Source organism: Triticum aestivum, chromosome 7B (assembly GCF_018294505.1).
Source record: "Triticum aestivum cultivar Chinese Spring chromosome 7B, IWGSC CS RefSeq v2.1, whole genome shotgun sequence".
In the NCBI taxonomy this organism is placed as follows: domain Eukaryota; kingdom Viridiplantae; phylum Streptophyta; class Magnoliopsida; order Poales; family Poaceae; genus Triticum; species Triticum aestivum.
Window position 1 is genome coordinate 635,908,901 of NC_057813.1, and position 72,089 is coordinate 635,980,989.

Here is a 72,089-nt window from a genome sequence, read left to right on the forward strand (position 1 = left end):
CATCACCCAGAAAGGCCTCGACGACCTGGACAACGAAGGGCTGATCTCCCATGGGTCAGCAAGGCTTCCGGGGACGGAGTGGCAGCCTCAGCCTCAGGAGGGTGAGTATGTCCTCTTAGCCACCCATGTCGATCGTGGGTTTTCTCTGCCGCCACATCTTTTCTTTCGGGGGTTTCTGAACTTCTTTGGGGCACAGCTCCATCACTTCACACCCAACTCCATTGCCTATCTCGCCGCTTTCGTGTCTTTGTGCGAAAACTTCTTGGGTTGTCGGCCGCACTGGGGCCTTTTCAAACACATATTCACTTGTCGCTCTCAGATGGTGAAAAAGGCTAATCCGAATGACGAGAGAACCCAAGTAATCCAGATGTGTGGGGGTCTTGGGGTCCAGATGAGGAGTAAGAGTGCTGTCGGTGTAAAAACCGGCGGATCTCGGGTAGGGGGTCCCGAACTGTGCGTCTAGGCGGATGGTAACAGGAGACAAGGGACACGATGTTTTACCCAGGTTCGGGCCCTCTTGATGGAGTTAAAACCCTACGTCCTGCTTGATTATATTGATGATGTGGGTATTACAAGAGTAGATCTACCGCGAGATCAAGGAGGCTAAACCCTAGAAGCTAGCCTATGGTATGATTGTTGTTCGTCCTATGGACTAAAACCCTCCAGTTTATATAGACACCGGAGACGGCTAGGGTTACACAGAGTCGGTTACAATGGTAGGAGATCTACATATCCGTATTGCCAAGCTTGCCTTCCACGCCAAGGAAAGTCCCATCCGGACACGGGAGAAGTCTTCAATCTTGTATCTTCATAGTCTTGGAGTCCGACCGATGATGATAGTTCAGCTATCCGGACACCCCCTAATCCAGGACTCCCTCAGTAGCCCCTGAACCAGGCTTCAATGACGACGATTCCGGCGCACATATTGTCTTCGGCATTGCAAGGCGGGTTCCTCCTCCGAATAATTTGTAGAAGATTGTGAACACCAGGATAGTGTCCGGCTCTACAAAATAAATTCCACATTCCACCGTAGAGAGAATAATATTTACATAAGTTCAATCTGCTGACGTATTTCGTGGCGTGACGTCACACCACAACCAAGCCTTTACTTGAATCGTTTTTGTTATACCACCTCAGCGCGTTTAGCGAAGCGGTTTCCTTGGCACGTCTTGTCGAAGCAGAGATCGTGTTCCTCTTATTCCGGGATTCCCATCAATACGGACGTGGGTAACCCAACCGCGCCATTGATTGCGGTGCTTGGGAGAAAAGCGAGTTTTACTAGGCCGGTGGGGACGCATAGTTTCATCCGCCCATATATAAGGGGATAAGGATCCACCTTTTTACCTGCGCCTTCTTCCTCCTTTGCTTATCCATCTCCGCGCACTCGAGCTCCAGCGCCCAAGTCCGCACATCTCACCTCAACCTTCTCCAACTATGTCCGGAGCGGGAGGCAAGTGGATGGCCTCCTCCGTTACGGAGGGGCACATCAAGAAGCTGCTCAGCGCCGGATATCTGTCCAGCGACATCGCGCACTGGCTCCCCGACGAGGGGCAGCTCATCCCCACCCCCGGGCCCCATGAGAGGGTGGTATTCCTTCCCCATTTCCTCCGCGGACTGGGCTTCCCACTCCAGCCCTTTGTCCGGGGGCTCATGTTCTACTACGGCCTGGATTTCCATGATCTGGCCCCGAATTTCATCCTCAACATCTCGGCGTTTATCGTCGTGTGCGAGGCCTTCCTCTGCATCCAGCCCCACTTCGGCTTGTGGCTCAAGACCTTCAATGTCAAGCCGAAGGTTGTGAAGGGCAGCCAAGCGTAGTGCGGAGGCACCATGGTGGGCAAGATGCCCAACGTTACTTGGCTCGAGGGCCCCTTCATGGAAACCATCAAGGGGTGGCAATCGGGGTGGTTCTACATCACCGAGCCGCGTGACCCTGAATGGGCAGCGGCCCCCGAATTCAGATCTGGCATCCCCACACGGCTCACCTCTTGGAAAGAGAGTGGCCTGACCTGGGGAGATTCGGAGGAGCTGATCGGACTCCAAGCCTGCGTCCAAAAGCTAGTGAACAAGAAGCTCAAGCTTGTCAACATAGTCCAGGTCATGCTCATCCGTCGGATTCTCCCGTGCCAACAACGGGCCTTCAAATTGTGGGAGTTTGATCCGGCCCAGCACCGAACCTTGAGAAGGCTCTTCGACACTATGTATGAAGATGCCTGGAAGGTGCTGTTCAAGGGCGCCGAGGCTCCCGCATCCGCTACCGAAGATCACGGATTCAGCTCGCAACGCCAGGCTAGTGAGGTAAGCGATTCTACCCTTTACAGGACACTTGTTTTCCATAGTTTGACTCTATGCGGGATCTAAACTCCCTCTCCTTTGAAAGGACTGGCGGAAGAAGGCCGAGCGGACTAACTATCTTGCCCCTTTGCCAGAAGACCCAGCGGACGCCCGCTTAACGGGGCTGCTGGTTCCGGCACCCCACGTGGTGCTGGAGAAGAAGGCCAAGAAGAAGGCCACAGGCACTCGAAAGAGTTCCCGTCTTCAGGTGTTATCGGACTCATCATCCGATGACTGCGAGGCGGACTCCTCCAACGAGGACGACGAGGAGAAGAAAGAGGCCTCTCCCCCAGCGGGGGGAGGGAAGAAAAGGAAGGCCTCCCCAACGAGGGAGGCCGAAGGGTCCAAGAAGGGAAGGACTCTTCCCCCGGACTGTTCCGCCAACGCCGATGACGACGACGAGGATTGGCCTTCAAGGGCCAAGCCCCTGGCGATATTGTAAGTATCCGGACTCCCGAATAACTTCATGATTTTTCTTTTCGCCACACAGTGTCTTTCTAATGCCGCATACAACCCTGCAGTCCGCCCAAGGACGATCTTCCCGCTTCGTCGAGCGGGTCCTTGGGTACGTTGGATGTGGATAGTACTTCACTTCCAGCCGCCTCCACCCCCCGTGACGCCGACAACGCCGAGGTGGGATCCCAGAGAGGGACCCACCCGGAGGAGGAGGCCCTGGAGGTGCCACAGGGCAACCTCCTAGACTTCGTGCCGGACTCCGCACCGGAACCTGCAGTGGTTTCGGAGTCCGGCAGGTGGCCCCTTCGTAAGAAGGGCAAGACCGTGACGCCAGCGGCCTCCGTCCAACCGGAGGCGCCGGATAACTTGCTGGAGGCGTTCAAGGGCGCTTCCATCGAGGAGGAACACCACACTGTCATGAGTGCGGTGATTCAGAAGGTTCAGCTTGCCAAAAGCAGGCTGACCGAAGCCTGCAGCAGCCTTCTAACAGGCTTTGAGGTAAGAATATTAATATATGTAAAATAGTACCGCATAGACAGTAGCCCCTGATGCTCGGTTCGGTGTTCGGAAATAAAAGCCGGACTGTGGATCTAAAAAGATATACGCAGGAGTCCTAAAAAATATGTCTATATGGGATTGCAGGCTGCGCTGCTGACCTCTGCCGCACTGACTGCGGAGGTCGATGCTTTGAAGCAAAGCCTCGAGCGGTCCGAGAATGAGCTCGACCATGCCAAGAAGCAACTCGAGGACAAGGAAGGTGAGTAACACCTTATTAAAGTTGTACCTTACAGAAAAGGATTTGGTTGCAAGAGAAATGACAAGGATAACGTGGGTACTTCAGGGGCCACGAACAAGGTGGCGACCCTGAAGGAGGCGGTGTCCGCGGCCGAATGTAATGCGGCCGTGGAGCATGCTGGGCAAGAGAAGCAGGAGGCGTGGGTGGCGGAGGTACAGCAAGAGCTCCACGCTCTCCTGGAAAAGCATGAGAGTTTGGAGCGCGACTCGAAGACTCGAGAGTCCGAGCTTGCATCGGCTCTTGAGAGTGCCAAAGCCGCTAAGGCCGAAGCCCACAAGGCCCTTCAGGACATCGAGGCGTTGAAGAAAATAGCGGCGGGTAGGCATTTTTCATGCGAAGCAAGCATGTGAATGTGAATTACCTGTTACTTACCCGAATTCGGAGCTCTCCAGGAGCGTTCGCAGATCTGCCCCGCAGCGTGTCTAATGCTGCCGCTTTCTACAGGGCCGAGGAGGGGAGCACGACGGAGAAGGTCTTCTGGTCTCAGTATGCTGAGGCCGGACATCCGGTGCCCCTTAGCGACCAGCTGAAGCAGCTGGTCGAGCTCCACAAGGTGGCCGAACAGGCCATGAAGGGCCTCATAGTTCGGCTGTGGCCCAAGGAGGCCATGCCTGGGAGCTACTTCGGCCTGGTGCGGCGGCTGGTGGATGCGTGTCCATGGGTTGAGGTCATCAAGCAATCCGCCTGTATTGAAGGTGCCCGTCGGGCCCTTGCCCGTGCTAAGGTGCACTGGGGTAAGATGGATGTTGAGAAGCTTGTGATGTACGTGCCACCGCTGGGCAAGGAGTTCGCACGCCCGAGATGTATTATAAGGGTGTCCTGAAGGGTGCTCGCATTATTGCGGGTGAGTGCTCCCAAAATGTAATATTTGAGTTGACTCGCATTTTGTTATCCTGTGCGCTGAAAACTTTGTTCATATGCGCTAAGCAACGCTTGTTGATTTAAAATATTACCTTCTGTGCGGCTGTTTATCAAATCTGAGAGATGGCAAGTCGTGGGCTTCAGCCCCCATGCCATCAGTGCTGGGGTGTTCGGGATAAATTTGAGCACTCTTGTTCCCATATTTGGGTCCATCTAGGGAGGCGCTCAACACAACGAACGAGGCAACCGGACTTATAATGCTTGAACACTCTCACTTAGCCATAGAATTCTATAATTTTAAATTTCGGCGAAGCCCCTAGTGTTCGGAAGGCCGAATTTGGGGCGCTATCCACACCTAGGCCGGACAAAGCCGGTTCCTCGCTCTAAGCGGCATAAGTCTTTAGGGACTCGAAAAAACCTCTCGAACAGCGACCGGCTCTCGCCTCATCATGATGGTCAGTTTTAGCTTTCTCCACTGAGGCGCTCGCCCAACTCAACTAGGGCGCAATCGCAGTAGTTCTCCCAGTGCTACCTTAGCCGATACAACGGAACGTAAGGTACCAAAACATGGGAGCCGGGCAAACCCAACTATTGACCCAAGACATGATTCAGAGCCGATGCATATAATGCTATAAGTTCGGGGTGCCGCACTTGTGAAAGTGTTCGGACTTATCACACCATAATGTGGGGAACTTAAGCCCCTGGTGTATTTAGCCATACCAAAGTGTACGGATGCGACATGTCATAAATGAACATATGTATAAGAAAGGAATGCAATTATAAGCAAAAAGGTGTTGCATTGTTTATTCAAGAAATACTGCCATGAATGCAGAATGATACAAATAGTGCGGTAAGCAAGGGATGGGACTATTATATATGTCCTCCTCCAGGGGTAGGCTGCGGAATGGTGTATAAAACAGATTTAATGCTCGTAATGGAGACCACCTGGATATTCGTCGTAGCCTTTCTCCTTCCCTGGCTGTTGCATCATGAGTTCGGCCGGTCTACTGCCGGACAGGGCCTCTGGTGAACGGAGTCCTGTGGGTAAGAAAGAAAAAGAAAAAAAAGAATGATACACTTGGGAGCCCCTGGTGTGGTTAAGCCGCACTCTGGGCCTATCGTGTTCGTGCCCCTCCCCCTATGCCCATGGTATCTCCAGAGCGTAATGATGTACGGGAAGGACCAGTCTTGCAATTTTGCGAGGGCTGGGGTTGAGGCCGCATTGCTACGCGTGCTCGGAACGTGCCAGGTGGTCTTGTTGTAGGTTACTCCGGGCGCGTTTAGCCGTGTCCGGTCGCTTAACAGCCGGACTCGAGAATTGCCTTAAGAGGCTGCATTGTACTTCTGCCGCGAGAGCCGCTGTATGTTCCTCCGTTCGGAGGGAGCGTTCAGTGTTTCCGTTGACCGTGATGACTCCTCGAGGGCCTGGCATCTTGATATTGAGGTATGCGTAGTGCGGCACCGCGTTGAACTTTGCAAACGCAGTCCGTCCGAGCAGAGCATGATAGCCGCTGCGGAACGGAACTGTGTCGAAGATTAACTCCTCGCTTCGGAAGTTATCCGGAGATCCGAAGACCACTTCCAGTGTAACTGAGCCTGTACAATTGGCCTCTACACCTGGTATGACGCCTTTGAAGGTCGTCTTTGTGGGTTTAATCCTTGAGGGGTCCATGCCCATCTTGCGCAGTGTGTCCTGATAAAGCAGGTTCAGGCTGCTGCCGCCGTCCATCAGGACTCTGGTGAGGTGAAATCCATCGACGATTGGGTCTAAAACCAATGCGGCGAATCCGCCATGGCGGATGCTGGTGGGGTGGTCCCTTCGATCAAAAGTGATCGGGTAGGAGGACCATGGGTTGAACTTCGGGGCGGTTGGCTCCATCGCGTATACGTCCCTGAGTGCACACTTCCGCTCCCTCTTGGGTATGTGGGTTGCATATATCATGTTCACCGTCCGCACTTGTGGGGGGAAACCCTTCTGTCCTCTATTGTTCGGCGGTCGGGTCTCTTCTTCGTCATCGCTATGCAGCCCCTTGCCATTGTTTTCGGCAATTAGCTTGCCTGCCTGCTTGAATACCCAACAATCCCTGTTGGTGTGGTTGGCTGGCTTTTCGGGGGTGCCGTGTATCTGGCACGAGCGATCGAGTATTCGGTCCAAATTGGACGGACCCGGAGTAGTTCTTTTGAATGGCTTTTTCCACTGACCGGGTTTGGAGCCTCTGAATCCGGCATTGACTGCCGTATCCTCATTATTGTCGCCGTTAATGCGGCATTTGTTCTTGTTGCGATGCGACCTGCCGTTGTGGTCCTTGGTAGCCGGACTGCCAGAATTTTTGCTGAGGTTGTTGGTGCGGGCTAGCCAGCTGTCCTCTCCCGCGCAGAAGCGGGTCATGAGTGATGTGAGGGCTGCCATGGATTTCGGCTTTTCCTGTCCCAGGTGCCGGGCAAGCCACTCATCGCGGATGTCATGTTTGAAGGCCGCGAGGTCCTCCGCATCCGGACAGTCGACGATTTGATTTTTCTTAGTTAAGAACCATGTCCAGAATTGTCTGGCCGATTCGTCTGGCTGCTGAATTATGTGGCTTAGGTCGTTAGCGTCTGGTGGTCGCACATACGTGCCCTGGAAGTTATCAAGGAATGCGGCTTCTAGGTCCTCCCATCACCCAATTGATTCTGCTGGCCAGCTGTTAAGCCAATGCCGAGCTGGTCCTTTAAGCTTGAGTGGGAGGTATTTGATGGCGTGAAGATCGTCACCGTGGGCCATGTGGATATGAAGGAGATAGTCTTCGATCCAAACCGCGGGGTCTGTTGTGCCATCATAGGATTCAATATTCAAGGGTTTAAACCCTTCGGGGATTTGATGATCCATTACTTCCTCTGTGAAGCATAGTGGGTGTGCGGCGCCTCTGTATTGGGCTATATCATGACGGAGCTCAAACGAGCTTTGTCTACTGTGTTCGGCCCGGCCGGACTTGCCGTGTCCGGCGCGACGGTTGTCGTCACGTATCATGGGGCGCCCACGCGATCCGTAGATCGATCTTGATTGTCTTGCCTTATCCTCCAATATATCTCGCAAGTCCGGAGTGTTCCCCTGTGGCTTTATGCTTTTCGAGCGATGCCGGGGTACGGTTCTAGTGGAGGGCCTAGAGGCCTCTCTGTCGCGGCCACGAGGTGGTCGGTCAGTCGTATTGTGCACTGGTGATGCGGGTTTATATGCCTCCTCCTCTAATCGGGGGAGCAACTTGCGTTTGGGGTAGCTTTTGGAGGGGCGTTCGAGCTCATGCTCTTCGGCCGCAAGGACTTCAGTCCATCTGTCGGCTAGCAGATCTTGATCAGCTCTAAGTTGTTGCTGCTTTTTCTTGAGGCTGTTTGCCGTGGCCATAAGCCTGCGTTTAAAACGCTCTTGTTCGACGGGATCCTCAGGCACGACAAATTCATCGTCGTCGAGGCTTGCCTCATCTCCGGAGGGAGGCATGTAATTATCATCCTCTACCTCTTAGTCTGCCGCTCTCACATGAGGGCTGGCTTCTCCGTCCTCCTATGCTGAATCTTGCTGGAGGGGGCTGTCTTCGGCATGTCTAGGGTATTATTATCCCTAGTGCTTGAATCTCCATTCTTGCTGTGGCAGGATTTAGAGCGGCGCCGCTGACGCCGACGCTTGGGCTGTTTCTTGGAGGGGCCTTCCTCCGTTGTTCCCTCGCCATTCCCATCCTTTGGGATATCCACCATGTATATGTCATATGACGAGGTGGCTTTCCAGTGCCCAGTAGGCGCTGGTTCTTGGTCGTCTCCGGCATCGTCGTCCATACCGTCGATGTCTTCGGAGTCTAAGTCTAGCATGTCGGTTAGATCGTCGATAGTGGCTACTAAGTGGGTGGTGGGTGGGCCTTGAATTTCTTCGTCGTTCGCATCCCAACCGTCCTGACCGAAGTCTGGCTAGGGCTCTCCTTATAACGAGAGATACTTTAGCGAACTCAGGATGTCGCCGAAAGGTGAGTGCTGAAAGATGTCCACAACGGTGAACTCCATGATCGGCGCCCAATCGGATTCGATTGGAGGGGGCGTAGGAGGTTCGGAGTCCGGCAAGGAGTCTGGCACCTCGGAGTCACGAGCTTCACAAGGGACAAGGTCAGTATTCGGCTCTATTGCCGTCGAGGTTGCAGCCCCCGAGGCGGTGTCTAACCACCCGTCCTCGATCTGCACAGCCGGCTCCAAATTGAGGGTCGGAGCAGTCTCTTGTGCGGCTTCCAGGGCACTGTCCGGCAGCAGAGCTAAATCATGCCCATCGTGATAGTGCGGCGCGCTCGGCTGTGGCTCGAATCCATCGAAGATCAAGTCTCCGCAGATGTCAGCCGTGAAGTTCAGACTTCCAAATCTGACCTGACGGCCAGGGGCGTAGCTTTCGATCTGCTCCAGATGGCCAAACGAATTGGTCCGCAGTGCAAAGCCGCCGAATACGAAGATCTGTCCGGGGAGAAAAGTCTCACCCTGGACCGGGTCATTGTTGATGATCGAAGGAGCCATCGAGCCGATCGGTGACGACACAGAGGAACTCTCAATGAAAGCACCAATGTCGGTGTCAAAACCGGCGGATCTTGGGTAGGGGGTCCCGAACTGTGCGTCTAGGCAGATGGTAACAGAAGACAAGGGACACGTTGTTTTAACCAGGTTCGGGCCCTCTTGATGGAGGTAAAATCCTACGTCCTGCTTGATTAATATTGATCATGTGGGTATTACAAGAGTAGATCTACCGCGAGATCAAGGAGGCTAAACCCAAGAAGCTAGCCTATGGTATGATTGTTGTTCGTCCTATGGACTAAAACCCTCCGGTTTATATAGACATCGGAGAGGGCTAGGGTTACACAGAGTCGGTTACAATGGTAGGAGATCTACATATCCGTATCGCCAAGCTTGCCTTCCACGCCAAGGAAAGTCCCATCCGGACATGGGACGAAGTCTTCAATCTTGTATCTTCATAGTCTTGGAGTCCGGCCGATGATGATAGTTCGTCTATCCGGACACCCCCTAATCCAGGACTCCCTCAAGTGCCTTTCCAGCTATGACCCTTCCCGAGTCAGTTAGAGGGTGACAGTCGACCTGGTTCTATTGCCAAGACCAGTCGACGCCAGGACAGTCGACTGGGCTCTCTCCCTTCTCCATGAGTCGAGTGAACATGCCGTCTTCTCTGAAAGTGCTTCCGGAGGAGAAGGCTCGGGTTAAAATGTTGATGGAGCGTGTAGTCCAACTTATTCGCGACGGTGTGACTGGCATGGATCTTCTGGAGGTTTTCCTTCGATGGTGCATCCAGCCACTCCAATACCGGGGCCACCCGATGTGGTTGTACTCTGGTACTGAAGACACAACTCGGGTCCACCCAGAGGAGTTTGACGACGCCACACTGGAGAGGTGGATGACTGCCATCACAGGGAACAAAGATAACCCTCATGGGGCCAGGAGGATCCCGCCACTCGACTAGTCTTATGAACTAGACAAGGTATGACCACTTATCTCCGACAGTAATCATGTTTCGTCCATTCTATTTTGCTGCAGATCAGTCAATTGACCTTTGTCTTGTTCCGGAAGCACCAATGTCGGTGTCAAAACCGGCGGATCTCGGGTAGGGGGTCCCGAACTGTGCGTCTAGGCGGATCGTAACAGAAGACAAGGGACACGATGTTTTACCCAGGTTCGGGCCCTCTTGATGGAGGTAAAACCCTACGTCCTGCTTGATTAATATTGATGATGTGGGTATTACAAGAGTAGATCTACCGCGAGATCAAGGAGGCTAAACCCTAGAAGCTAGCCTATGGTATGATTGTTGTTCGTCCTATGGACTAAAACCCTCCGGTTTATATAGACACCGGAGAGGGCTAGGGTTACACAGAGTCGGTTACAATGGTAGGAGATCTACATATCCGTATCGCCAAGCTTGCCTTCCACGCCAAGGAAAGTCCCATCCGGACACGGGACGAAGTCTTCAATCTTGTATCTTCATAGTCTTGGAGTCCGGGCGATGATGATAGTTCGGCTATCCGGACACCCCCTAATCCAGGACTCCCTCAAGTGCCTTTCCAGCTATGACCCTTCCCGAGTCAGTTAGAGGGTGGCAGTCGACCTGGTTCTATTGCCAAGACCAGTCGACGCCAGGGCAGTCGACTGGGCTCCCTCCCTTCTCCATGAGTTGAGTGAACAAGCCGTCTTCTCTGAAAGTGCTTCTGGAGGAGAAGGCTCGGGTTAAAATGTTGATGGAGCATGTAGTCCAACTTATTCGCGACGGTGTGACAGGCATGGATCTTCTGGAGGTTTTCCTTCGACGGCGCATCCAGCCACTCCAATACCGGGGCCACCCGATGTGGTTGTACTCTGGTACTGAAGACACCACTCGGGTCCACCCAGAGGAGTTTGACGACGCCACACTGGAGAAGTGGATGACTGCCATCACAAGGAACAAAGATAACCCTCGTGGGGCCAGGAGGATCCCGCCACTCGACCAGTCTTATGAACCAGACAAGGTATGACCACTTATCTCCGACAGTAATCATGTTTCGTCCATTCTATTTTGCTGCAGATCAGTCGATTGACCTTTGTCTTGTTTGTTGTCTTTCAGGCTACCACTGAGTTGTATTCGATGCCCAACGGGGCGCAAGTACAGACTGAGGAGGAGGAAGGAAGTGGAGTTGAAAGTCAAGAGGAGTGGGAATCGGATGGCGATGAGGGTGACGAATATGCTGGCTCCAAGGAGGAAGAGGAGGAGGAAGTCGCGCCTCCCCATTCTGAAAGAAGATCCAAGCTTGCCCATGACCCTGCAGTCGAGCGCAGCAAGGGGGCCGCGCCTATTGTGCAGTCGGCCAAGCGTCCTCGAACAACCTCTCCGGCGCCGACTGAGAAAGCGCCGAAGCAATCTCGAGTGGCGCCGTCAAAGCCGATGAAGGCCTTGCCGAAGATGAAGATGGTGATTCCCACTATTTCTGTGTAATGATGTAACTTGTTTTCTTGTTTCTCATGGATTTATTCTTGGTCGATTCGTTAGCTGACCGACTGATTTCTAAAACTGCAGTGCTGCTACTTCTAATACCTCGATCAGACCTGAAGATCAAGAAATGGAGGATGATGTCACTTCCAACCCTGGTAAGACCTTTGAAGTTTCGTTTTCAGTCGGTAGGATCTTCATTTTTAACTTTGACTCTTTTCTGCAGCTCCGTCTAATATCATCATTGATCTTCCTCATGATGATGACGAGGAACCACGGAGGCAGAGGATGAATAGGAGAGTGTCTGCTGGCAAGACAGCTCAGGTCGTATCAGCACCTGAGACGTTGGTTGCGGAGGGGGACAACGTCACTCGGCCTACTGTATCCTTTGCGGTGCCGCTGACGAGTGCTCGCCCTTCGTCGTTGAGTGCTGATCAGCCTTCACTTTTCTCTACCCACCACGTCCCAGAAGACCAAGCAAGTGTTGTTAAAGAAGCCATACGCCAGGCGGGGGTCATGATGGAGCAAGTGAAGGCGATCCGAGACACCAGTCAAGCGGCTTATGACGCCAGTTCAGCCCTTCAGAGCAATGTTCAGGTTAGTCGATCGCCGCCTGTTCTGTTAGGATATGATACCTGAAAACTTTTCTTTCTGAAAATCTTAGTATCTGTCGTACACCCAATGGGTGTGTCGATTGAAATTCTAGATTGGTGGGGGCACGCTGAGTGCACCCACTGGGTGTAGTCCCCAAGGCTATGGCGACTGCTGGCAGTTGACCATAGTCTTTATGTCTTGAGCTTTTTCTCATTACTTTCTTTACTCGATCTGGTTGAATGGAATCATAAACCGGTGGGGGCACGCTGAGTGCACCCACTGGGTGTAGTCCCCGAGACTGTGGTCGACTACTGGCAGTCGACTACGGTCTAAAGAACACCTTTTTTGAAACTGTGACTAACTGTTTTTGGTCGACTGATCGACTCTAGCTGATAGAGCTAGTGGGGGCACGCTGAGTGCACACACTGGGTGTAGTCCCCGAGACTACAGTTGAATGTTTAGATTCGGCTGTAGTCTTAGAAGTACTACGATTTTTTTTCTCTTAGTCACTCAGAAGTGACCTATCTTTGACGTCTGTCGATTGGTTCTTCGCAGAAATCTTGCGAGCTTGCAGCTTGTTATACTGAGTTGGAGAACAAGCATATCCAGCTTGAACTTGATCTGAAGCTTGTCCAGGAGAACTTCACGAAGGCGAAGGAGGAGCCAAAAGGTATGTTTGGTGAGAATCTTGACGACTGCCTTTGTTCCTTGTTCACTCTCGAGCTTGATCTCACTGTGATTCTGCAGACAAACTGAGGGATTCTCTGAAGAAGAAGGATCTTGATCTCGCTGAGGCGCAGAAAGAAGCTTCAGAAAAGACCAAACTCACAGAAGAAAAGTTGGCTTCAATCAGCAAACTTGAAGAGGAGAATATCAGTCTGAAAGCTGCTCTCGACACGGCCAACAAGTATGCCAGTCGACTGAAAAATGACAAGTTTGCCTTGAGCGATAAGGCTAGTGAGCTGGCGGGAAAGAAGAACGACTTAGAGATTTATCTGGGGGGGCTCGCCAAGAAGTTGTTCCTCATGCTCGAAGGTAACCCCTTATATCCGACTAGTAAACACCGACTTATTGTAGGAATATTAGCTTATCCTTGGATCGTATCCACAGAATTCTGCCCAAACTTTGAAGAGGAGACTAGTCGAGTGGAGACTGGCTTGGACCCCATCAACTCTCCTGTGAAGGATGAAGCCGCCATGAACATGCTCCGACTCGAGTCTCGCGTTACTGCCGTTGTCGACTATCTTGCAAGGCTGGAGGTTGCGACGTCACGCATCGACACAGCACTCTGGCCAGGAGAAACACTTTAGAATGACCTTGAGTCTCTGATGACTCGTCTGAACGAAGTTCCAAGTCGAGTGCAAGAATGGAAGAAGTCTTCTGCCAGGTGCGGTGCCGACGTTGCTCTATCTTTGGTCCGTGTTCACTGCAAGGATGCGCGAGAGGACAAGTTGGCAGCTCTCAAGGTGGCCAATACCAAGAAGCATGACTTCCGATCTTTCATGGAGACCTTCATTGCTGCTGCCACTCGGATCACAGATGGAATCGACCTGGACGAGTTCGTTGCGCCTTCCAGTCCTCCGCAGGAGGAGTAAAAAACTTTTATGCTTGATGCCTTAAATTTGCCTCGGAATGCCGAGTGGTTTTTGTAACCGATAAACTTTAACAGGCTTGGTGCCTGAGCACTTCTGGATCTATAGGACGCTATCTGAACTTGGGTTTGCCGTTGAATATGTTTGCATTTGCCTTCGAACGATCATTGTCCTTTGCTCGGAATATATATTAGTGTTTGTGATGCTCTTTTGCAGGTAGGGACGAAGCACAAATTGCAATCGACTTGTACCTCGTCATACTTAGGCGAGCACTGGGCTGCAGCTAAGCCTCCGAGTGGGAGTTCTGCTCTCCACTCGGTAGGATTTCCCAAATCTTAGGCGAGCACTAGGCCGCAGCTAGGCCCCCGAGTGGGAGGTCTGCTCTCCACTCGGTATGATTTTCAAAAACTTAGGTGAGCACTAGGCTGCAGCTAAGCCCCTGAGTGGGAGGTCTGCTCTCCACTCGGTAGGATTTTCAAAAACTTAGGCGAGCATTGGGCTGCAGCTAAGCCCCCGAGTGGGAGGTCTGCTCTCCACTCGGTAGGATTTTCAAAAACTTAGGCGAGCACTGGGCTGCAGCTAAGCCCCCGAGTGGGAGGTCTGCTCTCCACTCGGTAGGATTTTCAAAAACTTAGGAGAGCACTGGGCTGCAGCTAAGCCCCCGAGTGGGAGGTCTGCTCCCCACTCAGTAGGATTTTCAAAAACTTAGGTGAGCACTGGGCTGCAGCTAAGCCCCCGAGTGGGAGGTCTGCTCTCCACTCGGTAGGATTTTTGTGGCGTACCTCTGAAGAAGAAGGTAACAGTCGACCTGCACCTCGTCCTCCTTGCGGGTCGCACGTTGTGTTTATGGCGTAGCTTGGAAGGAGAGGGTAGCAGTCGACCTGCACCTCATCCTCCTTGCGGAGCGCATGTTGTATTTGTGGCCTAGCTCGGAAGGAGAGGGTAGCAGTCGACCTACACCTCATCCTCCTTGCGGAGCGCATGTTGTATTTGTACTTAGGCGAGCGCTATGCTGCAGCTAAGCCCCCGAGTGGGAGGCTGGCTCACCACTCGGCAGGATTTTGTTTAAACTTAGGCGAGTACTTGGACTGCAGCTAACCCTCTGAGTGGGAGGCTGGCTCACCACTCGACAAGATTTTGTTGAACTTAGGCGAGTACTTGGACTGCAGCTAAGCCCCGAGTGGGAGGCTGGCTCACCACTCGGTAGGATTTTGTTTAAACTTAGGCGAAACGGATCCGCAGCTAAGCCCCCGAGTGTGAGGCTGGCTCACCACTCGGCAAGGATTTTTTTACAAACTTAGGCGAAACGGATTCGCAGCTAAGCTACCCACTGGAGGGATTTTATGTGAACAAAAGTAACAACAATCACTTGGAAAATTATAACACTATTGTCTTTGAAAAATGAACTATAGAAGTACTTTTATTACATCTCATCCGAGTGCATACTTAAGTATAAAAGGGGCGGAGCAGCTCCGCGCTCCATGCTCGGGGCTCGTCAATCTGGTGCTCGACATTGTAAAGGCGGTATGCTCCATTGTGGAGAACCTTGGTGATGATGAAGGGACCTTCCCAAGTAGGAGCAAGCTTGTGTGGCTTTTGCTGATCCACTCGGAGAACCAAATCTCCCTCCTGGAAAGCTCGACTCCTCACATTTTTGGCATGGAAGCGACGCAAGTCCTGTTGATAAATGGTCGATCGGATCAAGGCCATCTCTCTTTCTTCTTCCAGAAGGTCGACTGCGTCCTACCGGGCTTGCTCTGCTTCAGCTTCGGTGTAGAGTTCGACTCGGGGTGCGTTGTGAAGCAGGTCACTCGGCAAGACTGCTTCAGCTCCATAGACCAAGAAGAACGGAGTTCTCCCAGTCGACCGATTAGGCGTGGTCCTTAATTCCCAAAGTACCGACGGAAGTTTGTTGACCCATTCACCAACCGCATGCTTGAGATCGCGCATCAATAGGGGTTTCAACCCTTTGAGAATTAAGCCATTTGCTCGTTCTTCCTGTCCATTCGACTGGGGGTGAGCGACTGAAGCATAGTCGACTCGTGTACCCTGAGATGTGCAGAAGGCTCTGAATTCCTCAGAATCGAAGTTTGACCCATTGTTTGTGATGATGTTGTGTGGAAATCCATATCTGAATATCAATTCCCTGATGAAGCTGACAACAGTGCCGGCATCAAGATTCTTGATGGGTTTAGCTTCAATCCACTTGGTGAACTTGTCGACTGCTACCAGCACATGGGTGAAGCCGCTTCTGCCTGTTCTCAGTGGTCCAACCATATCCAATCCCCATACAGCGAAAGACCAGACGAGTGGAATGGTCTTCAAGGCTGAGGCGGGCTTATGTGACATATTGGAGTAAAATTGACATCCTTCACACTTGTCGACTATCTCCTTTGCCATTTCATTTGCCCTTGGCCAGTAAAATCCCGCTCGCTATGCTTTAGCCACAATGGTCCGAGAGGACGCATGATGGCCACAGGTCCCTGAGTGGATATCGTCAAGGATTATTCGACCTTCTTCTGGTGTTATACACTTCTGTCCAACTCCAGTCGCGCTTTCTCTGTACAACTGCCCCTTTATCACGGTAAAGGCCTTAGATTGGCGGACGATCTGTCGAGCCTCTTCTTCATCTTCTAGGAGCTCTTTCCTCAAGATATACGCGATGTACGGCACTGTCTAGTCGGGAGTGATGACCAATGCTTCCATGATCAGATCGACCACCGCCGGAACTTCTACTTCAGTCGGATTTGTGACACTTTTTGGCTGTGGAGCTTCTTCGGTAAAAGGATCTTCCTGAACTGATGGAGTATGGATATATTCCAGGAACATATCACTGGCAATGGCTTCTCTCTTGGAACCTATCTTTGCCAAATCATTAGCCGCTTGATCTTCAGTCGGGGTATATGATGGAGCTCTAGTCCTTCGAATTTCTTTTCAAGCTTTCTCACTGCATTGCAGTATCCAGTCATGGCTGGGCTTCTAACGTCCCACTCCTTCATCACCTGATTGACCACCAAATCCGAGTCGCCATAAACCATAAGGCGACGGACGCCGAGTGAAATGGCCATGCGTAACCCATACAAAAGCGCCTCGTATTCTGCTTCATTGTTGGAGGAATCAAAGTGAATCTGGAGCACATATCTGAGCTTATCTCCTCGGGGGGAAACCAATACTACCCCAGCACCGGAACCATTTAACATCTTAGAACCGTCAAAGAACATGGTCCAATGCTCCGAGTGAACTTGAGTCGGCTGCTGTTGTTCAATCCACTCGGCGATGAAACTTGCTACTGCTTGGGACTTAATGGCTTTCTTTGCCTCAAACTTGATATCAAGGGGAAGAAGTTCAATCGCCCATTTTGCCACTCGACCAGTTGCATCTCTGTTCAGCAGAATCTCTAACAGTGGGGCGTCGCTGACGACTGTAATGGAATGATCAGAGAAATAATGAGCAACTTTCTTCATGGTCATGTAAATCCCATACACAAGCTTCTGATAATGAGGGTATCTTTGCTTCGACGGGGTCAATATTTCGGAAATATAATATACTGGGCGTTGAACTTTGAAGGCTTTCCCTTCTTCTTCCCGCTCGACCATAAGTACTGTACTGACGACTTGTCCTGTGGCTGCAATGTAGAGCAACAAAAGCTCTTTGCTGATTGGAGCAGCAAGCAGTGGCTGGGTGGAGAGCAGAGCTTTTAGCTCGGCAAACGCTGCATCAGCTTCTGGTGTCCACTCGAACTTGTCTGACTTCTTCATCAGTCGGTAAAGAGGCAATGCCTTTTCACCGAGGCGAGAGATGAATCGACTTAATGCGGCCAAGCATCCAGTAAGCTTCTGGACATCGTGCACACGCACAGGGCGTTTCATTCGGAGTATAGTGCCAACTTTTTCTGGGTTAGCGTCGATTCCTCGTTCGGAAATGAGAAAACCGAGTAACTTTCCACCAGGAACTTCGAATGTGCATTTTGATGGATTGAGCTTGATATCATATCTCCTGAGATTGGCAAATGTTTCAGCGAGGTCAGTCAACAGGTCGGAACCCTTCTGTGACTTGACCACAATATCATCCATGTACGCTTCCACATTCCGACTGATTTGAGTGAGTAAACACTTCTGAATCATCCTCATGAACGTGGCTCCGGCATTCTTGAGGCCGAACGGCATGGTGACATAGCATAAGCACCCGAATGGAGTGATGAAAGCTGTTTTGATCTCATCGGGTCCGTACAGACGGATCTGATGGTACCCGGAATAGGCGTCTAAAAAAGATCATCTCTCACACCCCACAGTCGAGTCGACAATTTGGTCGATGCGAGGGAGAGGAAAATGATCTTTCGGGCAGGCCCGATTGATAGGTTTGAAATCAATGCACATGCAAAATGACTTGTCCTTCTTGGGGACCATGACAACATTGGCGAGCCACTCGGAGTGGTAAATCTCTCGGATGAACTCTGCTGCTAAGAGCCGAGCTACCTCCTCGCCAATGGCTTTTCTCTTCTGGATGGCAGATCATTGGAGATGTTCCTTGACAGGTTTCACCTTTGAGTCGACTCGTAGGCGATGCTCAGCCAGCCCCCTGGGAACACCCGACATGTCAGCAGGCTTCCATGCGAAGATATCCCAGTTCTCACAGAGGTACTGGATGAGCGCTTCTTCCTATTTGGAGTCGAGTGTTGTTGAGATATGAGTCGGAGCAGCATTGGGGTCGGTCGGGTGGATGTGAATCGGCTTTGTCTCACCAGATGACTGAAACGCTGATTCGGTAGCAGGCTTCTTGGCTCGCAACAAATCACTCAGATCTACGGTTTTCTGGTATTCCTGTAGCTCTACCACTGCCATCTGAGCATCGGCGATCTTTGAGCCCTTCTCAAAACAGTCTTCTACCTTTTTCCGATTGCCAGTGATGGTGGTCACCCCTTTGGGACCAGGCATCTTCAATTTGAGGTACACGTAACATGGTCGAACCATGAATCGTGCATAAGCTGGCCTGCCTAAAATGGCGTGATAAGCACTCTGGAAATCCACAACTTCAAATGTTAACTTTTCTTTGCGGAAATGCTTTGAATCGCCGAAAACCACATCAAGAGCAATTTGGCCGAGTGATTCAGCCTTTTTCCCAGGAATGACTCCATGGAAACTCATGTTGCTGGAACTGAGTCTGGACATCGGAATGCCCATTCCCTTTAGCGTCTCTGCATACAATATATTCAATCCACTACCACCATCCATCAGAAACTTAGTCAGTCGAGTGCCTTCGATGACTGGGTCGACCACCAAAGCTTGCCTCCCAGGGGTGGCTATGTGTGTCGGGTGATCAGACTGGTCGAAGGTAATGGCGGTCTGAGACCATTTCAGATAGCTGGGTGTCGCTGGGGCAACCATATTCACCTCACGGTTGATAACTTTCAGTTGACTTTTGCTCTCCACATCAGCAAAAATCATCAGGGTGGAATTGACATGGGGGTAACCTTCATCACTGTCATCTTTGTCCTCAGCCTTGTCCGACTCATTTTCCTTATCCTTGGGCTGTTTTCCTTGAAACTGTTGGATTAAGAGCCAGCACTGGCGAGTGGTATGTTTCGGGTAAATGAAATTACCCTCTTTGTCTTTCTTCGTATGGATGTGGCATGACAAATCCATCACGTCGTTTCCTTCCTTGTCCTTCACCTTCTTGGGGTTCCAAGATCCTTTGGGCTTCCCTTTGAACTTGCCCTGAGTCACGGCCAGGGCTTCTCCAGGAGCAGCGGGCTCGGCTTTCCGCTTCTGCTTCCGGCTGGAGTTTCCTTTTTCCGACTGACTAGGCTTGTACTTGCCACTCCGGAGTCGATCCTCTTCTTCACCATTGGCGTATTTGGTGGCAATCTCCATCATTCGACTCAGGGTCATGTCTCCGGTTCGACCAAACTTCAAACTCAACTCTTTGTTCTTAACGCCTTCCTTGAAGGCACATACTGCTTGGTGATCAGATACATTCTCCACTGTATGATGCAACGTGATCCACCTCTGGATGTAATCTCTCAAGGTCTCATTCGACTTTTGCACGCATACTTGCAGCTCGGTCAAACCTGCTGGTCGCTTGCAAGTTCCTTCAAATGTCCTGACAAACACTTGGGCAAGATCCTCCCAAGTGTAAATGCTGCTAGGTGCCAATTGATTCAGCCAGGCTCTGGCCGAGCCCTCCAGCATAAGCGGTAGGTGTTTCATGGCCACTTCATCATTGCCACCGCCAATCTGAACAGCCACTCGGTAGTCCTCAAGACAAGTATCGGGCTTGGACTCACCAGTGAACTTACTCACCCAGTCGCCAACCTGCAGTTGGGAGGGATCGCTGCGGTTCTGATGGCTCTGCTAAAACACTCTGGTCCTGAAACATGAACCCTGCTGCTGGTGGGCGCATCTTTGTCATGGCCTTCTCGGTGAGCTCTGTTCCGGTCGACCAGACCTTGCACGATAATGGATCTCGCATCAAAGCCTGGTTCTCTGGGGTCGACCGGAGCTCTTCGCCCAACACTGTGCTGGCGTCTGTCATCTTGTTGACGAGGGGCGTAAGACCCACCCCTTGGGGGAGGAGTGGGCACTCGACGCCGATCATCGCGATCGAATTGGTCATTGTATTGATCACGTCGACCCCCACGTCCCTCACGCCGCGGAGGCGATCTTGGGCTATGAGCCGACTGAACTGTATTCGCAGCGACGGATCGACTGTGAATCCTATTGCGTGACTGTGATACAGCTGAATTCTGATCTCCTGCTGCCCGGAGCAAATCTCTGATTTGCATCAAGCCTCTGCCAGCCTCTGACTGAGAGGGCTGAATTGACTCTGCTATACGGGCTGCAGCTGCTAGATTCTGAATTGGAGTTCGGTATACCTGAGTCGGCGGCGGAAAGAGTTGACATCGGCTGGAGTCTGGTACTCGTTGCCGCGCACGCTCGTCGAGTGCTCACTGGAGGTTCTCCAGTCGAGTGCACTCAGCCAAGTTGGCCAAACGCGCATCTTCCAAGGCACAAGCCTCGGGGGTTTCTCCGACGATGGGAGTATGCAAAGCATCCATATTTCGGCGGCGAAGTTCTTCTCTTTGCAGAGAAGTGAGTGGCTCAGGTTGATACTCCTCGTGGACCTGAGCTGGGTCGCCTCCGCCGTCTGCTCCGTCGGTGCGAGGGAAGCCGGGAGGACTACGAGGCCCATTGACCATCAAGACCTCCGCCGCTGGATCACTGATGTCGCATTCGGATGCAGTCTCTACGGAGCCAGTCGACAGATCGAACAGGCCATAGAGAGATTCGTCGGGCTCGATCGTCGTGACTTGGGTGGTGGCCGATTGGCGAGCCACTGCGTGTCTCACCCACCGCTGAAGCCTCGACCGACCAGAGCGCTTGCACTGGCGGGAGACAGGGAGAGAGGATGACACAGGAGTCGACCGATACGGAGCCGGCGGTTGCTGCAGCAGGACACCGCGGACACACGCGCAAAAGTGCGTTACCCAGCGGATGGAAGCGCGTCGATGTCGAGTGGAGCCTCCTGGAGCCAAGCGGAGTCGTCGGCGATGAACGTGAGCGCGCCGAGACGGATCTCGCGGCCCTCGACCAGAACTCCGCCAGAAACCATGATGAAGGCGATCGGAACAATTGCAACTTCTCCAACAAGTCGCTAAGACACCTGCCCCACGGTGGGCGCCAACTGTCGTGGTTCTAAACCTGACAATAGAATAGGGGGTAGGTATGGAGAGGCAAGATCCTAGCTATGGAGTAGTTGTATACGCAAGAGATTTACGAGTTCAGGCCCTTCTCGGAGGAAGTAACAGCCTTACGTCTTGGAGCCCGGAGGCGGTCGACTGGATTATATGCGTATGAGTTACAGGGGTGCGAACCCTTCTGCCAGTGGAGGGGGGTGGCTTATATAGAGGATGCCAAGACCCCAGCCAGCCCACGTAACGGAGGGTTTAAAGCACATTAAGGCCTGGCGTTACTGGTAACGCCTTACATAAAGTGTCATCATGACCATAAAGACTACTTAATTACAGACCGTTTATAGTGGCTCTTGTACTCCTGGTGGTCGAGTGAGTCTTCATGGTCGAGTGTCTTCAAGTCCGTCGAGTGGAATCCCTCTAGGTCGACTGGAAGACGGTTTCTTCTAAAGATGTCCTTGGGGAGGGTACCTTGGACAGGTCCATGACCCTACCCTAGGTACATGACTTCATCAGTTCGTACCGCCAAGTCATGAGTAAAGTCCGAGAAAAACCTTGAACTCGTACATCCCGGCAAAATCAGACCCTCGCCTTCTAATCCCTGAAATCAGCACTCTATACTTATGAATCCCGGCCAATCCTGACCTTCTCCGAGTCCAGACTAGTTTGGTGCACTAGAAACACACAATCCTCACCGGGATCATCCTCTACTCTCACTGAATAGGTGGACCTACATGTCATATCCATCTTCTATCTCAATTTCTTTCTCTCCTCTCTCTAAAATCTACATCTGCTGCACGCACACAATGAAACGACACGGCAGCTCGATGATGCTGGTGCCGAGTGCAGCTCCGTGACCGGTTATGCCCTAGGAAGCATCTTTACCTCGCTGATTGGGTGCATGACTCATGAGAGCTTGGCTGAGCACAGCTTCATGGAGAGGAACTGAGGAAGACGGAAACAATGGCGTTGGTGCTTGATCGAGCGAGTGGCCTGTGTTGGATGGAGCGCGAGACCCACTTGGACATCACCGTCCCGAGCGTATGTGCCAATATTAAATACACGCGTCACGCTGACGAAGGTTGCCGGTGGCTACTGGCTAGCTAGGCAGTGCCATGTGCAAAGCAAGCTAGCCTCAAGGATCCATCAGGTAATTTCTCTACACTTGCGTGCGTCTTCAAGATCGACCAATCGATCAAGCGTGATTCAGTTCAGTACTTAGCCCTTGGGGCAGGCCACGACAAAGCCTACCAAGTTGAGCGCGGGGCCGGCGGCTTGAGCGCACCGCAGAGCCAATGCGGCGATGTACGCGGCGGCAACCAGCTTGGGCGTCCAATGCTTTCCCCGCTCTCGGAACTCTGACCGTCGTGTATGCAGACGCACATGGGAGGATTTTTCGTCGAAAAGGACCAGCCGACGAACACAATTGACAAAAAAGACCATCTACAGATTAATTTGACAAAAAAGACCACCCACGTTGTGGCGGCGGGTGCGCCAGCCGACGCGTGGCACCTGCCGCCACACCAGCAGGCGGCAGCACCTGCCGCCACAGTGGTAGGTGGCAGCCAGCCAATAACAGCCAGCGCCGTGTCAGAACGGAACAATGGGAAGTAGGGGGGCCCTGCCGCCTTAGGGCGTGGCGGCAGGCCTGCATGGCCGCTGCTGGTACTGCGTCGCGCGACCCACACGTACAGCTTGCTTGTAGTACTACTACGTAGGTACGTGCACAAAGGACACTGAGCTCGTTTGTCACGACGGGAAGCAAAGCATATTTGTATACGCAGTGAGGAGCACATGTACGTACTTGTTGTGTGATGTGGTCTGCAGTGCAGTTTCTCTTGTTGCATTTCTGGCTAGCCCATGCCTAGCCGTACAAAGTTTGGCTAGTGATGGATGCATGCATCATTCGCAGCACTAGCAGCGGCCATGCAGGCCTGCCGCCTTGCCTTAAGGCGGCAGGGCCCACCTGCGTCCCACCGTTCCGTTCTGACGCGGTGCTGGCTGTTATCGGCTGGCTGCCGCCTGCCACTGTGGCGGCATGGGCTGCCGCCTGCCAGCGTGGCGGCAGGTGCCACGCGTCGGCTGGCGCGCCCGCCGCCACAGCGTGGGTGGTCTTTTTTGTCAAATTCATCTGCATGTGATTTTTTTTGTCAATTGCGTTCGCAAGCCGGTCCTTTTCGACAAAAAATCCAATTCTGGCTGGATATCTCGCGTCCTTTTCTTTTTATCTCAGACTTTTCAACAACGAGGGAGAGAGAATGACAGGGAGGAAGAGGGGAGGGGAGGGATGAATATGACATGCGGGCCCGTATTGTCAGTGAGAATAGCAGGTGAATCTTGTTGGGATTGTCTTTTTCCCAGTGTGCCAAACAGGCAGAAGGTCGATTTTGACCGGGATCAATAAGTACATGATACCGATTTAAGGGATTAGAAGATAAGGGCCCAATTTCGACGGGGCGTACGAGTTTAAGGTTTTTTTCTTATACTTTACTCCCCAGTCACCCACCCACGCACTCCACAAGGACACGAGGTACACACATGCCTTCACAACTTGCTTTCTTTTTCTCAGTACATACACAACGGCATGACGAATCTTAAAGGTTAACTAAGAGCAAGTTCCCCGCTTCTGCAGCTGTGGTGGATGCATAGGACATGGTCATCGCAATTGTAGCTGCCCGCAGACCTTCAAAAAAATGAGATTTTCCGTGGGGATGTGCACTTTTCTCTCAAAAAGAGCAATCTTAGAGCATCTACATCCGGGCGTCTCAAACCTGCCTCATACATTTGTGCGGTCCGTGTCGGGATTACGATCCTGACAATGAGTACTAAGGATACAAATAACGGGCAGAATCTAGCTACGACACATGTGTAACACTTGTGTTTAACGAGTTCAGGCCCCTCTCGGCGGAGGTAACAACCCTACGTCTCGTTCCCTGAGGCTTGGTTTTGATTTGATGGATATGGTTACAAAGGTTGCTCGACCCCAGCTCAGGAGGTGGAGTGCGACTTATATAGAGTGCACCACTACCCCATGTTCTCCACGTCGCCAGGGCATTTAATGACATTGATTGTGTCAGTTACAAGTGTAAAGAGTCTCTACTACAGCAGTTACAGGTAACGGTAGTCTTGACTCCGCCTTAAGGGCGACTTAGGATTCCTCGACCATTGCAGCTCCCACATAATCCCTTCACCTCTTTGGCCCGAGTGATGGTTGTCCAGCCGAGTGACGGGTGGTCGTCCGAGTGCTCCAGAGTTGTCCGAGTGGACTTCCTAATATAAGATCCGAATGATGGTATGGTCCAGGGACCTACCTATGGTGGTGATGGGCCCCATGTGGGTCCCATATGATGGGTCCTTGACCCTACATGTAATAGGTGACCTCATCATTAGCCCCCGAATCGGTTGAGGTTTTTGTAGGATAAACAAGCCGATCCTCCGGTTAAGTCCGAGTACTGCTGCTGGAGCACTCGGAATACATTTCCTGATCATGGTTCGCTGTTCCCTGGAAGAAAACACAACGGATTCTGGACTACAAGTTTTCGCAGTTTACCGGGTGTTGTTGATCGCCGAGAAAAACCCGGTGGCATTGTTTGTCTCTCGGAGGATATAGACTTGGGGTCCAAGTGAGGGCATGCCATTATAACTCGAGTGGCGACGCCGTCGTCGCGTGGACTGATTCTCCGAAGAGATGGCACTCCTTATCCTAGGGGAACGCTAGCGTAGGCCTTCTACAAGTCCAGGTTTATGAGTCATGCACCTTAGAGCCTACTGAAAGGGCCAAGTGAACCCGCGTAGAGGTGTCAAGCTCGTCTCATAGCAATCCTGAAGAAGACTTCAGTCAGGTGTTTAACATGGCCGAGTGCACGGATCCCCGCTGAGGGTGGTCAGTCAGACTAACATGTGTCCATTAGGAAAGTTATCATGGGTAATCAATCAGATTTATTTGCCCCGGAAATCTGGGATTTGAATTTGTGCATGCGCGGGAAGAAGTGGTAACAATGTGCGTTAGTGGGAAAGTGGGGGCACGACTCCTCGATTTTTGCGCATGAAATCCGCCATGTGCCGTGCCTGCTCTACGCGACGCCCTGTTGCGCGCGCCGTTGGTCCAGAGATCTGTGGTGTGAGATCCGGCTCGCGATTTGCTCGTGAAATTAAAGGTTTGGAGATTGAGGCCGGGACCCTAGATCCCCTTTTCTCTGCTCCGTCTCCTCCGCTTCTCCTCTCCACTCGAGCGTCCAGAGCCTCCACAACAATGGCGAGAGACTCCACGGCCAAGGCGGAGAAGGTGAAAAAGGTCAGAAAAGTCACCTCCTCCGGCTTCGGCACGGCGGCCAGGGGCGCATCGGGGGATTGGATCCCCTCACGTGTCTTGGCCAGGCAACTGGAGGAGCTCGCGACGGAGGGGCTCATCCCGCAGGACGGGTGGCACCATCCGAATGCAGGAAAGATCGAGCCGGCGCCGCAGGGGGACAAGCGCGTCTTGCTGGCCACCCGCATCAAGAGGGGATTCTTGATGCCTCCCCACCCTTTCTTCCGAGCGTTCCTCAATTCCTTCGGTGCGCAGCTCCACCATCTCCCTCCAAACGCCATCATTACCTCTCAACTTTTCATCTCCCTCTGCGAAAACTTGCTCGGCTGTCACCCCCATTGGGTGCTCTTCAAGCACATCTTCACTTGTTGGTTCATGACCATCAAAAATGATTTTTCGAATGGCGAGAAGACCCATGTCACCCACCTGTGCGGGATCTTGGGCATCCAGGTCCGGGGGGAGGAGTGCCTTCCGGAAGATGAGCTTCCCCGACTCCGTCAAGGGGTGGCAGGGAACGTAGTTCTATTGCAGGGACGTTCCTAGCGCCAACAGCTAGTCGGGTCTCTTGCCATACTCAACGGAGAGGGTGAGGGCTCCCGAGTCTCTTTCCGTCATGAAGAGGGAGAATAAAGAGGTCGGCATCTTGGCCAGCGCCCTAGTCTGGGTCGTGAATGCTAGCATGAATGGTATGGATCTGCTAGAGACTTTTCTCACTCGGCGGATCCAGCCACTGCAGGATAGGGCCAACCCCATGTGGTTGTACGAGGGGCCAAATGATCCCACCCGAGTGCACCCGGAGGAGCTCGCTCAGAAGGACGTTGGGGGCCAAGGTCAAGGCCATCACCTGCACCCGAGACAACCCGCGGGGAGTTAGGCTGGTGCCTGCCTACTCCAAAGAACTGTCGCCAGTCGAGGTAAAACTGCTTCTACTCAGTCGGCACGTCAAAGTGCCATTTCTTGTGTCTCTGATTCTGGTGTTGTGATGTGTTTGTCCTTCAGGATTTTCAGAGGATGGTTTTCGAGATTTTGGTGGTCGACCGGTCGCCCGAGGATGTGATGAGTGACACCGAGCGTTCGTACTTGGTGGATTCTAACAACGATGACGAAAGCAACGAAGAGAGCTCTGAGGAAGGTGAGGAGGCGGAGTCCTCCCCGTCCTATGAAGTCCACAAGGCGCCCCGCAACAAGGCACTGCACGATCCGAGTGGCAACGTGGGAGGGGCTCAGCAGCCGACTGCTTCGGGGCGGACGACTCGCAGCTCCAAGCGTGTCTGAAACATCAAGGATGTCGCCTAGAGGGGGGTGAATAGGCGCTTTAAAATAATTACGGTTTAGGCTTGAACAAATGCGGAATAAACCTAGCGGTTAATTTGTCAAGCACAAAACCTACAACAACTAGGCTCACCTATGTGCACCAACAACTTATGCTAAGCAAGATAAGCAACTATGTGATAGCAAGATATATGACAAAGAACAAGATGGCTATCACAAAGTAAAGTGCATAAGTAAAGGGGTTCGGGTAAGAGATAACTGAGGCACGCGGAGACAACGATGTATCCCGAATTTCACACCCTTGCGGATGCTAATCTCCGTTTGGAGCAGTCTGGGGGCACAATGCTCCCCAAGAAGCCACTAGGGCCACCGTAATCTCCTCACACCCTCGCACAATGCAAGATGTCGTGATTCCACTAAGGGACCCTGAAGGGCGGTCACCGAACCCGTACAAATGGCGACCCTTGGGGGCGGTCACCGGTACCCGTCAAATTGCTCGGGGCGATCTCCACAACCTAATTGGAGACCCCGACGCTTGCCCGGAGCTTTATACCACAATGATTGAGCTCCTAACACCACCAACCGTCTAGGGCGCCCAACCCAAGAGGAACAAGCTCAAGGGTACCAAGCACCCAAGAGTAATAAGCTTCTCAACTTGAAACTTCCACGTATCACCATGGAGAACTCAAACCGATGCACAAATGCAATGGCAAGGGCACACGGAGTGCCCAAGTCCTTCTCTCTCAAATCCCACCAAAGCAACTAATGCTAGGGAGGAAAGTGAGAGGAAGAACAAGAAGGAGAACACCAAGAAATCCAAAATCTAGATCCAAGGGGTTCTCCTCACATAGAGGAGAAAGTGATTGGTGGAAGTGTGGATCTAGATCTCCTCTCTCTTTTCCCTCAAAAACTAGCAAGAATCCATGGAGGTATTGAGAGTTAGCAAGTTCAAAGAAGGTCAACAATGGGGGCAAAAACGAGCTCAAGAGATGGGGAACCATTGGGGAAGAAGACCCCCTTAAATAGGTCCCCACGAATCTGCCCGTTATGTGCAGAAAACTGTAGGACCGGTACAACCGGTGCACGAACCAGGACAACCGGCCAAAGCAGAGGAAAAACCAACCTGGGAATGCTCTAAGCGGTACAACAGCCAGGGGAACCGGTAGTACCGGTTAAACCGATTAAACCGGTCAACAACCGCCCAAGAACCGCTCCAAAACAGAAACTAGTCCGGTGGTAGAGCGGTACATGGCCGGTACAACCTCCGGACCAATTCTGGAGCGGTACAACCGCTCCAAACACCGGTTGTACCGGTCAACCGGTACAACCTCTCTACGGGGCGGTACAACCTCTTTATGTAAAACAGGCAATATGAAAACAGCCACAACTTTCGCATACGAGCTCCGAATTCGATGAAACCAAGTTTGTTGGAGAGCTAGCAACAAGGGCTAACACAATCTTGATAGAAATATCAATAAGAAGAAAATGAGAAAAGGCCCATAAGAAAATGGTGAGAACCCTTCCTTGGATAAGACCGGTAAAACCTCCAACACCGAAAACATCATAGAAGACGCATGCGAACTCCGTTTTCGATGAACTCAAGCTTGTCATCAAGATGACCACAAGCTCTAAGGCTCATAAAGAGAACCAAACAAGAACCAAGAAACATGATGCAAGGATGCAATGGTTTGAGCTCTCTACTAACGATACGATCAAGCTACCAACTTGAGAGCCCCCCTTGATAGTACAGCAAACGATCCTATAACCCAGTCTCCCAACTACCACCACGAGACCGGTAAAATAGAAAACCTATCAAGGGCAAACCTTTGCCTTGCACATGGTCAACTTGAGCTAGATGATGACGATCTTGACTCCCTCAAGTTGGACCACCTTTCTTGATTGCGTTGGCTCGATGAAGACTAGATGATTGCTCCCCCATGGTCCACTATGGGTGAGCGACTCTTCGGCACATCTTCACAAGTCGATAGACACCACAATGGATGGCAAGATTCAAACTTGATTGCTCCCCCATACTCCATTATGGGTGAGCCACTCTTCGTGTTGCTCCACTTGAACTTGCACACTGCAAACTTGATGACGATCACCACTTGATGTCATCCTCCATGGGTTGTATGGGATCTTCCTCTTGACGCAAGACCATGGAAACATACCTAACCCCACAAAGAACTCTCACGTAGACAAAGCGTAATGGAAAATGCTTACCATACCATGGGAACACTTGGTCCCTCTCGGTACAACTTGTGCGCTTTGTGTGTTGATCAACTTGAATCACTCTCTGTACTTAGTCTAGATCAACCTTGAATCTTTCCAACTCTCTTCATCTGGATGATGTCTTGAAGGTAAAAATGAATGATCACACAATCTTCTTCTTCAAGACATGCTTGCAATAAGCTCAACACTCACATGACCGATCTTTGGATAATTCCTTAATAGCACCGTGGTTATCACAAACTCTCCTTGAAACCAAAAAATGGACTCCAAGAAAAACCTATGAACAAACCCTTCAAATATAACTCAAGGCAACCATTAGTCCATAGAGATTGTCATCAATTGCCAAAACCAAACATGGGGGCACCGCATGTTCTTTCAATCTCCCCCATTTTGGTAATTGATGACAATCACTTTCAAGAGAGTTTATACAAGGAATTATGCATCACCATGCAATGCAACAACTAATAGTGCATGTGAATGAGATGCAAATGCTAAGGAACAAAACCAAAGCAAGAGGAGACAACTCTCTAAACTTCTCCACAAAACTCTCTGAAACTTCTACCTCATTGGCATCGATTGCCAAAATGGCCTAAAAAAGCTTAGAAGGCCAATATAAAATGTGTCCCTCCATAAATTGTGTATTTCTCAACAAGAGAGTGGAATGCAATACACATATCCAACGGTAAATACTTGGAGGAAGACAAACTATATTGAGGCCCAAAGATTGCAAAAGGAAGATATGCCACAAAGACATAATCAAAGAGAGAAACAAGCAATCAAGTAATCAAAAGATACCAATTGAAGCAAGCTATCAAAAGATACCAATTGAACCAAGTAGGCCAATGATCCTACGAGCCATATGAATAAAGGATATTATGGAGCGGAGCAGTGTTCTAAAGAAACTAGAGAAGCTCCCCATGATTTGTGAAAATCAAGAATTTTTGTATTTGGATACAAAGTGCACAAAATAGGATCATAGCTCCCCCAAAATTAATGTAAACTTACAACAAGTGCAAGTGAGCATATAGGAAACTAAGCCTAGTACTTGCAACAAACACATGGTTGAGCAATAAGTAAGAGAGGCAACTTAAGAGTGGGCTCAACCAAAAAGATGTGTGTGAGTCAAGGCAATGCACTTGAGAAGACTAATGTACAGAAGAGCATTAAGCATCAATAAGGTCTTCAAAGAATGAGGCACACGGTGCAAGGCCTATCATTCCCACACACACAACTAGTGAATGGGTTCACAAGCTTACTAATAAACATATAGAGAACCTATGCTTGTGACAACCCGCGGTGAAGATAGAAGATGAAAGGCGCATCAAGACGAGGGATGCCAAAAAAATAATCTTCACCACACAAGAGCGCATCAAGATGCAACGATAGAAGACACGCACTCAAGGCAAAAGCTTTCATGGAGCCACCAAAGAAATAACATAAGAAAGACAAGGTGGACGTGAAAGAGAGGATATCAACTAGAGATGTAATTTATCTCAAGTGTATAAGGTTCTATGTAGACGAAATCATGATGATATATATATCTACAAAGAAGGATGTACACCCGAAATAGTTACAACACGAAGGAACAAGATATCCACAAGGAAGTCATAAATATACCAATAAGATATTTGCTTGAAAGCATAGCACTCTGCTAGATATAGTCTTATTGTATATAAATGAAGCCCAAACACACATCCATCAAAGGCATCACAACTAGCAACAAAAGATCATCGTTGGGATGCTTTGAGAAAGGAAACAAGTATCACAAGATATGAAATAGATATCATGCCAAGATGCAACCTACACAAGGTTGAATGCAAGAGGAGAAAGCATGAATAGATACTTGTTACCGAGATATCATTGGAAGGATGTAGTAGATACCAATTGAAGGTAGATAGTAGTTCATTGATCATCCTAGCTTGACTCCAATATGCACATGGTGACAACACCTTCCTTGTGAGTGAGCCGAGCATCCAATGCATCTCCAAATGTTCCTAGAAGAACAACACAAACTAAACGGTACCCAAACTCATCGGGACCAAATAGTTAGAAACACCAATACATAGGACAAACTCCACATAAATATGTGCATATAGATATGAAAATGAATTTCATGCACATCTCATCCAAATTGAGACTAGGTGGAGTTTCCGCTATATATTGAGTCAAAGAAAGAAAACATGCCAAATGAAATACATGAAGTAAACATGCATGCTCAAGACTTTCAAAACCCGAAACCAAAAGACAAAGAAATGCCAAGCGAAAAGGATACCAAATGGAGAAATCATCACTTGGAAGATATCATTAAAGATACATCAAGGAATGAGATATCCATTGATACACACTAAACTAAAGATGTCAAACTCCTAAAGAGAGGATGGTTCCAAACAAACCAAGCTCTCAACAAAGTTTCATTAAGGCACAAAGTACCAAAAAGAAATGGCTTGCCTTCCACCAAAACACACTTGATAAGGATCACAAGAAGAGTGTTCTCAAGAAAATAGAATAGGTCCCCAACGAGTTGTGCATTATATAGGATTTGTATTTGAATACAAAATGCACAAGGTGGGATCACTGCTTTCACTATATCTAGAAAACACTAGACAAGAACAAGAAATAAACAATATCCACAAGTCGTATGGAAGACAATGGGAGTTGACACAAACCTTGGCAAGAGAAAAGGCAAGTAAAACAAAAGCCAATGTAAAGATGATCAACAAATTCTACCACACATAAGACTACCAATTGTCAAAGACAAGAAGTATTTGGAAATAATTCCCGGTGGTAGATAACAAGGATATCCGACATCATCTTCACACCAAGCACAAGAAAATTGCAACTTGTAGAGCTAACATGCCACCTAGGAACAAGACAATCTACAATATCAATTCTAGGTGACAATATCTCAAATGTACACATTTTCTAGGCTTGTAATATGCACATAGCATATTACTCCCCCATAAAGTGATACCAAAAAGAACTTAACAAGAGGCAATAAGAGGATCCAACACGAGACAATCAATGGAATTTTTAGAATTTGAATTTCTCATGAGAGATATACCACCTAGCGACTAGATGATCTTGTAATATCAATACTAGATGGTATTCCTCATGTACAAACATTTATAGGATTGTGAGGTGCACAAAGCACTTCACTCCCCCAAAATGGGATGTTCCATTAATCCCTCACATGAGCCAACTAGGATACATACAAGAAGCGAAAATGGCTCAAAGCGCGACGCACACATACATGATGTGCAAACTAACACACACATACTTGATTGCTCAAGATGAGCAAGTTGGAAGCACACCATATACAAACACATGCAAGGAACAAAACCAAAACATGCAAGGGGGCAAGTAACTTTCAATGTAAGCAATTTTAAGTACAAGTTACCGCAAGGAGGCACATTGGATATAAGATATAAACTTGATGATTCAATTGACTTGGCTTGAGACAATAAGAGTGATGAAGTCCCCTTAATTCTTCATAATGTAGCCAAGTCTCCAATGCCCTCCAACAACACCTATTGATGAAGTTTGAGCTTGTTGGTCCCCAACCAAGTTGGGTCCTAAGAGGTTAGTCACAATAGGTTTGGCTACTCAAATGGTTCTTTGCTTGACACCACTTTGAGTACCAACAAACTTGGCAAACACATTGCCAACCTTATCCTTACCAAGAGAATAGATATCATCAATAATAATTGGGTTGGATAAGTTACCACTAGTGCATGAAGAAGCGACGTGACCTTTCTCACGACATAAGTAGCAACATCTACTCTTCACTTTCTTCTCACTTGATTTCTCAATTTGAGAAGCATTAACTTGAGTCTTCTTGGGAAGAGGCCTTTCTTCAACTTGATGTTGAGCATGAGATTGAACTTGTGCCCTCTTCCCTTATTGCTTGACACTAATGGCCTTCTTCTTCAATGGGAAAGATCTAACATGATGCCCTTCGACTTTGCACTTGAAGCAAACAATCTTGGACGAATTCTTGACTTGTTCTTGGCCCTTCCTTTTGTTCATCTTGGACTTATTCTTCTTATTGGAGTTGAATCCAAGTCCACCTTTGTCATTGGGGGATTTTTGCACACTCAAGATATTGTTGAGTGTGGATTTCCCTTGATGACTCTTTTCCAAGTCTTTCTTCAAAGAAGTGACTTGGGCCTTGAGCTCTTTGATTTCCTCTACATGGTTAGTCTCAACACAAGTACTAGAGGAAGTATAAGCTTCATCGTTAGAGCAACAAGGCAAGGAAAGAAATTCATCACAATATGTACCAACATTGTGAGTAGATGAATTACAAGGACTAGCACATGGCAATATACTATTTTGACTAGAAGTAGTGCTAGTATCCACATGAGGCTCACTAGATGTTACCTTAGCAATCATGGCCTCATGAGCTATCTTTAGCACACTATGGGATACTAGAAGATCATCATGAGAGCTTGAGAGCTTTTCATGACTTTCTTCCAATTTCCCATAATTGCTAGATAGCACCTCAAGTTGAGCCCGTAGCTCAACATTCTCCTTCAAAATGGATGCTTCACAAGTAATAGAGTTAGTAGCACAAGCATCATCATTTACAACAATAGGAGAAGGACAACTTGGCAAGCTCTTTTAAATAAGAAGCTTCAAGTTGGGCATGAGACTCGGTGAGTTTGATGAGCTCACCCTTGATGACCCTTGAGCCATTTTCGAGGTGCTCAAAATCCTCAAGGAGTCTAGCATGAGAAACTTCAAGCTTAGCATTTTTAGTTTTGAAATCATTGGCCACCTCAAGAGCTCTATCATGAGATTCCCTCACTCTAGATAATTCTAGAGCAAAAGTCTCCTCAAGAGATTCGGAGGTGGTTTGTTCATGTTCAAGAGCTTGAGATAGCTCCGCGATCTCATTTGCGTAATCACGCCCATGAGCTTCCATTTTCTCAATGGTGTCCTCATGCTCCTCTAGATGAGATTCCAACTCCTCAATGTATTTCTTGCCATCAATGGCAATGGACATTATTTCCATGAAGTTGGAACGAGCAATTTTATTTTTATGAAGAGCTTTAAAAATCATTTCCCCCTTAGTTTTTAAGGAGGCAACATTATCATTCTCTTCATCATTATCCTCATTATCATTAGCATCAACATCATCATCAAGAGACATATTGGGGTACAAAGTAGGAGATACCTTTGACGCCTTAGCCATAAGGCAAAAAGCAATAGATGATGATGTAGGATCCCTTGAGGCACCATTAAACACCACATATTGTTCCATGGAGTGTTCGGTTTCCTTTATATTGTTAGCACAACAATTCGAGGAAATAGATGCATTTTTATCATGGAAACAAGACATAGCAAGCATATCATCATGAGATTTAGTCAAGCAATTTCTACATGATGTGCAAGGACTGTCAACACAAGCATGTGGAACATTTGGAGTGCTCGAAGTGTTAAACCCCAAAGAGGGAGCATTGCAATAAGATAGTGATGAAGAATCATCCACAATAAGCATACTATCATCATTGCAATGATCAACACTACTCACCATATCATTACCTTGTGGCAAACCACATGTAGGTGAAGTAGAAGAAGTTGAGAAGACTATACAACCGGAGGTGGAGGGAGAACAATCATCCCCACAAATATTGGACACACCATATTTATCTCGAAGCTTTGTCCACAACTCATGAGCATCCCGGAACGACATGAGTTGAAAAATAACTACATTGCTCAAAGCATCGAAAAGCACATTAGAAGCTTCAGCATTGAGATAAGAGTTTTTCTCATCCTCTAAAGATAAGCTTTGGGGATCCATTGGAGGAGGAAAACCCATATCTACAATTCGCTCTAAATTTGGGTCCATGACCCTAAAGAGATTAACTATGCGAATTACCGAAACATCAAAATTTGTGCCATCAAAACTAAGAGTGTCAGAGAATCCTAATCCCCTAGTCGACATCTTTACTCTCTAGGCGGTTAAGCCTAACAAAGAGAGATGAGGCTCTGATACCAATTGAAAGATCGAGGATGTCGCCTAGAGAGGGGTGAATAGGTGCTTTAAAATAATTACGGTTTAGGCTTGAACAAATGCGGAATAAACCTAGTGGTTAATTTGTCAAGCACAAAACCTACAACAACTAGGCTCACCTATGTGCACCAACAACTTATGCTAAGCAAGATAAGCAACTATGTGATAGCAAGATATATGACAAAGAACAATATGGTATCACAAAGTAAAGTGCATAAGTAAAGGGGCTCGGGTAAGAGATAACCGAGGCACACGGAGACGACGATGTATCCCGAAGTTCACACCCTTGCAGATGCTAATCTCCGTTTGGAGCGGTATGGAGGCACAATGCTCCCCAAGAAGCCACTAGGGCCACCGTAATCTCCTCACGCCCTCGCACAATGCAAGAGGCCGTGATTCCACTAAGGGACCCTTGAGGGCGGTCACCGAACCCGTACAAATGGCGACCCTTGGGGGCGGTCACCGAATCCGTAAACTTTGGCAACCCTTGGGGACGGTCACTGGTACTCGTCAAATTGCTCGGGGCATTCTCCACAACCTAATTGGAGACCCCGACGCTTGCCTGGAGCTTTACACCACAATGATTGAGATCCGAACACCACTAACCGTCTAGGGCACCCAAGCACCCAAGAGGAACAAGCTCAAGGGTACGAAGCACCCAAGAGTAATAAGCTTCTCAACTTGAAACTTCCACGTATCACCGTGGAGAACTCAAACCGATGCACAAATGCAATGGCAAGGGCACACGGAGTGCCCAATTTCTTCTCTCTCAAATCCCACCAAAGCAGCTAATGCTAGGGAGGAAAGTGAGAGGAAGCACAAGAAGGAGAACACCAAGAACTCCAAAATCTAGATCCAAGGGGTTCCCCTCACATAGAGGAGAAAGTGATTGGTGGAAGTGTGGATCTAGATCTCCTCTCTCTTTTCCCTCAAAAACTAGCAAGAATCCATGGAGGGATTGAGAGTTAGCAAGCTCAAAGAAGGTCAACAATGGGGGCAAAAACGAGCTCAAGAGATGGGGAACCATTGGGGAAGAAGACCCCCTTAAATAGGTCCCCACGAATCTGCCCGTTATGTGCAGAAAACTGTAGGACCGGTACAACCGGTGCACGAACCGGTACAACTGGCCAAAGCAGAGGAAAAACCAACCTGGGAAAAGCTCTAAGCGGTACAATAGCCTGGGGAACCGGTAGTACCGGTTAAACCGGTCAACAACCGCCCAAGAACCGCTCCAAAACAGAAACTAGTCCGGTGGTAGAGCGGTACATGGCCGGTACAACCTCCAGGCCAATTATGGAGCGGTACAACCGCTCCAAACACTAGTTGTACCGGTCAACCGGTACAACCTCTCTACGGGGCGGTACAACCTCTCTATGTAAAACAGGGAATATCAAAATAGCCACAACTTTCGCATACGAGCTCCGAATTTGATGAAACCAAGTTTGTTGGAGAGCTAGCAACAAGGGCTAACACAATCTTGATAGAAATATCAATAAGAAGCAAATGAGAAAAGGCCCATAATAAAATGGTGAGAACCCTTCCTTGGATAAGACCGGTAAAACCTCCAACACCGAAAACATCATAGAAGACGCATGCGAACTCCGTTTTCGATGAACTCAAGCTTGTCATCAAGATGACCATAAGCTCTAAGACTCACAAAGAGAACCAAACAAGAACCAAGAAACATGATGCAAGGATGCAATGGTTTGAGCTCTCTACTAACGATACGATCAAGCTACCAACTTGAGAGCCCCCCTTGATAGTACAGCAAACGATCCTATAACCCGGTCTCCCAACTACCACCACGAGACCGGTAAAATAGAAAACCTATCAAGGGCAAACCTTTGCCTTGCACATGGTCCACTTGAGCTAGATGATGACGATCTTGACTCCCTCAAGTTGGACCACCTTTCTTGATTGCGTTGGCTCGATGAAGACTAGATGATTGCTCCCCCATGGTCCACTATGGGTGAGCGACTCTTCGGCACATCTTCACAAGTCCATAGACACCACAATGGATGGCAAGATTCAAACTTGATTGCTCCCCCATACTCCATTATGGGTGAGCCACTCTTCGTGTTGCTCCACTTGAACTTGCACACTGCAAACTTGATGACAATCACCACTTGATGTCATCCTCCATGGGGTGTATGGGATCTTCCTCTTGACGCAAGACCATGGAAACATACCTAACCCCACAAAGAACTCTCACGTAGACCATGGTTAGTACAAAAAGCGTAATGGACAATGCTTACCATACCATGGGAACACTTGGTCCCTCTCGGTACAACTTGTGTGCTTTGTGTGTTGATCAACTTGAATCACTCTATGTACTTAGTCTAGATCAACCTTGAATCTTTCCAACTCTCTTCATTTGGATGATGTCTTGAAGGTAAACATGAATGATCACACAATCTTCTTCTTCAAGACATGCTTGCAATAAGCTCAACACTCACATGACCGATCTTTGGATAATTCCTTAATAGCACCGTGGTCATCACAAACACTCCTTGAAACCAACAAATGGACTCCAAGAAAAACCTATGGACAAACCCTTCAAATATAACTCAAGGCAACCATTAGTCCATAGAGATTGTCATCAATTGCCAAAACCGAACATGGGGGCACCGCATGTTCTTTCAGTGTCCGCACGAGGCGGAGAGCTCTACCAAGAAGCGGCCCAAAGTGTCCAAGCAAACTACCTCCAAGCCTCCGAATGCCATGGTGCCCCGGATCAAGGTGGCGGTGTTGGTGGCCTCCACATAAGTATCTTCACGGTTCCTTTGTTTTTGTTATCTTGACTCGGCTAATCGCTGACTGTTGTTGACATTTACACCAACGAGACTTCAACGACGTAGGCTGACCCGCGCGCTCAGCGGCAGGTCCAAGGCGAGGTTGATCCGGAGAATGCTGCCACTTCCAAAGGTTCTTCATGCTAACTGACTTTTGAAGCACAGACCGACTGAATCTTATTAGCTTCTCTGACTCGTATTCTTGTGCAGCTCCACCCGAAGTCATCCAACTGGACAAAGACAAGAGGGCCGACCTGCCCAACCTGGAGGCCGAAAAGGAGAAGGCGCCCGACGCCAATGTGACCATGCAGGAGGTCTCTCCTCGCCGAGTGGAGAGTGCATCACCGGCCAAGACTACCGCGAGGGCCACGAGACCGAGTCCTTTGGCACAGAGCAATTCAACGCCCGTGACTGCGGTGATCTCGGCTCCAAGGCCCACACCCACGCCCTCGTCAAACTCTGCCACCGCTTTCCCCATGTACCACGTCCCTGAAGACCAAGTGGGGGCGAGCAAGGAGGCTCTGATCCAGGTGGGGCTGATTTGCAGCCGGCTGGAGGACTCCTATGACGCCAGCGAGGCGTTGTAGACCAATGTTCGAGTAAGTATCATTGTGAGTAAGATTTTCAGTCGAAGTTTCTTCTTTTTCCGTGGTAGAATTTTTGTTAGTGGGTTTGCGCAGGGCACACCCACTTGGTGTTTTTGTTCCAGTGGGGGCACGCTAAGTGCACCCACTGGGTGTAGTCCTCGAGGCTCCTGTTGATTGAAAACAGTGAGCAGGAGTCTTAGAATTTTATGCTTTTGATGTTGTTTCTTTCAATCAGAGCGTCTTTGAGTGTTTGCGATCCAGTGGGGGAACGTCGAGTGCACTCGCTGGGTGTAGTCCCCGATGCTACCACTGACTGGAGGTAGTCAGTGGTAGTCTTAGAACTGTGGCTCCTTCGGCCTAAGGCTATTTTCCATTTTTTAGCTCAAGACGAGTCACTTTCTAGTGGGGGCACGCTGAGTGCACCCACTGGGTGTAGTTCCCGAGACTGTTGTCGATTGCGGGCGATCAGCGGCAGTCTTTAGAACTGTCGCGTGGCACTTGGGGTGCTCGCCAACACTCGCATTCTGGTGAGACAATAGGTAGTATCTTCTTCATTGCTGACTTAGAAGTCGTCCAAATGAAGGTAGATCAGGGTGCTGTTGTCCTCGATCTTCTTCATTGCCGACTTAGTGGTCAACCGAATGAAGTAGATTAGGGTGTTGTTGTCCTCGATCTTCTTCATTGCCGGACTCAGTGGTTGACCGAATGAAGTAGATCAGGGTGTTGTTGTCCTCAATCTTCTTCATAACTGACTTGGCGGTCAGAGGGTACTGAAGGATCTGGTACTGGTCAAGCTTGTTCCTCCCGGGGGTTGCTGTTCTCAATCTTTTTCATAGCTGACTCGATGGTCAAAGGGTACTTGAGTATCGGGTACTGGTCAAGCTTGTTCCTCCCAGGGATGCATGGCCGACTCGGCGGTCGGCCGAGTGATAACAGATTAGAACTTTGATTTTATTTTCACGCGCTCTGATTGACTATGTCTTGTGTGCTGCAGATGGCTTGTGAGCTGGGGTCCCACTATGCTACCCTGAAAAGGAGGTGATATCCCTCCGAGTGGACTTGGATGCGGAGAAGCACAAGAGTGCTCGACTGGAGAAGGAGATGAAGACCCTGGGAGGTAAGACATTTCATTCGGCTGGTAGTTGTGCACCGTCTTTCCCCTTTGATCCGAGTCATTCCGCTCCGACAGATGTTTGTAGCGAGAACACCCAACTTGTAAAGAGGCTCAAGACTTCTATTTCTTTAGAAACCATGAAGTAGGCCCTAGAGAGCAAGGACAAGGATTTGGTGCTGTCTCAGAAGGAAGCCAAGACCAAGACCAAGATCACTGATGAGAAGTTGGTGTCAGTCGGAAGTTGGAGGTGGAAATCAAGGATCTCAAGGCTGTTGTTGTTGCTGTAAAAGGTGAGTCTTTCGGATGGGAGAAGAAGTACAAAGATCAAGCTGGTGCCTTCGAGCCGGAGAAACAGACCCTGGAGGAGAAGGTTGCGCGGATCCTTGATAAGAAGAATGCTCTGGAACAATACATCGAGGATTTATGCATGGAGATGAGCGAGAAGCTTGTTGGTAAGTTCTTTCTTGCCCGAATGGAGCGGATATGCTGATAAGTTCCCTTCAATCATTCGTTCATGAGTTGCTTCCTTTCAACAGAGCACCGCTATAACATGGAGTTGGAGATGGAGAGGATTGAGAGTGATCTGGACCCCTCAAGATCACTCGTCGCTGACAAAGCAGCCCTCGCCATCTTGCGACTGGAAGACCGTATGGATAACGCCTTGGGCTACATTACTCGGACGAGGGGGGCCTTGGGCCGGATCGATAATGAGTTGTAGACCAGTGAGAAGACCCAGAAAGATCTGGAGTCAATCATGAAGCAACTGAGTGAGGGCCCCGCCCAAGTGCAAGCTTTGAAGAAGTTGGCTGCTCGGAGTGGCGCTGATGTGCCCTTATCACTCATCCGGGTCCACTTCAAGGATGTGGACGAGTAGAAGCTGAGGCCCTGTTTGGTTCATAAGTCCTAGGACTTTTTTTAGTCCCAACTTATAAGTCCCAAGTCCCTAATAAGTCCCTACCTGTTTAGTTCCTGGGACTTAATTAACATGGACTAAAATACCATATTACAACTATAAGTCCATATAAGTCCCTCCTTGAGAGTCTTATTTCATAAGTCCCAAATGCCCACTTTAAGTCCCTATAAGTCCCTCCTGTTTGGTTTAGATGGGACTTAAAGGGACTTATTTAAGTCCCTACACCAATAAGTCTCTGTAACCAAACACCCCCTGAAGAACCTCTAATTGGCCAACAAGAATAAGCTCAAGTTCGAGGACTTCATGGAGATGCTCGCTGAAGCCGCCACTTGCGGATGGAATCGACCTGGATACGTTCATTGAGCCAGCCAGCCCTCAGCCTGATGCCTGAAAAACTTTTAGATTTGCCCCGGAATGCCGGGTGGTTGATGTAAGCGTATACTTTTGCGAGCCCTGAGCTCTTTTTACTCTTGCTTGAAACATTCAAACGGATCGAACCCTTTGGTTTGGGAACTTTTGAGCTTTAATTCGTCTATGTGTTTTGTTGGACTTAGGAGAAAGCTGGTTCACAGCAAAGCCGTCGAGTGTGGAGCAGGTCCTCACGCGGATGTTTTTTGTACTTAGGCCAATGTTGGTTCGCAGCTAAGCCCCCGAGTGGGGAGTAGGTCCTCACTCGGATTGTTTTTGTGCTTAGGTGAGAACTGGTTCGCAGCTAAGCCCCCGAGTGTGGAGCAGGTCTTCACTTGGATTGTTTTTTAACTTAGGAGAAAGCTGGTTTGTAGCTAAGCCCCCGAGTGTGGAGTAGGTCCTCACTCAGATTGTTTTGGTACTTAGGCGAAAGTTGGTTCGCAGCTAAGCCCCCGAGTGTGGAGCAGGTCCTCACTCGGACTGTTTTTTAACTTAGGCGAAAGCTGGTTCGCAGCTAAGTCCCTGAGTGTAGAGTAGGTCCTCACTTAGATTGTTTTTAAACCTAGGAAAAAGCTGGTTCGCAAAAAAGCCCCCGAGTGTGGAACAGATCTTCGCTCAGATTGTTTTCGAACTTAGGCGAAAGCTAGTTCGCAGCTAAAACCCCGAGTGTGGAGCAGGCCTCACTCTGGTTGTTTTTTAACTTAGGTGAAAACTGGTTTGCAAGTAAGCCCCCGAGTGTGGAGTAGGTCCTCACTCGAATTGTTTTTTAACTTTGGCAAAAACTGGTTTGTAGCTAAGCCCCCGAGTGTGGAGCAGATCCTCACTCATATTTTGAACTTAGACGAAAGCTAGTTCACAACTAAGCTCCTCTCCTACACCCATTGGGGATGTGTTAGTTTCCGAATGCATTTACTCACTTGAGTGAAAACGTGGCCGTAGGCCAAACTAGACAATATACAGGAAAAGTAAGACTTTTATTCATCTAAGTCCATTCGGGAATACTATTAGAAAGGAGAAGTTTTATTAAGTATAAAACTTGCGGAGCAGGTCCACATTCCAAGCTCTGGGCTCTTCTATTTCTTTGGCGAAGTTGTAGAGTATGTAAGATCTGTTATGCATGACCTGTGAAATGGCGAATGGCCATTCCCAAGGGGCTGCCAATTTGTGAGGCCTCTGCTGATCCACTCGGAGGACCAGATCTCCTTCCTGAAAAGCACGCCCTCTGACGTGTCTGTCGTAGTAGCAACACAGGTCTTGCTGGTACAACGTCGCTCTTATAAGCGTCAGCTCATGCTCCTCCTCTAAGAGGTCGAGGCCATCTTGCCTTGCTTCTTCGGCTTCGGCTTCTGAGTAGAGGTCCACTCGGGGAGAATTGTGACGCAAGTCACTCGGTAACACTACTTCCGACTCGTACACCATGAAGAATGTAGTGCACTTGGTAGCAAGCCTAGGCAGGCGCTAAACCTTCCCGACATGCTATGGCCTCGTGTCGCGACATCAAATATTCATGCAATCACCAAGGCCGAGCTTCCAATGGAGTAGCCACTCTCATCACGGCACACAGCAACCGCTGCTCCCTGGACATGGCTTCTACATATCGCATGTTAGAATAAATCCGAGGCATACCATCGATCATCCGAGGACAAAGCAATCACACGAGCACGACACCGAGATTTGTTAACGAGGTTCACCGATATGGCTATATCCCCAGGGCATGACTACGGGCGCTCCTTCCCGTGACACTGCTACAATACCACACCTGGTCGCTCTGGACGCCGGCACATGCCGCCGGCTTCCCCTGCATACCTGTGCTAATATGTTGGCATAGGTCATATCGTGTGTCTACCCCCACTATATATGGAAGTCCTAGGATACAAATGTCCTACTAGGACACGACTCCATATCCTATCTAAACATAATAGTACTCAGGGTCCAACTGTAAGCTACCTTGTACACAATATTCGATACAATTCTAACAAACTTCACCTTGGCGAATATTCTTCACCACCTTAAATTCGTCCATGCGTCAAACTTCCATGTACATTGGACTTGAGCTTATCCCATGAGTACCGCTGCTACTCCAAAGACTCCATATGACTCCACCTGCAACTTGTAGTCCTCTTTTTCTTGACCGCACTCAACACTCGAGCAAAATTACGTTCCTTGTTACTCTAGTTTCTACTCCCAACTTCCAGAGTATTCGTCCAACGCCATCACACACAGATCACTGACCAACGTGAAAGTGAACAACTCACATATTGGGTGTAACACATAAGAGTTACCTGAACTCAACATCACCACTTCTTTCTTGACTGCCTGTCTGAAACTTGAAGAAATTTCACCGTTGCTTGTGTCATCTCGAGTCAAATTCACAGTTGTCTCACCACATGTATGACCACCTGAGCCCTGGCCCGTCTCCATGTCCTGTGCATAGCGCACGCCTTGTTGCTATTACCGCATCGAGCCTCCGCTGTCCTGGTCGAGTCTCAAGGGTCACGAACCCACACCACTAAACTCCTACTGCAGAGTACCACCGATCATCACCGACCGATGACGAGTTTCACGCTTCCATCAGACCATTGGGCTTCAGTCCGAACTACGCGTGACTCGCTTTTTCCCCTGCCGAACAAGCTTCGATTCTCTAGATCCTTACACCATAGCCCATCAATCCAGTTCCAGCTTCAACATGACTCCCTGGTAGAGACCAGTCCACCCTCGTGCCCCGTCGACTTCAAGCTCTCATTTGCACCTTCTTAAATCAACCTCCCGCCATAGTCTTTTTGAAGCCACACAAGCCCTCGGGCATGTTCCACGTGTTTCCACGCCCAGAAGTCGGTCACCATCAGCATCACGCTCCTATGTCATCGTTGACCCCGCACCATCTTCTGTACCAACCAACTTGCGTCGATCCGTCAGACTGTCTAGTCCAACCCAGCCGAACTTGTCCGGCTATATGACACGTTCGAGGTTCTCAAATCATCTTTCAAGAATTTCCATCCATCACATGATAATTCCCTCTTGCCTGAATTGACTTTTCGCAGTGCCTTCAAACATCTCTATTAATTCCTGACAAATGCACAACACGACGGGTAGTTTTCTTCCGCCGAATCGATCTGATCTGCCTCTCTCCGTGTCGTACACAAGGACTCGGTCCTCCTTTTGGTCCAAAACAAAATCTCATGGAGTATCAACCGGATCTGCACCACATCCCTTTCACACAGAGTCTAGTCAACTCCTTCCTCACCTGGTCCGCAAGCACAACACGCACACCAGCTAGCCCCGCTGGGCCAGCCCACATGGCGCGCCTCCGTACTGCACCATCTTGCAAGATCGAGCCGCACACACTTGCCTGTGTTGTCGTCTTCGCTGCCATGCGTGCACGCACATCGCCTGTACGCTCGCCCGATCGATGCAACGATCGATCGTCGAACGTCACTGCTGCCACAACACGCAGGCGTAGCCTTCTACTGATCCAATCTTGTCGAATCCGCTTCCGATTGCTTCTTTTTCAATCTTCTCGAGAACCACGCCATAGCCGGCTGCATCTCGAACTCAATATTTCCTCTAAATCAACGGAATTGTGACCTCTTCGTAACATTGCTCATGATACCACTTGTTAAAATAAGTCTGAGGCATATCGTCGATCATCCGAGGACCAAGCAATCACACGAGCATGACACCGAAATTTATTAACGAGGTTCACCGATATGGCTATCTCTGGGGCCTGACTATGGGTACTCCTCCCCATGACACCACTACAATACTGCACTCGGTCGCCCTGGACGCCGGCACATGCTGTCGGCTTCCCTTGCGTTCCTGTGCTCTTTTTTTTGTGCGTTCATATGCAATTATGTTGGCATAGGTCATGTCGTGTGTCTATCCCCACTACATATGAGAGGCCTAGGATACAAGTGTCCTACTAGGACACAACTTCATGTCCTATCTAAAAACAATAGTACTCAGGGTCCAACTGTAACCTACCTTGTACACAATATTCGACACAACCCTAACATCGCAGAGTCCACGTGAATCTTGGCGATGCCTTGATCAAGCCTTTGTGAATGGCACTCGCAAAAAAACCTCTGTACGTGGACTCGGGGCTGCTCCGGTCCAGTATTGGTCAGTCTTTAAATCCAGTCCGGTACATGGACTATGCAAATATGGCCTGTTTGTACGTGGAACGTGGCTGTCCGTTTCTTCATATTCTATCTAAACACAATAGTACTCAGGGTCCAATTGTAACCTGCGTTGTACACAATATTCGAAACAACTCTAACATCACAGAGTCCACATGAATCTTGGCGATGCCTTGATCAAGCCTTTGTGAATGGCACTCACAAAAAAACATAAACCTTTGTACATGGACTGGGGGCTGCTCCAGTCCAGTATTGGTAAAGTCTTTAAATCCAGTCCGGTACATGGACTATGAAAATATGGCATGTTTGTATGTGGAACGTGGGCTGTCAGTTCAGTATCATCCAGGCCTTTGTGCGTAAGTTGCTTCAGTGGAGAGAGAGAGAAAAAACGACTGATACCGATTGTTTTTTTCAGGTAACTTGAAGAATAGCAAAAGCGATATATGTTGAGGGGTCGCCATCGAGCACCGCCCTGTGGCCATGCACGCAGCGGCATGTCCGACGCACGCTCCCAGCGCTCCCGGCCGTGTGCGACGCAGTAGGACACCGGCCGCAAGGTGCAATTATATATACTCTCCATCGAGGCGTCCATCCATAGGCGACCGAGCGATGGCCTACGAAGCTCGGCATGTGCTCGGCGGCGGCGGCGGCCTGGATGAGCTGCAGCGGCTCTTCCTCGACGCCGGCCGCGTCTCCCTGCTAGCCGGCTGGGTGGTCGCCACCTACTCGTTCGGCAACCCGGCAGCGGACGCCGGGCATGTCTTCCTCGGCTTCGCGCTCCTGCTCCTTGGCGTTCTCCTGCTGACGCTCTCGCCCGCAGCCTACCAGTTCCCCTGGGTTGCGCGGGTCGTCGCCGTCGTGGCAAAAGCCGTCTTGAACCACCTCATCGCGCCGGCAAACTAGCAAGCAACCTTTCGGGCCTCGGAGATGCGTCACTGTTAGTGTCGATCAATAGTACAATAAGAATATATAGCTACAGTCACTGTTAGTCTGTTACCCTAGGCCTTGGGTAATTCGTGTCCGTGAGCATCGATCGAGTGACATGTTTACTTGTTTGTGCTGTAAATTTAATAATCCTACCATTTCCATGTGCTTGTACAGGCAAGTGAATAAATTTCCCTCCGGTTCCCGTAGCCGTCTAGCCGATGCACTACCTTTTAAGGACCAAAGGAGAACAGGCTATCTGATGATCATTAGTGGATGATTCCTGCCCAAAAAGAATATTAGGCTTTATTTTTTTTAGGAAAAACTTTCAATTTATTTATCTTCAATCATGATAGTACAACAAACACTAGAAATAATAAAAATTACATCCAAATCCATAGACCACCTAGCGACGACTACAAGCACTGAAGCGAGCCGAAGGCGTGCCGCTGTCATCGCCCCTCCCTCGCCGGAGCCGAGCAAACCTTATTGTAGTAGACAGTCGGGAAGTCGTCGTGCTAAGACCCTATAAAACCATTTGTATTAGGCTTCATTTGGTTGTCAGGGAAGATATTGGCAGCGTCATTTTTCTTTTGAACAACACTCCAATATATTAATTAATTAAAAAGTTCTTAAAATCATTCATTACAGGAGTGCCACACCAGGCGGTACACTATTACACAAAATACCATCTGTTTATTAAAAAAACTAAACTTAGCAATCTCGTGCGGCGCCACCTCACTAACCTGTCGACTTATCTTAATAACTTGACCTTTTGCATCATTTTTGGGATGGTGAGCGCTTCCCTTTTTAAATCAACAAGCCGGGACCTGTCAAAATTTTCATTTGAAAGGGAAGACACCACAAACGCACAGTTAGTCTTGATGATAATAGGTGAATGAAGGGTCATATCTATGTAGAGGCCCGCAAGACACTTTGAGCTCTGCTTCATCCACACTGAAACACCATACAATATAATCCCAACACGATAGAATGACATTTCCGGTAGAATTCCTTGCCACGATTCCCACACTGGAAGCCTTCAGACTTTCTACATAACTAACATCGACATTAATTTTAATCCATTCATCTGGGGGTACTCACCACCCCACTTTAGCAAAAACAGCCTTGGGTTTCTCCCATAGCTCATCAATCACCTCTTTACCTTTTGTGGAGATCATCTTATTTGTGACTTGGCACGATGAGAATGAAGTCCAGAAGTTTACCACAAAATTTGCAGATCCAGAGACTGACTCCTTACCATTCCCAAAGATAACATTTTTCGTTAGATGCCAAACTCTCCAGAACAAAAACAACATTTGCTCTTGCTGCTGGGGAGCTAGTTGATCCATTAGAACTAGCATCCAATCTGGGCGCGGGAACCTGAAATCCTCTTCTCTCAGGATGTCCCACACATTCCTCAAGGCCATTGACAGCGCCCTCTCCTTAGTACAGGAGACCAGAGCATGAAAAGAACTATCCTCTTCCACTCCACAAATAGCGCACATACATGAGGTAGCCTGATGATGCCTAACTCTATTTACTTGTACCACTAAGCTATTTGAAGCAACACGCTACCCAAATATCCGAATTTTCTGAGGAACTTTGGATTTCCAAATTAAATCCCACAATCTTCTATCCCCATTAGCTATGCTACTAGATTGCCCACCTTCATCTTTTTTTCTTCTTTAACATTGCCTTCATGGGAGGAGTCCGTTCACTACAAGAAATGTGTCAACTAGTGACCTTCTGTCAGTGACCCTGAAAGAATTGGTCATAAATCTATGACAATTTCAGACCAATTGGTCAAAAGCTGTTTGAGGGGCTCCAAACCCTAAACCATTGCGACCATTTTGGTCAGAAAGGTCGTAATTTCCTTATACGAAAAGGTCATAAAGCAAACAGCGCTAGTCCGCTGCCTTATTTCTAGTTGTTAACGACCAATATAGATGGTCATAGCCTTGTAAATTGTGGTGGGTTGCTATGACTAGGCGTCACCTCATCAGTTTTGCCTATGTGTCACGTCCATGTGGCAGTTTTTGCCCTAGGTTGTGAAGCAACCTATATTTCTGTCATTCCCAAAATTCCCAAAAAAATCTCATAAATTCTTTGGGTCATATCTTCGTCAAATATGTAAAAACCTTCCTTGCCTAGTTAAAAAATAATTCAAAAATATTCATTTTCCTATTCTATTCAGAACAACAGTTTGTGAAGGAAGTACCACTTTTGCATGTCCAAATAATATCCATTTTCTACAGTGCTTTTCTATGCCCAAATAACCATCCTCCACCAAATGTCAGCTCAATCCATTCATTATTTTGAGCCGAGCTTCAATATTCATATTTATGTCCAGTGTGGTAGTTTGCAAAGCAAGTACCACATAGGCTCCTCCTTTTGAGCTGAAAATTTGTGAAGACGGTCTTCTTAGTAACTGATCATTCTCAGCCAAAACTCACACCCATTAGCCATGTACATTTCCCGTACCGCTAATCAAACACTTGGCTGCTAATTCATGTTTGAGCATCGATCGGTCTCCTCGTGAGAATCTTATGTTGTAATTTTCTTCCTAGCACCTATCTGGGGAGTGCCCAACCCACTAGACATGCCTAGGCCGCCCAGAACACATGGCAATGCCACGGTCACGCGGTGACCACGCGGCGGGCATGCGAGTTTACGCGCTCTAGAGTTGGGGCCCTTGGCCACCGCCCAAACCTCGACGTATCGCCACCAAACCATGTATTTATGATTAAATAGGTACTTATGTAACTAGAAATAATTTTTGGAAAAAATAAATAGCAAACTATGAGGCAGCTGCAGTTCAAATTTGACCCGTTTCCAACTGAATCGACGGCAATTTGTCTTTTTCACCAGAGGTGGATCAAAACTTTTTTCACCCAACCATTTTATCAATTGTGCATTATATATGGCCTAGTATTTTACAAAATTGATTTGGTCTATTTTTGCAACAATTATTTGATAGTTCCTTCACAAAAAAACCTCCTTTTGGGCACTGGGAAAATGAAAAATGAATTTTACGTGCAAAGAAAATGAAAATTTCCTTAGGCAACATTGTTTGGAATTCCAAGATGTACCCTTGTGCACAATATGAGATCATTTGAACAAACTATGCCATGAATGTGTCCATAAGATTGATCATTTGGCTTGAAAGCCATGAATCTTCACGCATGATAGCTCATTTCTGAGAACACTTTTTTAAAAAATTACCGTATTACAAGTTTATTATTTTTCCTGGAAACTTGGTCACATATAATGACACAATGCGAAGGTTTTCCAATTTTTTGATTTTTTTTTTGAATTTTTTATGCCCGTTTCAAAATGCGGTCAAAACGGCGGGCTTGACCGTTCCTAGCTAGTGGTTGACTCTTGAAATTTTTTTGGTGTTTCTCTGATTAAATGGATACTTATGTACCTAGAAATGATTTTTGAAAAAAATAAAGAGCAAACTACGAGGCAGCTGCAGTTCAAATTTGACCCGCTTCCAGCTAAATCGGTGAAAATTTCTCTTTTTCACGTGAGGTGGATCAAAACTTTTTACACCCAACCATTTGGTCAATTGTGCATTAAATATTTCCTAGTCTTTTATAAAATTGATTTGGTCCAATTTTGCAACAATTATTTGGGAGGTCCTTCACAAAAAAACCTCCTTTTGGGCACTCGAAAAATAGAAAATGGTTTTTTCATCCAAAGAAAATGAAAACTTCCATAGGCAACATTGTTTGCCATTTCCCGGTAACTTGGCCACATATAATGGCACAATGCGAAGGTTTTCCATTTTTTTTTGAATTTTTATGCCCTGTTTCAAAATGCGGTCAAAACGGCGGGCATGAGCGCTCGTAGGTAGAAAGATCTAAAATGCAATCAAATTGGTGATCATCCATAAAATATGGTCTAACTTAATTGAAAATTTTAGTGATGGCATTTTGCAAAATATTTTTGGTAGCTGCTTCACCCTCCTTGTTTTTAGCACTAAGAAATAGAGTAATTTTTAATGGCTCATATTTTGAACCAAACAGGACGCAGCCCACGGATCACCCCATTATAGTCGATCTAAGCCGTCCACCTCCTACGGATCCAGCGCCTCTCCTCCCTCGATCCCCTTCCTTCCCGAGAAACCCTAGGTCTCTACCCCTCCTCCCCCATCCAGATCCAGGTCCCTCCGCCACCGCCTCCCTCTTCCCCGATCCCCGATCTAGGTGCTATAACCGTCCCGGCCACCGTGCCCGCGACCGTCCTCCCCGCCGCCCGGACGCCGCCGCCACCTCCATTGCCTCCCCGGACCCGGCCGCCACGCGCGCCTTCCTAGGCTGCCTCTACGACTTGGCCAAGCGCTCCCTCTCGGGCGCCCGCCCCTGGCCCGAGCTCCTGGACCGTGCCGCGCTCTCGCGCCCGGACTCCCTCTTCGACGCCACCGCCCGCCTCCGCAAGAACCTCGCCTACTTCCGCGTAAACTACGCCGCGCTCATCGCGCTCTCCCTCCTCGCGCACCCCTTCTCCCTCGTCGCCCTCCTCGCGTTCCTCGCTGCCTGGTGCTTCCTCTACCTCCTCCGCCCCGCCGACGCCGCCCCGCTCAACGCCTTCGGTCACACCTTCTCCGACCCCACTGATGCGGCGACCCCGCCGGAGGAGGGGGCAGCGCTCCCCGCAGCCAGGGCGAAGCTGGAGAGGATGCAGCCTCTGGAGTGGCCCCAGAGGGACGCTCTCTGCGGCGAGCTCGGGGCGGGCGACGCCGGGCGCCGGGTCCGGCTCTACGGCTGGGTCGCCCTCCGCCGCTCCCACGCTGGCCTCACCTGCCTCACCCTCCACGACTCCTCCAGCATGGTCCAGGTGACCCACGATGCACCGCGGCCCGCCTCCCATGGCGCGCCCCCGCCCCGAACCCATCGACCGCGAGAAGGTCAGCCAGGCCTCCGCAACCCTAACGTTTTTACTTGTTATACTAGCGTGCGGGCAGATGCTAGTGTGCAGTTCAGTAAGCACTGTATTTAGGCATGTTATTCGGTTTTGCGTTTAGAGGATTGCGAGGACTGATTGACTGAATTCTTCTTGTGCAGACCTGCCCCCTCCTGCTCCGGGTTTTCACCAAGGTAAGGCCCACTTGTCTCTTTTCTTCTACTCTTTCTTCTTCTTTTTAGCGCACCTGCAGTCGAGAGCGCATTATGATATCCTCAATTCGCTTGGTTTGTGCAATATTTGATTGGATCTTGTGGTCCATGGATGGTCGGTAGCGAAGTAATCGGAAATGTATGGTGCTATCCGAATGATGCTACTAAAACATGGTCCATTACCACTGTGCTCACACTGTTGCATTTTTTAAGGATGTATAAGTTCTGTTCCTGATGGTGCTGTGTAGGTCGGTTCGACCGTATGGCACCTGTAGTTGAGCAGCACTTGATCAGGTGTTTAACTCTAGTTTTGGCTAATAACAAGCATGACTTGGTGATACAACGGAGGATCCCAAAACTTATTTATCATAATGTTGGTTATTGTGTATCACATTGACAAAGAAAATGCACAATGACTTACCTTTGTATGTTAGGATTTATTCTTCATCTGTTACTCTTCCTTTTGCTAGTGACTTCACTGTCTTGTGAGATTTTGCTTCTTTATTACAGGGTTAAATAGTCCACTATTTTGTCTGGTCTCTGTGTCTCTCAATGACAACAATCTAAACTGATGTATTGTGTGCCTTAAAAAGCATGGCTGCAACCATTCCTAATTTTTGTTCGGTTTGGATTTGGATACAACAGGTGCTCTGCTCTTGCGCACGGTGACCGGCGTGACAGCGGCTATGTATGGCAGCGACCACAAGCTCATCGGTGAGCGGCTCCCTCTCCTACCCCTAGTTCTCTTTTCTAAGATGTAGTGTTCTATGCAGAAGATCTATTTGCTAGTACTTGGGCTCACTGCTGTTTACATTTGACTATTCTATTATTATGTATATTGAAAATGCTATAACGAATTTACTGCTCATATTCCTGTACAAAAGCCCTCGTGCGAATTAATGACATGCTTCATTTCTGAACAAACAGGGAAGTTGAAGATTTCGCTAGGAGGCTCAATTCTGTTTGGCCTGAAAGAATGCATTTGGGTCAAGAAAGAAGAATTGAGTCGCAACTGATTGGTGGTAATGGTTCTCTGCAGAGATTTTCTGGTAATTTTTTCCATATAGAATAGTTGAAACGGTAGTGAGTAAAGAATTTAGCCCACTCTACTAAATCTTTTGGAAGAACAGAAGGTTTTACATACTAAAGGACAGTGTTTGGTTAGTCCAACGTAAAGTAGGAATTACCTCATTCTTGCACCAGCTCATTCCATAACCGGGTCAAGTCATAATTTGTATGTGCCCACAGGGTTCAATCACAGGTGAATGTCGTGCGGTAGTGAGTAAAGAATTTGCATTGCCCCATTAATTGAGTTTCTTTTATCTATTCAACACACTCCAACATGTTGGTTTAATCAAATCCTCTAGTAATGCCACAGCTTGTCATGGATGTCGCATTTCCTCTGTTTTTGGGGAATTTCGAGATGTACCATTCTCTGTTTTGGGAATTTCTTTGCCGTAAATTATAATAGCCAACTGTTCAGAATTGTTTTTGCGGGGAGCAAATCTGTATATGCAAAGTGTGTGTGTGTGTATCCAGTGAGCAAATCTGTAGTAATTATAGAGTATATTATCTTCCTTCTTTTATTGGCAATTTTCTGCTCAGTTCTCTTTTGACATATAGTTTGTGCTCTTTGAATGTGCAGATGGTACGATGTGGTGGTTATCTTTGTCGTTGCTGGAACATGGATGTCATATGTTATGTGATTTGAGCCAAATGGCATATTGTAATCTTTTTATTGCTGGTTTTTATGTACGATGTCATGAAGATGTACGTTTGAAATGTTGCTTTGATAGCAAAATTGTATTCCTGTGTACATGCTGCTTTGACAGCAAAATTATGAAAATTTCTCAACAATATATATGCGCAAAATTGTATTCCTGTGTACTGTGCCTGAAAAGGCTACAGCCAACTGATGATGTTACTAGAACCTGACAACTGGGACCCATCTGACTAGTGGACCCTTCTTTTGAAAAAAAACTAAATTCGTTTAGACAAAAAGGCCACAACCCAACAATAAAAAATTCTGCAATATAGGGCTTGGCCCATGAACCCAACCAAAAATTGACACATAGAAAAAAAACATAAATGGGCTGAATTAATGGGCTAGGCCCATGTAGAAAACCGAATTGGACCGGGCTGATTCTTGTGCCACATCAGCTTGCCACGCTGGATGCCTACGTGGCCCGGGGAGGTTGTTAGTGACCAAAACGCCACAGTAGGCATATTTTGGTCGTAAACGTCTACGACCTTCTCACAGAGAAGGTCGCTATAGTCAGTTAACGACCGCCAGCTTTTGACCTTCTGTTTTTGGTCACAAAAAGGTTGCAAATGAAAAACTATGACCTTTCAGTGACCAATAGTGGAGGTCACAAGATAGCATATTTCTTGTAGTGGTTAAGAGAGACCTGAAGGATTGGAGTATCGACAAAGAGCTAGCTGACAGGGGTGCGTGGAAGCTTGCTATCCATGTGCCAGAGCCATGAGTTGGTTGCGAGATCTTATGGGGTTCACCTCTAGCCTACCTGTCACGCCCAATATGCGATACTATCCTAAAGAGACTCGAAGGTCCCATCAAGGATAGAACCGCATATTGAAATGCTTTTGCAAGGTGGATATCATTACATCAACATTACATAATAGATGGGGATACATACAAGAGGCATACATGCCACAAGAATACAACATCACCATACATAAGATCAACACCCGACTACAGACGAAACACAAATAGAAACTCAAACGACATCCACCCTGCTAGCCCAGGATGCCGACCTGGAACCTATCCCCTGATCGAAGAAGAAGCAGAAGAAGAACTCCAAAACAAGCAAACATCACTCTCGCGTCATGATCATCGCAATACCTGTACCTGCAACTGTTGTTGTAGTAATCTGTGAGCCACGAGGACTCAGCAATCCCATTACCATGGGTATCAAGACTAGCAAAGCTTAATGGGAAAGGAAGGGGTAAAGTGGCGAGGTTGCAGCAGCGACTAAGCATATATGGTGGCTAACATACGCAAACAAGAGCGAGAAGAGAGCAAACGGAACGATCGTGAAGCTAGCAATGATCAAGAGGTGATCCTGAACACCTACTTATGTCAAACATAACCCAAAAACCGTGTTCACTTCCCGGACTCCACCGAGAAGAGACCATCACGGCTACACACGCGGTTGATGCGTTTTAATTCGGATCTGGTGTCAAGTTATCTACAACCGGACATTAAAAAATTCCCAACTGCCACATAACCGCGGGCATGGCTTTCGAAAGTTTATACCCTGCAGGGGTGTCCCAACTTAGCCCATGATAAGCTCTCGCGATCAACGAAGGATATACCTTCTCCCAGGAAGACCCGATCAGACTCGGAATCCCGGTTTACAAGACATTTCGACAATGGTAAAACAAGACCAGCAATACCGCCCGATGCACCGACAATCCCGATAGGAGCTGCACATATCTCGTTCTCAGGGCAACACCGGATGAAGACTACGTACAACTAAAACCAGACCTCAAGTTTCCCCGAGGTGGCGCTGCAAGTGGCTCTGGTTCGGACCAACACTTAGACAAGCATTGGCCCGGGGGGGCTATTATAAAGATGACCCTTGGGTTAATTACTGCCAAGGGAAAAGTAGGTGGTGGTGAGGCAAATGGTAAAACCAAGGTTGGGCCTTGCCGGAGGAGTTTTATTCAAAGCGAACTGTCAAGGGGGTCCCATAAATCACCCAACCGCGTAAGGAACGCAAAATCCGAGAACATAACACCGGTATGACGGAAACTAGGGCGACAAGAGTGGAACAAAACACCAGGCATAAGGCCGAGCCTTCCACCCTTTATCAAGTATATAGATGCATTAATTAAATAAGAGATATTGTGATATCCCAACATAATCCTGTCCACCATGGAGCAATCTTGAACTTCACCTGCAACTAACAATGCTATAAGAGGGGCTGAGCAAAGCGGTAACATAGCCAAGCAATGGTTTGCTAGGAAGGGTGCAAAAGGTTAGAGGCTGACATGCCAAATTGGGAGGCTTGAAGAGCAAATGATAGGTAGCGCAGCATAGCGATAGAACAAAGCAACTAGCATAGCAATGATAGTAATGAGATCCAGGGTGACTGTCATCTTGCCTAAAATCCCGCTAGGAAGAATAACGAGTCCATGAAGAAGATGAAGCCACGAAGACGAACCAAGCGTAGACGACCGAATCCTCACGATCGCAACGAAACGGGAACTATCGAGAAGAAGCACACAACATGGAGACTATTGGAAATATGCCCTAGAGGCAATAATAAAAGTGTTATTATTATATTTCTTTTTTCATGATGATTGTATTTTATTCATGCTATAACTGTATTATCCGGAAATCGTAATACACGTGTGAATACATAGACCATAATATGTCCCTAGTAAGCCTCTAGTTGACTAGCTCGTTGATCAACTGATAGTCATGGTTTCCTGGCTATGGACATTGGATGTCGTTGATAACGGGATCACATCATTAGGAGAATGATGTGATGGACAAGACCCAATCCTAAGCATAGCACAAGATCGTGTCGTTCGTTTGCTAGAGCTTTTTCAATGTCAAGTATCTCTTCCTTAGACCATGAGATCGTGTAACTCCCGGATACCGTAAGAGTGCTTTGGGTGTACCAAACGTCACAACGTAACTGGGTGACTATAAAGGTGCACTACAGGTATCTCCGAAAGTGTCTGTTGGGTTGACACGGATCGAGACTGGGATTTGTCACTCCGTATGACGGATAGGTATCTCTGGGCCCACTCGGTAATGCATCATCATAATGAGCTCAAAGTGACCAAGTGGTTGGTGACAGGATCATGCATTACGGTACGAGTAAAGTGACTTGCCGGTAACCAGACTGAACAAGGTATTGGGATACCGACGATCGAGTCTCGGGCAAGTAACGTACCGATTGACAAAGGGAATTGTATACGGGGTTTGATCGAATCCTCGACATCGTGGTTCATCCGATGACATCATCGAGGAGCATGTGGGAGCCCACATGGGTATCCAGATCCCGCTGTTGGTTATTGACCGGAGAGTCGTCTCGGTCATGTCTGCATGTCTCCCGACCCCGTAGGGTCTACACACTTAAGGTTCGGTGACGCTAGGGTTGTATGAATATGAGTATGCAGTATACCGAATGTTGTTCGGAGTCCCGGATCAGATCCCGGACGTCACGGGGAGTTTTGGAATGGTCCGGAGGTAAAGAATTATATATAGGAAGTGGTATTTCGGCCATCGGGAAAGTTTCGGGGTCACCCGATATTGTATCGGGACCACCGGAAGGGTCCCGGGGGTCCACCGGGTGGGGCCACCCATCCCGGAGGGCCCCATGGGCTGAAGTGGGAGGGGAACCAGCCCATGGTGGGCTGGTGTGCCCCCTAGGCCCACCCCCTGTGCCTAGGTTTGAAACCCTAGGGTGGGGGGCGCACCACATGCCTTGGGGGGCACTCCACCCCCCTGGCCGCCGCCCCCTTGGGAGATTGGATCTCCCAGGGCCGGCGCCCCCCCCCCCTGGGGGCCTATATAAAGGAGGGCAGGGGGGAGGGCAGCTGGAACCTGTGCATTGGCGCCTCCCTCCCCCTGCTACACCTCGTCCTCCTCCCGCAGCAGCTTGGCGAAGCCCTGCCGGAGTTCTGCTGCATCCACCACCACGCCGTCGTGCTGCTGGATCATCATCAACCTCTCCTTCCCCCTTGCTGGATCAAGAAGGAGGAGACGTCTCCCGTCCCGTATGTGTGTTGAACGCGGAGGTGCTGTCCGTTCAGCACTTGGTCATCGGTGATCTGAATCATGGCGAGTACGACTCCATCATCACCATCCCATTGAACGCTTCCGCTCACAATCTACAAGTGGTATGTAGATGCAATCTCTCTCCCTTCACTCGTTGCTTGGATGAACTCATAGATGGATCTTGGTGAAACCGTAGGAAAATTTTTAATTTTCTGCAACGTTCCCCAACAGTAAACACACCACACATGAACAAGACATGATGCACAACCAAGTATGATGCAAGACAAGACTACATGAAGCTACTCATGGCAAGAGATGATGCATACAAGAGCAACACATCAAGGCAAGTTTAAATGAGGCCGGAAGCAACATATAACAATTCCGGTAAGTCCTCACATGTAAAATTTCGAAGTTGGTCCAGATCTGAATAAACCTTATGTTCAAGTTGTTAAACATCAAGTTAAGATGCACCAAGATGATCTACATGAGATCCTTGTCAAGTTACATATAAAGTTCGTTTAATTTGGAGCTACGACCTAGAAGATATGAGCAAAACAAGTTAAACATGGCATTGATGCAAAATGCAAACAAACATCAAGCAAACACACCAAAACAAGGATGCAACATGATAATATGAAACTTCATGCAAAATCAAGCAAGTTTCATATAGAGCACACTCGAAACGGAGCAACGGTTCAACACATACACATGAGAAGTTATAATAACAATCTGTCCAAAACAGCGACTAGGCATATTGCAAGCATCAAAACAACATGCTACAGCACCTCAACATGAGAAAAAAAGGCATGTACATGATGTACAGGTAAATCATAACAAAACATGAACACTGAGCTATCTCCAGAAATCACTAGAACATGCTCAAAAACACATGGCAAGATTGCATATATTAACAGTTTCAGACTTTGCAGAAATAACATCAGGTTGCAATGTTTAGAGCTATCAAACAATATGTTACGGGAACTTATCATGGCAACCAAAGGCATGGTATGAATCTACTAATTTCATAGAACAAAAGTCCCTTACTGACCATGAGCCAAAAAGGATCATAAGATATGATGGCACCCATGTAAATATGGCCAGTTATATGACAGATTCAAACATGGCAGGAACAACGATAAGTAGGCATGTTGGTGAGCTTGAACCACTCACCAAAGACAAATACATGGCATGTCAAGGAAACCAGCAGCAAGAAGACATGTTTATGAAGCTAAGCATAGCAAGAACAAGTTCATAGAGTGCATGGATCACTAGCAAAACACATGGAAAAACTGAACTTCATGTTAATAGGCTGATAGCAACATTATTTAGCAAATTTGGAGCAAGATAACAACAAGCTACAGCAAGCTATAAATGCAACCAGGGGCATTGATGGATAGACCATGACATTTATAACAAAACATCCTTAGTGAACCTCTCCATATTATGCATAGAATGACTAGTAGCAGCAGGTTAACATAGCATCAGGATATAGCAGATTCAGCATAGCAAAATAGCAACAGCAAGTACCCTACTTAACAAGCTTGACGCACTTACTACACAACTCACAAAAATACATGGATGGCACCACTGTGAAGACGGCATGATGTAGTACAAAACACATGTAGATCTCATGTTCATAGGATGCACACATCAACTGCAACAAAAATGAAAAATCCCCAAGTTATAACAGTTTCAGCAGATTAACATCATATAGCACTCTTGCAACGATGATTCAGGCATCAAGATAAACTCAAATGAACATGGCACAATGGAACAAAATGAAGAGCATCTCAGAACAAACATTTTGACATATTATGCATATAAAATGGAGCAGTACACAAAGAATTATGACATGTAGAGCAGGGCACCAGAATGCTGAAAATCTCAGGGACTTAGGAAAAAACGAAGTCAACCTTGGGGTTTCCAGATCCAGATCGGGGCGCGATTCTCGAGGACGGCCGGAGCTGGGGAAGGCCGGGGAGATGGCGGGGCGGCGCCGGCCGAGGAGGATGGCGGGGCGACGCCGGCCGAGGAGGATGGCGGCGGGGCGGCCAGGCAGAGCTCGGGCGAGCGGCGGCACGGGGCGTCGGGCCAGGCGCGGCCAGGCGGTGCGGCGGCGGCCCAGGCCGGCGCGGGCGGTGACGCGGAGGCCGGCGGAGGCGGCGGTCGACGGCGGCGATGGCAACTCGGCGGTGGGGCAGGAGAGCCACGGGGCTCGGGTGCGGGGCTCTCGCGGTCGTTGGTGGCGGCGGCGGATCGGGCCCCGCGGGCCGGATCTGGGCTCGCAGGCCCGTGGCGGCGCGCGGTGGGAAACGGCGGCGGAGGCGACACGTGTCGCGCTGCGGTTGGCCGGGCGGGGGTGGGCGGACGTGTCCGGCCGTCGCGGACGCGTCCGGCGGCAGCGGAGGGGAACTTTAGGGTTTGGAGGGAGAATTCATCCGCGAAATTCGGGGGGAGGGGCACATATTTATAGGTAGAGGGAGCTAGGAGAGTCCAAATGGAGTGCGGTTTTCGCCCACACGATCGTGATCGAACGACTGAGAGCATGGAGGGGAGTTTGCTGGGTTTTGGGCCACTTTGGAAGGGGTGTTGGGCTGCACACAAAAGAGGCCTTTGCGGTTACCCGGTTAACCGTTGGAGTATCAAACGACCTCCAAATGGCACGAAACTTGACAAGCGGTCTACGGGTGATATATCAAGCCCGCTTGGCAAACCTCGGGCCATTCCGAGAAAGTTTAACACCCGCTCACAACAGGAGACAAAAGCGGGACGCCGGAGGACATAGGAGTGCCGAATTGCAAAACGGACAACGGGAAAAATGCTCGGATGCATGAGACGAACACGTATGCAATGCAATGCAATGCACATGATGACACAATACAAATGATGACATGGAATAATGCAACACGCAAGCAAATGACATGGCAACGACAACGAATAACTGGAAGACACCTGGCGCATTGAATCCGGGGCGTTACACTACCCTAACTTGTTTGGGACTAAAGGCTTTGTTGTTGTTGTTGTTGTAACGTTGCCTTCATGGCCATCACCAACAACAGTTGCCGCTGTCGGCAGCGTCCCTTGTCGCGTCACCTAGTTGGCGGGAGTTTAACTAGATGTGACTAATGGAGGGTCTAACCCTACGGCTGCAGCTGCCACCAACGAGCATGATGGGGGTGGAGACGCGAGTATATGGCATGGGTGGAGACTACCAAGGAGGAGGAGATAGGAGAGGAGAGGCAGCAAAGCATTGGGGGATGGCAGCATGACTCACGAGCGAGCGACACTGGCCATTCTTTTCTGATGTCGCATGGCGTGGATCATATCCCTGGGAAATCGGGGGGGGGGGGGGGTCGGGCTGAGAAAAGCTCGTGGATTTGAACGTCCAAATGTCCAGGCACCTAGCCCGGGGCTGACTTTTCACGCGGGTTTTCCACCCAGGGAATGGGTCGGGATCCCGAGAGGATCCGTGGCTGCCAAACGAGCCCTTAGGGATTATGATGCACTTGCTTTTTTGTGCTGCAAAGCAGTTATGCCCTGTTTTAGGGCACCATTGGAGATGCTCTAAGACCTACCATCTTGAAATCTTTGAAGAAACTGATATGTTGGGGGCGTCTAACTGTGAGGTGCTGAAAAAATTGTTTCGCATCAGTCATTTTGTTTCATGACCATTCAATCCCCATTCAACTACCAACAGTTCCCGTTCACACTAATTAACTCTCTCCCCCTAAATTTCTGGGGTGTGGGCCCTGTTGGGGAACGTTGCAGAAAATTAAAAAATTTCCTACGGTTTCACCAAGATCCATCTATGAGTTCATCCAAGCAACGAGTCAAGGGAGAGAGATTGCATCTACATACCACTTGTAGATCGCGTGCGGAAGCGTTCAAGGGGATGGTGATGATGGAGTCGTACTCGTCGTGATTCAGATCACCGATGACCAAGTGCTGAACGGACAGCACCTCCGCGTTCAACACACGTATGGGACGGACGATGTCTCCTCTGTCTTGATCCAGCAAGAAGGAAGGAGAGGTTGAGGAAGACAGCTCCAACGGCAGCACGACGGCGTGGTGGTGTTGGTGCAGCAGTACTCCGACAGGGCTTCGCCAAGCACGTAACGGAGGAGGAGAGGTGTTGGGGAGGGGAGGGGCTGCGCCTTGGGTGTGTCCAGCAGCCCTCCCCTCACCCCTCTATTTATAGGGGAAGGGGCAAGGGGGCCGGCCCCTCTAGATGGGATCTAGAGGGGGGTGGCGGCCAGGGAGGGGGGACTTGCCCCCCAAGCAAGGGGGGCGCCCCCTCTAGGGTTTCCCCCCCAACCCTAGGCGCATGGGCCCAAGGTGGGGGGCACGCCCAGCCCTCCAAGGGCTGGGTCCCTGCCCCTTGCGGCCCATGTGGCCCTCCGAGAGGGGTGGCTCCTCCCGGTGGACCCCCGGAACCTCTCCGGTGGCCCCGGTACAATACTGATATGCCCCCGAAACTTTCCGGTGTCTGCATGACAACTTCCCATATATAAAACTTCACCTCCGGACCATTCCGGAACTCCACGTGACGTCCGGGATCTCATCCGGGACTCCGAACAACATTCGGTAATCACATACAAGTCTTCCTAATAACCCTAGCGTCACCGAACCTTTAGTGTGTAGACTCTATGGGTTCGGGAGACATGCAGACATGACCGAGACGACTCTCCGGTCAATAACCAACAGCGGGATCTGGATACCCATGTTGTCTCCCACATGCTCCTCGATGATGTCATCGGATGAACCACAATGTCGAGGATTCGATCAAACCCCGTATTCAATTCCCTTTGTCAATCGGTACGTTACTTGCCCGGGACTCGATCGTCGGTATCCCAATACCTTGTTCAGTCTCGTTACCGGCAAGTCACTTTACTCGTACCATAATGCATGATACTGTTACTAACCACTTAGTCACTTTGAGCTCATTATGATGATGCATTACCGAGTGGGCCCAGAGATACCTATCCGTCATACGGAGTGACAAATCCCAGTCTCGATCCGTGTCAACCCAACAGACACTTTCGGAGATTCCTGTAGTGCACCTTTATAGTCACCCAGTTACGTTGTGACGTTTGGTACACCCAAAGCACTCTTACGGTATCCGGGAGTTACACGATCTCATGGTCTAAGGAAGAGATACTTGACATTGAAAAAGCTCTAGCAAACGAACTACACGATCTTGTGCTATGCTTAGGATTGGGTCTTGTCCATCACATCATTCTCCTAATGATGTGATCCCGTTATCAACGACATCCAATGTCCATAGCCAGGAAACCATGACTATCAGTTGATCAACGAGCTAGTCAACTAGAGGCTTACTAGGGACATATTATGGTCTATGTATTCATAGTGTTTTACGATTTCCGGATAATACAGTTATAGCATGAATAAAAGACAATCATCATGAACAAATAAATATAATAATAACACTTTTATTATTGCCTCTAGGGCATATTTCCAACAGTCTCCCACTTGCACTAGAGTCAATAATCTAGTTACATTGTGATGAATCGAACACCCATAGAGTTCTGGTGTTGATCATGTTTTGCTCGCGAGAGAGGTTTAGTCAACGGATCTGTGACATTCAGATCCGTATGTACTTTGCAAATATCTATGTCTCCATCCTGAACATTTTCACGGATGGAGTTGAAACGACGCTTGATGTGCCTGGTCTTCTTGTGAAACCTAGGCTCCTTGGCAAGGGCAATAGCTCCAGTGTTGTCACAGAAGAGTTTGATCGGCCCCGACGCGTTGGGTATGACTCCTAGGTCGGTGATGAACTCCTTCACCGAAATAGCTTCATGCGCTGCCTCCGAGGCTGCCATGTACTCCGCTTCACATGTAGATCCCGCCACGACGCTCTGCTTGCAGCTGCACCAGCTTACTGCTCCACCATTCAACATATACACGTATCCGGTTTGTGACTTAGAGTCATCTAGATCTGTGTCGAAGCTAGCGTCGACATAACCCTTTACGATGAGCTCTTCGTCACCTCCATAAACGAGAAACATGTCCTTTGTTCTTTTCAGGTACTTTAGGATATTCTTGACCGCTGTCCAGTGTTCCTTGCCGGGATTACTTTGGTACCTTCCTACCAAACTTACGGCAAGGTTTACATCAGGTCTGGTACACAGCATGGCATACATAATAGATCCTATGGCTGAAGCATAGGGGATGACACTCATCTCTTCTTTATCTTTTGCCGTGGTTGGGCATTGAGCCGAGCTCAATCTCACACCTTGCAATACAGGCAAGAACCCCTTCTTGGACTGATCCATTTTGAACTTCTTCAAAATCTTATCAACATATGTGCTTTGTGAAAGACCTATGAGGCGTCTCGATCTATCTCTATAGATCTTAATGCCTAATATATAAGCAGCTTCTCCAAGGTCCTTCATTGAAAAACACTTATTCAAGTAGGCCTTAATGCTGTCCAAAAGTTCTATATCATTTCCCATCAAGAGTATGTCATCTACATATAGTATGAGAAATGCTACAAAGCTCCCACTCACTTTCTTGTAAACGCAGGCTTCTCCATAAGTCTGCATAAACCCAAACGGTTTGATCATCTTATCAAAGCGAATGTTTGTAAGTGCATCTAGTGCCCCTTAGTGATTTTGGTGTATTGAAGACTTATAGGTTAAGGGACTAATGCGTTTGTGAGTGTACACAGGTCTATAAGTCTATGAGGAGTTTGATATTTACAGAGAAAGTCGACCCCTAAAAATGAAGTTCTTCGACTGAAGATTTTGATATTCTGAAGACTTTGAAAGTGAAGAAATTGGTGTGACCTTGAAGACTTGGTATTCATTTGAGGAACATGAAGCGTGAAGACTTTTGTTTTTGTAGTTTCATTTTCTCTTTCTTGAGTCATAGGAAACACCGTACTGTTAAAGGGGGTCGAGGAAATACTAAGGAAAAATTTCCATGTGATGCTCAACTCAAATCCTACACCTACCAATTCCTTCGAGTGAAGCCTTTGGAAATCTCATACAGCTCAGTCAATTTCTTCAGTGACAGAGACGAAGTTCTTCTGGTCGCTGAGGAATTTGTTCTGACTGAGGAGTTAGGAATTCGCCAGTGCGGATTGCCTACACAGTGAGGAACATGATAGCCCTGAGGAATTTGAGAGTCAAATTTCCGACCGTTGTTGTGCTGCGCGCCAGCTGTCCCAAAATATCTTATCCACCTAACAGTCATATCATTGAAGGGCATTTATGTCTTATCATGTCGGGCTGCTCCCTAGGCTATAAATAGGCGCCCCCTACAACCACTAGCTGGTTGGCTGCTCCGAGAGAAACTTGACACTTGTCGTTTGAGAGCAACCCATCCTCCAAGGACTTTGAGCGAAAATCATCAAGTGAGGAAAACCCAAAACCAAACCCCTACAAACCCAAAGTGATTGAGCATCACTGAAGAAATTGATCCTGCGTGGATCCGACGCTTGTCACCTTTGAAGACTGTGCTTCTTCCAAACGGTTAGGCGTCAAGGTCTAGAACATCCAAGAGGAATTGTGGATCGCCGAGTGACCAAGTCTGTGAAGGTTTGGAAGTCGTGTGAAGACTTACCACGAGTGATTGGATGAGGCCTGCGTGGTCTTAGTTCAAGGAGAATACGGTGAGGACTGGGTGCCCTGAGTTGCAGCTCAGTGACTGGGTGTCCGGGACTGCATGTCCTCGAGTTTAAATACTCAGCCGCTCCAACCAGACGTACAACTGAGACAGCAGTTGGAACTGGTCTACCAAATCATTGTCTTCACCAACCTAACTGGTTCTATTTCCTCAACCCTTTCATTTCCTCATTACTGTGTTGAGTGTTTGTTCATATCTGTGTTTGAAGACTTTGACTGAAGACTTTCTCAATTTCCTCAGTTCAATTTCTTCAGTCTGTTTGTCTTCATCTTGTGTTATCCTGTGATTACGCTTTCTGTACTCTATGCTTGTCTTCATTTCATCATGATGACCATGCTTGTATCCTGTTATGTTTACTTCTGAGTACTTATTCCGCTGCTAATAGTTCTTCACTAAGGAATTTCCTCACCGGCAAATTCCTCAGTGAAGAATTCATAAAAATCGCCTATTCACCCCACCCCTCTAGTCGATATAATGCACTTTCAATTGGTACCAGAGCAAGGTACTCCCTTGTTCTGTGTGATTTTGGTTTAACCGCCTAGAGTTTTAGTTATGTCGACCGCAGGTATGATCAAGGTCTCGGCTGGGTGTCCTACCTTTGATCGGACGGACTACCCCTACTGGAAAAACAAGATGCGAATGCATCTCGAGGCAATTGACAATGATCTCTGGTATGTTGTGGAAAGTGGTGTTCCCTCTGTCTCACCCTCACTAAACACTACCGATGTGAAGAGATTCAAGCAACTCGATTCTCAAGCGAAGAATATCATATGTGGCCATCTGAGTAAAGGATAGTATGGAAGAGTGAGTGCTTTGGAAACTGCCAAGCTCATCTGGGACAGGCTGTCCAAAGTAAATGAAGGAGTCTCAACTCAGCGTGACTCTCGATTTGATGTTCTTCGCAATCTCTTCAACCGCTTCAAAAGACTCGACAACGAAAATGTTCAACAAACCTTCGATCGCCTCACTGACATCTCAAATGAGCTTCAAGCGCTTGGTGCCACTGACATCACCGACCATGAGGTGGTGAAGAAATTGTTGAGATTGCTTGATTCCTCATTTGATACTCTGGCACTGATGATATAAGAGCGTGCTGACTACAAGTCTCTTGATCCTGCCGATATCCTCGAAAGGCTAAATACTCACGAGTTCCAGCTTGCTGAAAAGAGAGATCTCTATGGTTCTAGCTATGGAAAAACACGTGCCCTGAAGGCCAAGGCTGTGTCTGAATCTGAGTGCGAAGACTCTGGTAGTAGCCTTGGAGATCCTGAAGAATTGAGCCAGGAGCTAGCACTGTTCGTGAAGAAATTCCAGAAACTCTCAAGACGTGGTCGCTTTGGAAAATCCTCAAGAAGCAGTGATTCCTCATCAAGTGACTATAAGAGAAGGCTATGTCACAAATGCAAGAAACATGGTCATTATATTCAAGACTGTCCTCAGTGGGAAAAGGAATTGAAGAAGAAGAAATACAAGGATTACAGTTCTGATGATGCGAAGAAGAAGAAGAAATCGTCAAAATCGTCGTCATCAAAATCCTCGAAGCCTTCATCTCACAAGAAGAGCAGCTCCAAGAAGGCTCGGGCATTCATTGGCAAGGAAATGGACTCTGAAGCTGAATCTGAGGAACATAAGGAAGAGGAGGAATCTGAAGAATCCGAATCTGGTGTGGCTAGTCTGGCTTTCGCTACTGCTTTCGTTAGCAAGTCCATCTTCAACACTGAAGAAACTGACCCCGCCGTCAAGCCTGATGAAGATGATGATGACTACGCTCCCACCTATTGCTTCATGGCAAAAGGTGCCAAGGTAGTCAAATACACCTCCTCTGAATCTAGTGAAAATGAATCTGATGAGGATCTCAAGCCCAGCTACTCTAAACTTGCTAAAATTGCTATAAAACAACAAAGGGCTTTTGAAAAGGTTCAAAACATGCTAGACAAAAGTGATGATATGTTGGGTGAAGAAATGGATCGCACTAAGGCCTTAACTGAAAATCTTCAGAGACTTCAGTCTAGGTTTGATAACGTTCAAAGTCATCATAACACTCTCTTATCTGATCATGAGAAACTTTCTTATGAATTTCTTCAAAGAAAGCAAGATCTTGAGAAGCTAAGAGTGAGTTATGAAGATCTTTAGAAGGAGCGCGATTCATTACTAGCTCAACAAATCAGCGCTTCTCAGGAAGAATTTGTTCCTCCGTGCTTAAAGTGCATTGAACGTGAATCTGCTAATTCTTCACCTGAATGTTAAAATGCTTCAACTGTTACAAATTCTTCACCTGCCTCTGCTATCACTAATTCCTCATCTGAGGACATTGCTAGTATCACTGACGATGCAGGGCTGAAGGAATTGTACATGACAGGCATGTACAAAAGCCTCAAAGGGCATCAGATTCTTTGTGACGTGCTTAAAAAGCAGATCCTCAACAGAAACCCTAGGAAAGAGGGTATCGCCTTTGAGAGGAAACTTAATGCTGATGGAACATATTGGAAGCCTGAGCAGTACCCCAAAACCTCATGGGTTGCTGCAAAGGGACCTCCAGTTGATCCATCTAACTTATCTGGCTTTACATGTGAATCTCCTCATTCTTCTGATGAGTCATTTGACTCCAACTATAAACTGTTCAAAAATCAGAATGGTGAAGTATTTGCTAGATATGTTGGCACTAACTGCAGGAACAGTTCTCCTATGAAGAAAATCTGGATTCCCAAGAAATGCCTTGAAAGTCTTCAGGTGAATGTCCTCATGACACCACCTGTAAAGAACAGGAACCCCAGATCAAATTCTTCATATGGACCAAATTCTTCATATGGATCCAAGTCCTCATACGGACCAAATTCCTCACATGGATCAAATTCCTCAAAAGGATCAAAGTCCTCATATGATTATCATCGTGCTAACAACTCTGTTTCGCAGGGTAGAGCTAAGGGCTATGAATATGTGCATTATTCTTCAAACCATTATGCTCATAAGTCCTCGAAGAATTTCTCTGCTTATTCATATGCTTACCCTAACCCCTCTTATGTGAAACGAAATGGCTTGGCTTCTATGACACCATTCTCATATGGTGCTCACAGAGTGATGAATTCTTTGCCACCCTTCAGATGTGGGTGGTGAAGAAAAGGAACTAATCTCTTCTGCAGGGTCAGGTCTCCAGACGTGCCTTAACGTCTGAAGAATTTGCTGGGGACCTGACAAAAATGCCTGAAAGGACGCAGGAGAATCATGATGAAATGAACGTTCATTTCACACGTCCTCCTACTGCTATATCTGTTTACTGCTTGATGAAATTCATCTGATGAACTTGATATCACATTCTTCACTGATGAAGCATATGAGATTGTAAGTTACACTAATTCATCTGCAGGATGATCAACCCAAAACCACTGAATGGGTCCTCGATAGTGGATGTACAAATCACATGACTGGTGACAAGAATCTTTTGATGGATGCTCCCTTATCACCATCACATCTGAAGCATATCATCTTTGCTGACAAAGGCAAAAGTCAGGTATTGGGTCTTGGTAAGGTTGCGATATCTAAGGATAAACACATGGACAAAGTCATGCTTGTTGAGTCCTTAGGATACAACCTCATGTCAGTCTCAATGCTTTGTGATCTTGATATGTTTGTTGTCTTTGGCAAGTATCGATGTGTTGTGATTATGGAAGCTGACAATTCCAAAGTCTTCGAAGGCTTTAGGAGAGGAGATTTGTATATTGTTGATTTCTCTACAGGACCACAACCAGCCGTGTGTCTACATGCAAAAGCTTCAGAAGGCTGGCTATGGCATTGACGACTTGGTCACGCAGGCATGAGGAATTTGCACACACTTGCGAAGAAGAAGCATGTCATTGGCATTGAGAATGTCAAATTCCTCAAGGATCACTTATGTGGAGCCTGTGAAGCTGGAAAAATGACCAAGGCCAAGCATCCAGTGAAGACTATCATGACCACTACTCGTCCATTCGAATTGCTTCACATGGATCTCTTCGGACCTAATCATTACTCAGCAGTCACTAATGATGCATCTTTATATGGTTTTGTCATTGTTGATGATTACTCTCGATATACATGGGTACACATTGTTACTTACAAACATGAAGTGCAGGAAGTCTTCAAACGTTTTTCCTCGAGGGCTTCAACCAACTTTGGTGTGAAGATCAAGCACATCAGAAGTGACAATGGAACTGAGTTCAAGAATTCCGGTCTTGATGACTATCTTGATGAACTTGGTATTACTCATGAGTTATCTGCTCCCTATACTCCTCAGCAAAATGGCGTCGTGGAGCGCAAGAACAGAACTCTTGTTGAGATGGCTCGCACTATGCTTGATGAATACAAAACGCCTCAGCATTTTTGGATTGATGCAATTGATACTGCGTGCCACATCATCAATAGAGTATATCTTCACAAATTCTTCAAGAAGACGGCCTATGAACTCCTCACTGACAAGAAACCCAATGTGAGTTATTTCAAAGTCTTCTGTGCTAAATGTTGGATTAGAGATCCTCACCACAATTCTAAATTTGCACCGAAAGCACATGAAGGGTTTATGCTTGGTTACGGAAAGGACTCGCACACCTACAGAGTCTTCAACATTCTTCACAAGATTGTTGACACTGTAGATGTGCGGTTCGATGAAACTAATGGCTCGCAAAGAGAGCACCTACCTTCTGTGTTAGATGAACCAGCACCTGAGGAGACATTAGAGCACCAGGTCCTCTCACATGCTCAAAAGCTTCACATTTATCTAACTTTTGTGGGCACTATGCTTTTGTCTCTATCACAGAGCCCACCAAGGTAGATGAAGCATTTCTGGAGCCGGAGTGGATTCAGGCTATGCAAGAAGAATTACATCAGTTCGAGCTCAACAATGTCTGGGAACTGGTCAAACGTCCAGATCCTCGCAAGCATAATATCATTGGCACAAAGTGGATCTACCGCAACAAGCAAGATGAAAATGGCCTTGTGGTGAGGAATAAGGCATGACTGGTAGCTCAAGGCTACACACAAGTTGAAGGAATTGATTTCGATGAAACTTTTGCACCTGTTGCTAGACTTGAGGCTATTCGCATATTGCTTGCTTATGCTAACCATAACAATATTATCTTACAACAAATGGATGTGAAAAGTGCATTCCTCAATGGTAAGCTTGAGGAAGAAGTATATGTTGCTCAACCCCCAGGTTTTGAAGATCCAAAGAATCCTGACAAAGTCTTCAGACTTAATAAGGCCCTCTATGGCCTCAAGCAAGCCCCTCGGGCGTGGTATGATACATCGAAGGAATTCTTCATGAAGAATGGCTTCACACCCGGTTCACTCGACCCTACTCTCTTTACTAAATCTTATGATGGTGAACTGTTTGTGTGCCAAATATATGTTGATGATATCATCTTTGGCTGTACTGACCAACGTTATAGTGATGAATTTGCCTATATGGTGAGTGAAGAATATCAAATGTCTATGATGGGAGAGTTGAAATTCTTCTTAGGTCTTCAAATTCGTCAACACCGCAATGGCATATTCATATCTCGGGAGAAATACCTCAAAGAAGTACTGAGGAAATTCGGCATGCAAGATTGCAAAGGCGTCAAAATTCCTATGCCCACAAATGGCCATCTATGCACTGATGAAAATGGTATTGACTTCGATCACAAGGTATACCGCTCCATGATTGGTTCTTTATTGTACTTATGTGCATCTAGGCCAGATATAATGCTTAGTGTTTGCATGTGTGCCCGATTTCAAGTTGCACCGAAAGAATCACACCATAAGGCTGTGAAGCATATTCTTCGATATCTAGCTCACACACCAACACTAGGATTATGGTACCCCAAGGGCTCTGTTTTTTATCTCATTGGATATTCTGAATCTGACTATGCTGGTGATCGTGTGGACCGCAAGTCAACTTCTGGCACTTGTCATTTCCTCGGACGATCTTTGGTCTGTTGGTCCTCGAAGAAACAGAACTGTGTATCACTGTCTACTGCGGAAGCTGAATACATTGCTGCTGGCTCTTGCTGTGCTCAACTGCTTTGGATGAAGCAAACACTCAAGGACTATGGCGTCAACGTGAAGAATGTGCCTCTCCTCTGCGACAATGAGAGTGCCATCAAGATTGCTCACAACCCAGGTCAGAACTCGAAGACAAAGCACATACAGATTCGTCATCATTTTCTTCGTGATCATGTGTTGAAGGGCGACATCTCCATCGAGCATGTGAAGACTGAAGAACAGCTAGCTGATATATTTACTAAGCCCTTGGATGAGAAGAGATTTAGCAAGTTGCGGTGTGAGCTAAATATCTTAGAATCTTCGAATGTTCTTTGAAAAGGACACACATCCTAACACTTATGCAAAATTGATGACTTAGATGTGCAACACATGACGAAACGTTTTTCTTCAATCAATGAAGAATAACACTCTAAGTGTGAAGAAATTAATGAAGAATTTGATTCTCAGAACCCTACGACAATTGTGCGCGGTGTCTGAAATCATCATTCTTATACGGTGGGTAACGCCACCACAAAAAGTTGAAAATCTTCAATTTGAGTTTTTCCTCAGTTTGAAATTCTTCAGTTTTTCAAATTCTTCAACTTTTCAAAATCTTCACTGTTTCCTTCGTTTTTCTTCATTGGCTATATATATATATATATATATATATATATATATATATATATATATATATGAGTTTATGTCCTATACAGCATTCACTTATGGCTATTTCTTCAAGTTGCATTTTCTGCTAAGTGAATGTGATCGGACCCTTCCCCCTCTATGCTATACTCAACCCAATCTATTCACAAATTCTTCATGTGCGTTCTATTTGAAACTCGTTCAAAATCTTCACTGTGTCCTTGTCAGCTGAAGAAATTGCGAACGGAACTTTAACATTGATCTTATCCAAACTTTCGGTTTTGCCGCTCAAACCGTTCCGCATCCCACGATGCATTATTTTACTCACCCACGATTGTACACGATCTCCACTACACAGTACGTGGGTGACACATGTCGTGAGAAGGAGAATGGTCAGGGGCACGCTCGTCCTAAATCTTCGGGCAAACAGTTTTTCACTGTCTCTATAAATACCCCTCTCTTCATCCTCACTTCTTTTACTCCGCTCGACCTCTCTCTCCCGCTTGAGCTCCTCAAACCCTAGCGCCGCCGCTACTCCATCGTCGCCGGTGAGGAAGAGCTTCACTGCCTCGACCTCGTCGCCGTCGTACTCACGCCGACCGTGGAAATCTTCACTCCGCCGCCACCGTAGTTGTCTTCCTCTGCCAAGTTAGGGCGTGGAAGATCTGAACTGACGAGCTTCACATCTACTACACCCAGTTCGTCGTGTTCTTCATTTGGGGTAATTAAAAGTTACTTTTACTGCCCTCGTTGATCCGAAATTTTACACTACAAAAAATCTTCAAAGGTGTTTATTCTTCAAATCATCACACACAAACACCTCACTAGTTATATGCTCTTGATTCGTTTCTCTAAGAAATCATTTTTCTTCAAGATTCCTCAATTGTGTGGATCTTCGATCTGTACAACTCTGGAACCTAAGACAAGAACGCTTA